The sequence below is a fragment of the Neoarius graeffei genome, chromosome 3, assembly GCF_027579695.1.
Source record: "Neoarius graeffei isolate fNeoGra1 chromosome 3, fNeoGra1.pri, whole genome shotgun sequence".
In the NCBI taxonomy this organism is placed as follows: Eukaryota; Metazoa; Chordata; class Actinopteri; order Siluriformes; family Ariidae; genus Neoarius; species Neoarius graeffei.
The window spans coordinates 37464742-37536830 of NC_083571.1; the positions used below are offsets into that span (position 1 = coordinate 37464742).

General features: G+C 42.6%; 2 protein-coding genes across 2 annotated transcripts in view; both read left to right on the forward strand.

The window, feature by feature from the left end:
• LOC132882784 (sialic acid synthase-like) overlaps positions 1–6 on the forward strand; it is a 12315-nt gene extending 12309 nt beyond the window's left edge. The window contains exon 6 of the mRNA XM_060915894.1: positions 1–6. This exon is cut by the window's left edge and continues 342 nt beyond it. The gene's annotated coding sequence lies outside the window, so the exon portion shown is untranslated.
• An 8450-nt stretch (positions 7–8456) lies between these two features.
• Positions 8457–32859, forward strand: clta (clathrin, light chain A). The gene is made up of 5 exons (XM_060916789.1): positions 8457–8763; positions 21075–21103; positions 21261–21375; positions 23613–23724; positions 32133–32859. The coding sequence occupies exons 1-5, from the start codon at positions 8577–8579 to the stop codon at positions 32302–32304; spliced, it is 615 nt and encodes a 204-aa protein (XP_060772772.1). The 5' UTR covers positions 8457–8576; the 3' UTR covers positions 32305–32859.
• The last annotated feature ends 39230 nt before the right edge of the window (positions 32860–72089 follow it).

The following is a 72089-nucleotide window of genomic DNA, read 5'->3' on the forward strand; positions in this document are numbered from 1 at the left end:
AGCAAACTGGTGTTCTGTCTTCACTCAGTCGTCCTCCTGAGAAACAGTCTGACAAACGCTCTGAAATCAAACGTCCCAAACGCGCTCTATCAACTGAGGCGTGGCACTTGTCGTTTGTCTCTTGCCTAACCCTGACCCTAACCCTCCATTTTGTATTCTGTCTATCCATCTGTTGGGTTCACCCAGAAAGAGACCCTGATTCCTTCGTGGGCCTTCCCCTCGGATCCGAGGACGAATCAACAGGTCGAGAAAAACAGACAGAGAACCAGAGGTTTCACATGCCGGTTTATTCGCACAGTCACTTCGTCAAAATGAAAACATTCTTGAAAACGTCTTATAGTGTCTCTGTGTTTGTTTTGTCTTCGTGTGTGTGTGTCTATGTAGAAGTGTGTAATGATCTTGAATCAGTCATAATATAATAACATATTTCTGCTGACAGTAAGGTACAGATAGATATCAGAGTCTTGGCTTATGATCAATATTATGGTTAATATTCATGGAATAGCATGGAATGTCTAAACACAGATAATGTCTAGTCTACGGAGTCTATTCAGAGAAGGTCAAAGACGCTAGTTTGCACAGAAAGGATCTTAATAATTAACATAATTCCTTAACACACAAATGTGCCATCACACTGCCTCCACCATGTTTTACAGATGACGTGGTATGCTTTGGATCATGAGCTGTACCACGCCTTTGCCATACTTTTTTCTTTCCATCATTCTGGTAGAGGTTGATCTTGGTTTCATCTGTCCAAAGAATGTTCTTCCAGAACTGTGTTGGCTTTTTTAGATGTTTTTTAGCAAAGTCCAATCTAGCCTTTTTATTCTTGAGGCTTATGAGTGGCTTGCACCATGCAGTGAACCCTCTGTATTTACTTTCATGCAATCTTCTCTTTATGGTAGATTTGGATATTGATACGCCTACCTCCTGGAGAGTGTTGTTCACTTGGTTGGCTGTTGTGAAGGGGTTTCTCTTCACCATGGAAATTATTCTGCGATCATCCACCACTGTTGTCTTCTGTCGGCATCCAGGTCTTTTTGCATTGATGAGTTCACTAGTGCTTTCTTTCCTTCTCAGGATGTACCAAACTGTAGATTTTGCCACTCCTAATATTGTAGCAATTTCTCGGATGGTTTTTTCTGTTTTCGCAGCTTAAGGCTGGCTTGTTTCACCTGCATGGAGAGCTCCTTTGACCGCATGTTTTCTTCACAGCAAAATCTTCCAAATGCAAGCACCACACCTCAAATCAACTCCAGGCCTTTTATATGCTTAATTGAGAATGACATAATGAAGGAATTGCCCACACCTGCCCATGAAATAGCCTTTGAGTCAATTGTCCAAGTACTTTTGGTCCCTTTAAAAACAGGGTGGCACATGTTAAGGAGCTGAAACTCCTAAACCCTTCATCCAATTTTAATGTGGATACCCTCAAATGAAAGCTGAAAGTCTGGACTTTATGTCCATGTCCATTATATAACTATAACTTGAATATGTTTCAGTAAACAGGTAAAAAAAACCCAAAATTTGTGTCAGTGTCCAAATATATATGGACCCAACTCTGTGTGTGTGTGTGTGTGTGTGTGTGTGTGTATATATATATGGTGGCTGTCTACTTGTTAGACAAGCAAGACCATCGCTGGCAAGTTGACCTATGGCTGATTATTCCTACTCACATGAGATCGACAGTCACTTTTGAAGCCAGCGAGTGGCTTACAGAGTTTGCCGCAAGTACTGCAAACTAGGTCTGTGGTTGTGGCCTGACGGTTGGTTCTGTCGGATGGAGGATCTTTATGAGTTTTGAAATGTCTTGTAAGTCCAGAACGGCTCTTGCAGACTTTGCTGCAGACATGACACGTAAGTGGGTCTACTGGAATGAACTGAATATAATCTGTGTGTGTGTGGGGGGGTGGTGGTCTGTATGACTTCTGAGATGGCTTTGAAGCCCTGCATTTGACAAGCTAATACGGCCACGCTCATTACAGCAGAACTGAGGCACATCTGTATCTACTTCCTCTCCTTTGCAGGCAGCTCTTTTGGTTTTGGCCTAGCCTATTGACAGCATGGAATGAACGACAGCCTCCGTGTACCTGTTTCCTCCAAGTATTCCTATCGCCAGCCTGTTCTTCCCAGTTTATGATATTAAGATCGAATTTTAACAGGGAATCTTTAACACAGTCTTTGAAATGCTTCTTAGGTTTTTGCTGAGGTCTCTTTCCCTCAGCTAGCTCTCCATAAAACATCTGCTTGGGGATACGGCTGTCATCCAGCCGAACCAGATGTCCCGCCCAACAAAGGTGGTGTTTGTGTATTTGAGCTTCTGTGCTGAGTGTATTGGCTCGCTCCAGTGCTTCTGTGTCTGGAACATGCGCGATGTGCTGGATGCCAAGGATTGATCACAGACAATGCTGATGAAAGCGTTCCAGAAGATCTAAATGTTTCCTATAAGTCACCCATGTCTCACAAAAGTATTGAAGGCTTGTAAGAACACAGGCATTATACTGTAGACCTCTAATTTTGTTTTCTTCTTCAAGCCTTTCTGCGACCATACACGGTCTTGAAAAGCAGAAAAGGCATCAGTGGCTTTCTTAAGCCGGAGAGAGATTTCATTGTCAAGGGAACATTGATGATTTATCATGCTACTGAGGTAAGTAAAGTTATCAACGACTTTCAGCTTCTTCCCATCCACATAAATGGAAGGTTCTACATAGGCTGCGCCTGGAGCTGGTTGAAACATGATGACTGTCTTATCCAAACCGATTATCAGACCAAAAGCTTTGCATGACTCGGACAACCTGTCCATGAACCTCTGCATATCAGCAGCAGTGTGGGAGACCAGGTCACAGTCGTCAGCGTAAAGGAGATCGCAGACAATAGTTAGAAGAACTTTCGATTTAGCCGAAAAGCGGCGTATGTTGAAAAGCTTGCCTGTACTACGATACTGTACATACACACCTTGGTCACAGTTCTTGAAGGCATCCATAAGAACCATGGAAAAGAAGATGGAGAACAAAGTTAGTGCAACTAGATCTCCCTGCTTAACACCATTCTCCACTTTTATGGGTTCAGACATGATGCCGCCAACAATTACGGAAGCCTCCATGTCATCATGGAAGGACTTGACCAGGTTTATGAAGTGTGGGGGGCAGCCAAGCTTTCCAAGAATAATCCAGAGTGCTTCTCTGTTGACCGTATCAAATGCCTTTGTGAGATTGACAAAGACCTGATACTAGCACTGGCCCTGTTCTACACACTTTTCTTGGATTTGGCGTGCTGTGATATCATGTCTGTTGTTCCTCTGTTTGCTCTAAAACCACACTGGGATTCTGGGAGGACTCTAACACACATATGGGCATTTAGTCTGGAAAGAATTATGCCAGACAAGATCTTTCCAGCTGCACATAATAATGCTATGCCTCTATAGTGCTCACAGATTTCACGGACACCCTTCCCCTTGTACGGAGGAATCAAAATAGCATCTCTCCACTCTTTTGGGACTACTCCACAGGTCCAGATGTCTAAGATAACTCTGTACATGATATCAGTTAAGTGCTCTCCTCCAAACTGAAATATCTCGGCAAACAATCCATCTTGACCAGCTGCTTTTCCAAGATTTAGCTTCGCGATTGAGTTGCGTCCCTCTTCCATAGTGGGTGGCGTTTCCATTGTGTAGGCTAGAGGCTGCTGAGCTATGGTATCTAAAACTACAGGATCCATGTGTGAGTCTCTATTCAAGAGCTCAGAGAAGTGTTCTTTCCATTGACTAATTATTTTGTCCATCATCACGTACACCTCCTTGCCATCTTTTGACCTCCAGAGGAGTAATTCTTACCATACGAGGCCCAATGGCTTGCTTAATTAGGCTGTAGAGCTCCTTGCTGTTTTTTGAATCAGCAGTGGTCTGCATCTCTGCTGCAAGATTTGACCACCATGTGTCCTGCATTGTCCGCAGAGTATGTTGTGCATCAGCCTTAGCTTGCTTAAACTCCTCGTTCAGTTGCTTTCTCTGAGTCTCTGATAGGTTTTTCTGCATAAGGTGTTTACATAAATTGTTCTTGGTAGAAAGAGTGACACTTATGGCTTGATCATTTTCATCAAACCAGTCTTGGGATTTGGAGGACACAGTGCCAACAGCATCCTTAGTGACGTTGTAGATTTGCTCACGGGTAACCTTCCATGAGTTGGAGTACATCACTGTGCTGAGTCGTTCCTGCAAGATGGCCTGTGTATCTGATGAGTAAAGTTGTGCAACATCTAGACGTTTAGGAATACTGTTCGAACTACGGGGGTACTCGGGGGATCCGAGATCCCCTGAAACAGACATGAGATCCCTTGAAAACATGATTTGGGAAATGTTGGGGGGGTCTCTAAAATATTGGCAAAATTGTGTTTATTGACATAGCAATCGTGTGTAACGGGAAGCATTTGCATATCCGAAGTGTTGTGTTTACATCAAAGATAAAATAAACCGATTATGACAATGACTGCTGCTGCCAGGTTGAGGACACAAACTAGTAGAAAGGAAGTGTGCCAACAGTGCCAACACACCAGTGGCGGCTGCTGGTTTTTAAAACGGGAAGCCCATTTTACGCATTCATCGTAAAACCTGTAGGCCGGATATCAAAGCATAGAAAGGTGTGCCCATTAGCATAGTGAACTAGACAACCCTACCTAGTGGCAGAAAGTATTTTTGCTTGTACATTTCATGTTATAGTCTGGCTTGCCAGGCTAGTGCCTCATATCCTTAATCAAAAATATCAAACATCCAAAAATCACTGGCTATTCAACGAAGAGCCTTGAACATCATACCCTGATATGCAACACAGAGTCTTTAACACAACACCCAGCTGTGCAACACATCCTTGAACATCTTCTGCAACACAGTCTGGAAATTCATAACCAGGTAGGCTATGCAACACACAGAACCTTGAATATTATACCCAGGTATAACCTATAACACAGAGCCCACCATTCTCTTAACATTACTGAACAATATACACACTTCAGATTCATGAACATGAACACTATTTATACACAAATTCTGCCCTCCGCTCCTTTTCCAGAAAATGGTCTGTGACCCTGTCATACCAGCTGGTTGTGCTTTCCAGAGACTTTACCCACTTCTGTTAGCAGCTAGCACTGCAGATCCCAATAAGGCTCAAGCTAGCCTACAACCAGATTGAACTACAAATGAAATAAACGAGTGAATTCACGAATGATCAAACTGATAGAATGGATGAAAGTTAACGGAGCACAACGAGTAATATTTACATTTATTTACAGAGTAATGTACAGAGACATCAATGAGAAGTAACGTTTATATGAAAAGAAATTCGGACAGCACTTTGGCACACGACTGCACTTTCTCGACATCCGCTAGGGACTGACTGATCATACTTCCGTGTTCCTCACCGAAGTACCGCCCTCCTCATGTCTTTCAAACACTACCTCCAATAATCCTTTATCAGCCCGGCTTCTTGTCCCTCCCACTGTCTCGTTTAGTCCCAGAGAAGCCCGGCTTCCATGGAAGTGACGATTTTGTTGATTTTAACCAATAACAACTAGCCGAAATTGGCTGTTCAGAGCTGTCTCGTAGACTGCAACGGATACCCGGCTGCCAGTCAGTGTTGCCAGATACTGCTGACGTTTTCCATCCCAAAATATGTTCAAAACCCGCCAAAATGCACTTAAAACCGCCCAATCTGGCAACACTGCTGCCAGTCCATAGAGCCCATTGAAATAAGAAAGGTTACAGCCTGGCAGCAAAGGTGATTCTCGTAGCGAACTGCAAGTTCGTCAGACATCACTCAAATAAGTTAGAGGATAGTTATGAACATAAATACAATCTTGGGCATATATTATGTTATGCAAGTTATTGTTTTAATGAGAATTCAATGTCATAGACGCCGCAGTTTGGGGAGAGAATTTTAGGGGAAGCTCGGCTTCCCTTGTTGTCTCTGAGAAATCGCCCCTGCAACACACTTCCTTTCTACTAGTTTGTGTCCCCAGAATTTTCCCATTGATAACGCGAGGTTGTTTTTTGAACATGCCAATGCGGACACGATTTCCCCTGATGAGTTATGACTTCAGATGCGATGCGTGTGTGGAGGTGTGGAGTCCACGTGATATGTGCGTAAGATAGGCTTCTCATGTGTTTGGAGATCCGCGCTCTGAGACAAGCGCAAGCACCCCCCCAAGGGAAAAAAAGGACCCCCTGAAAATATCAGCATAGTTCGAACACTGTTTAGGAAGCTTAACTGTCTTACGTGACCGAGCAGCAGGCTTGATGGCCAAACGCATCTTTGATCTAACAAGAGCATGGTCTGTCTAGCACTGCTCCACGCAAGGAATGGACATTACAGACATCTTGCATGTCACGCTTACGCACAATTACATAGTCTAGCAAGTGCCATTGTTTAGATCTTGGGTGCATCCATGTTGTTACATGGTTGCCCTTATGCTGAAATTGCATGCTAGAAATAAACAACTGAAACTTGGTGCACAGTTCAAGCAGCAGTAAACCGTTGTCATTTAAGTTGCCTACACCATAACGCCCATGTCTGCCAATCCTTGCCAACTCTGGCGTTAAAATCACCAAGAAGGACATTCTTAGCAGAATTCGGAACAGATCGCAATACATTCCACAGGTCTTCATAAAAGAGGTTCTTATCGTCCTCGGCACTCACGAGGGTAGGTGCATAGACGCTGATCAAGGTCGCGTATTTACCTCCACTTAGATGAAGACAGAGCGTCATGATTCTGTCAGTAATACCATTGGGCAATTCACACAGCTTGGAGACCACGGTGTTGCGGATCACAAATCCAACACCTGCTTCTCTGCGATCTTCTAGCTTCCTTCCTTTCCAGAAAAAGGTATAACCCCCAGCAGGTTCTTGAATTTGCCCATCGTCAGAAAGCCGGATCTCCGAGAGAGCAGCTATGTCAACAGAATACTTTTCAAGTTCTTTGCAAATCAAGGCAGTTCGTCGTGCAGGTGAGGATCCCTCAGGATTGTCAAGGAGGGTCCTTATATCCTGTTGGAATGTATTAAGCTTAACATTTGATCTAGTGTTTTGAGTGCAAAGTGGACATCCGCCTAGTCTGGCTCGCAACAGGCCCTCGTGTTGCGTCACGCTTAGGATGGGCGGGCCCAGGCTAACATCCGCCAGCTGCGCTAAACTGGCCAGATGGAAAAGGAGTATACGAGGAAAAGTCAACACGAGATCTCAAGTGTCAGCAATGCCCATGCAAGGGTTTTAAGTTGTGTGTGGCTTGCACAACACCGCAATGACTCTCCAGCTTAGTACAGCAGCGGGCTTTATATACAAGTTAGCCTTCTCCTAGAGGATTGCCTTGACAAAGACTAGGGACCCCATACTCCCAGCGGCCTTACTGCGCCCTTGGACACCAACCCGAGTATTTCTATGTCCCGGCGCATAGTGATGGCTTTTGAAATCAGAGTGAGCCCTCTCCAAGGTGCACTCTGCCTAGGAGTGCCGAGTGAGCCTAGGCACTCACGAGTGGCACTCACTCTAGTGAGTGTGCCTAAGGAATTCAAGTTGTTCTTAAATAAATTTAAGAATTTAAAATCTCTTTTAAATTTAAAAAATATATATTTTTTATAAGTTATATAAAAATTATAAAATGTAATAGGCGGCACGGTGGTGTAGTGGTTAGCGCTGTCGCCTCACAGCAAGAAGGTCCGGGTTCGAGCCCCGTGGCCGGCGAGGGCCTTTCTATACGGAGTTTGCATGTTCTTCCCGTGTCTGCGTGGGTTTCCTCCGGGTGCTCCGGTTTCCCCCACAGTCCAAAGACATGCAGGTTAGGTTAACTGGTGACTCTAAATTGAGCGTAGGTGTGAATGTGAGTGTGAATGGTTGTCTGTGTCTATGTGTCAGCCCTGTGATGACCTGGCGACTTGTCCAGGGTGTACCCCGCCTTTCACCCGTAGTCAGCTGGGATAGGCTCCAGCTTGCCTGCGACCCTGTAGAACAGGATAAAGCGGCGAGAGATAATGAGATGAGATGATATATATATATATATATATATATATATATATATATATATATATATATATATAAAATTCACGAAAAGCAAAACTGTGAGAATTGGTTATTAATTTGAAGTGCGAAAGAAAACCCTCCATGTTTTTTTAATTAAATTATTTTTAAAGGGTATTAAGTCACATTTCCACAGCACAGACATCAATTAAATAATAATTGTGGGATTTGTTTTAATCCACAAAAATCCCTGTGTATTATTACCATTAGCATTTTTTACGTTTAGGTAAGCGTTTCCTCCTGCGCGTGCGCCAGATCACGGGACACTGAACGGGACACGGTTTAGTCATTCCATTGGTCGAGTGCCGACGTTCTCCTTTACCCATTGGCCAGTAGGAATGTCAATCAGAGTAACCCAGCGCTGATTGGGTAGCGCGGACGTTTCCGTTAGGACTGACGTCATCCGAACCTCCTTCATTTACACCGACCGTCGACGAAGGCTACTTTGTCGGGGTTAAGTGGACATTTTGAGGTTTGTATTTTTTAGGTAGGTGTGTTAGAGTTGTGCGGGCCGACATGGATGATTTTGATATGCTCAGCGCGCCTCAGAACAGCGCGGGAAATGGCGTCGGTGCCGAGGAGGAGGACCCCGCCGCGGCGTTCCTCGCGCAGCAGGAGAGTGAGATCGCGGGCATCGAGAATGATGAAGGCTTCAGCATCCTGGACAGCGGAGAGGTTCCTCCGGGTCTCGCCGACACCACCGGTGAGGGGTTTGTCTTCTCAATAAGCACCTTTTTCACTGTATAGCGGTTCGATTTTCCTCCATATTGAGTGATTTTTACTGAGGAAAGACTCGAGTTCTCTCTCGGTTTGGGCTGAATCCCAAATGACTGTCTAGTGCACTAAGTAGGGTGCAGATTAGGATTGAATTCATGGTATATCAAACGCACCTGTATAGGGGTTGGCAAGCCGTTTGGTTCTTGACCAATAACATATATAATTTTGTTTGTTTTTCCTCCAGTAACACTTTTTCCTGGTTATTAAACGTAAAAATACTCTTACTATGATTCGTAAACTATATATAAATAAACTTAAAACCGATATCAAGAAAAGTATTCGGCTCGACTGCGAATTTATCGAATCCGTTGTTTGCGCATGCGCCAGAACGCGGGTTCATTGAAATCCTGATCTGTTATTTGGCCCTGATGGAGTTCGGCGCATGCGCAGAAACTCCTCCAAAAGCTCCTTTTCTGAAATGGTGCCATGTTTCCCATCCCTGTTCCCTCCTGCATCATTTGGACACTGACTAATCGCAGTGCATTGTGGGTATTCTCAATCATGATTTAGATTAGATAGAATTTTATTGATCCCTTTGGGAAATTTAAGATTCTAGCAGCATCATTACAGGATAAACAGAGAATAGAAAATAGAGAAAAAACTTTGAGATAAAGTATTTACATATAAAAAGAATAAGATATGGAGAAGAGAGCAGGAGGGATATTGCACATTGTCCAGTATTGCTTATTGTTAGGCTAGGCTACTGCTCCTTCCTGTCCTCTGTCCTCCTGTTCCCCCTTCTCCCCCCCAGAGAGGAGTTGTACAGTCTTACCCTGTCCACACTAGGGATTTTGTACCGATACGATACTACTTTCGTACCGCAACACCTGTCCACACTAGCAACTATACCGGTACTGTAGTGGTATAACTGTATCGGTACGAAACCCACAAATGTATGGGTTTCGTACCGGTACAGTATCGGTACTGTAGCGCTTCACTGTAGTGTGGACAGGTGAAGCGGTTCTGTATCGATACAAAAATAATGCGCATGCGAAAATGAAATGACTGTGGAGCTACATGGAGCAAAGAAAGGGGGGAGAAAGGAGGAAGAGGGAGAGAAAGTGAGGGGAAGAGAAGGAAAGGGGGAGAAAGTGAGGGGAAGAGAAGGAAAGGGGGAGAAAGTGAGGGGAAGAGAAGGAAAGGGGGAGAAAGTGAGGGGAAGAGAAGGAAAGGGGGAGAAAGTGAGGGGAAGAGAAGGAAAGGGGGAGAAAGTGAGGGGAAGAGAAGGAAAGGGGGAGAAAGTGAGGGGAAGAGAAGGAAAGGGGGAGAAAGTGAGGGGAAGAGAAGGAAAGGGGGAGAAAGTGAGGGGAAGAGAAGGAAAGGGGGAGAAAGTGAGGGGAAGAGAAGGAAAGGGGGAGAAAGTGAGGGGAAGAGAAGGAAAGGGGGAGAAAGTGAGGGGAAGAGAAGGAAAGGGGGAGAAAGTGAGGGGAAGAGAAGGAAAGGGGGAGAAAGTGAGGGGGGAGAGAGGGAGATTCGTTTTCTTTTGGCCCTTTTCTTTTGGCGCCTGAAAGTGAGGCGTGTGTGAGTAATTTAGAGAACCTTTGAACCTGGGGCAGTGTGTGACAGTAATTAACCAGGTGCAGTGGGGTTGTTAAGCTTTGACACTGTTTATGGCCATAAGATGATGCATTCACTTTATCGTAACTTTTATTATTTATTTTTCTATCCTACTTATAACTCCGAGTGGAGTCAAGAGTAACAGGACTGAATGTGCAAAAAGGACCAGGTGTGCAGTCCGGTGTGTCTCGAGGCTCAGGTTCGGCTCCGGGTTAAATAAATCATGACGAAGGATGTTATTTCATGACTCGCACTGAAGCCAGCAGCCTCATTAAAGCCAATGGAAGCTCTCGCATGTCTACTAGGCTGCTTTTATTTATTTGTTGATCTATCCATCCCCAGTAAAGCTGGTCTCTGTGCAGGATAAAATGTCCATGTGACTTTCAGTACACTCTCTCTTCTTAACATATTAACCCTGCCCACTTAATCTAAAGACTCTAAGCTCCGCCCTCACAATCGCGTGGCTCGGGTCACCCGTTTCTTCCACATTGTGTTGAGTGAAACATATGCAGTCACACTTTAACTCTCTTTCAGTGACCTAAAGGAGACCTAGTGAGTGAAAGACAGGAGATGGAGGGAAAGAAAGGAGACGGGGTGAGTGAAGGTAGACGTTGTGAACAGAAGGAGAACTAGCAAGTAAAAGAAGAGGCTTAATGAGTGAAAGAAAAAGAAACTTGAAGCTGAACGGAGGCTGTGTGTGTGTGTGTGTGTGTGTGTGTGTGTGTGTGTGTGTGTGTGTGAGAGAGAGAGAGAAGGAGACCTAACACACACATGCACGCTGACCAAGCATGTGAAAGCTGACCTAAAGAACGCTGCTTCTGTGTAACTGTCGCTGTGTGCTCCCACATGTACAGGCCTTAATGTTAACTTTAGACACCTTAAATGGCCTAAAATTTTTTGCCCCCCCTTGAATTTCCTTTTGCCCTAAAACTTTGCTGTAGTTCGGCAAGTTTTCAAGTACACAGTTCAAGGCAATACTGAGATGTTTTCTAGGGGTATAATTGAGGTTTTTTTTTTTTTTTAAGATAAGTACTTTATTTTTTATTTTTTTTTAAAGAAACATTTATTTTAAACACTTATTTCTGCATCAGAACAAGACAAGCCCTGAAAACATGAAACATAAATCGATATACGGGTCCGTCTCAGAAACTGGTCTCTTGTATGGGACGTTATGGTCAAAAAATAAATTTTCTAATTTTTCCCTTTTTTTTTTTTTTTGCATTTACCTAACACTCAATGTTTGTTTCTTTTGTCATGTTTAATAAGAATAAAGATAGCATCTAGCTTTATCTGGCTTCCACTGTGGAAATTTTTTTTTTTATTACAGTTCAGAAGCTTTTGTAAAATTGATTTCCATCTAAAATAACTCCATCATGAAGAATTAAAGCTCCTCCTTCACAGATGAGTGAGAATATTGAATACATTTCCTCTTTTTGATTGCTTGGGTTAAAAATGCCAAGTTCTGATGACTGAATTGATTATTCACTTAAATATGAATAATATGATACATTTTGGGTATTTGATATGGCGAAATAGGACACAATGGAAAAATCAAGAACACACCGGAAAGATGAGAATAACGGCGGTGGTAAAAGAACGGCGACTGTACCGGCTGAAGGTCGCGCGGGTCTCTGCTGCGGCGCGCGAGCAACGGGACATCACTACCGCACCGGACGGAGCACGCAGCGCTCGAAACTAACGGTGTCCCGGGGACCATAAAAAATGTCATCGGGACACAAAATTATCATATCTGGGACAACCCCGGGACAATGGAAAAAAAATAGATCTAGAAAAAAAGTTCTACATTAATATTATTTACAAAGCCGTAACACATACGTAGACATTCACCTAATTTGTCAATTTTAATTTTAAAACGTTAACAGCGAAAAATACATAGTAGCTACACTTTTGATGCACCTGCATCCGTAGGCTACAGAGCAGCGCATTCTGTTCTAGAATCTTCGGCCGGAGTCCGCATTATATGGGCTTGGAATGGAATTGCTACCGCACACGCTGCGCCGACTCTTGCCAGAACAAAAATGCTGAAGTGGTTGAAGCGGACCGACCGCGGGGAAGAAACTGAAAGCCCAGACATAACGTCTCCGGGACCTTCAGAATCCAAAGTGTCCTCGCCTGGTCTGCAGGCAACGCTAGCAACTGAATGAACTGAATGAACACTGTTAGACACGTTATAAAATACAACAGGAATGATGTGGATGATATTGACGGAAGATACCGTTCAACAGAATAAGTGAGTTTTCTTGGTGTCTTTCTAGTTCAGAAAGTTTAGTCAGTCAGCAGCACAGCTAGGCTCGGACCTGGCACTATGTTGATGTTGCTAACATTTGCACCCATGTTTCAGCAGCGAAAGTTCATAAAATGGATAACGGTAATGGATAACGGAAAGTTCATAAAAATGGATAACGGTAATGGTGAAAATGATAAGTTGGCCTTATAAGTGCCAACAGATATTCAAGGTATAAGTAGATGAAATGAACATAAAAGGGGTCTTATTTTCAACTAAAGTGTACTGCAGATGTAGGGAGTTGAAACATTTTCTGAATGAGCTAGTTGGCCCCTTTAAATAAACGGGTATCTATTCATACAGTGAGATCGCCAAAGTTCAATAAACTGAAAATGCAATAACTGTAATTTTGAAGTAGATGATGTATAGGACATGTGTCACTTGTGTCTTGTGACTTATTGTAAAAATGGTATAAAGGGTTCAAAATCGCATAGTTACAAATATAATAGTAACTTCATATGATAATATTAACCACTGGTTATTTCAGAGAGGAAAAAAATGGGGACACTATTGCTTCCATTCGGGACACAGAATTTGGGACCACTGGGGGGGACAAAAAAAGTTAATTTCGAGCCCTGAGCACGAGGTGGGGGCGGGACAAGATGATGGGACGTAGATTCTATCAAAAGTTCGATCTAAATTGACCACGGTTGCAAAATATTGGGCAAAAATACGCGCAAACTACGAAATATGAAAGTAAGATGAAAAAGAAACATTCTGTTACCTTTTACTGCAAGACTAAAACAAAATAAAACTGTCAAAACTCACCTTTTCAGCGATAACGTCCGAACAGATCACCCGCGTAACAAAGACCGCAAATGGAAGCACGATCAACTTCTAACTGTCGGAGTGGAAAATTCCATTCTACACATGCAAATTGTTAATGTGTGTCCTTCCCCGCACACAAATAACACGCTACGGTAAAAAATAGACCACAACTCATTTTATAGCTCAGAAATTCATACAAGACCAGCTACCATCGTAACATATTCTATACCTAACTAGGGATGGGGAAAACTAAAAAAAAAAATCTTGACCGACCACCGAGCCTCATTAGCCGGTTAAAGTCGGTTAACCTATGAGTTTAAACAGGGATGCAAATGACGCGCCTTTTTCACTGCTCGTGCAGATCCGATTTTTTTTTTTTTGGGGGGGGGCGTTGGAGTGTCTGAATAATTATCAGAGTAAATTCTGTATTAAAATTACTCCATAAGCAAATGCCGTTACAGTCCATGAAAAAGCCGTGAAAAAGTCGGCATCTGCGCCTTTAGTTTGTGTGGAGAGATCTGATCTGCAATAACATGCATTGTTGGCTACAGACCGAAACATACTTTCAGAATGCACTGGCCAAGGCAGGACTAAACTCCATGTGCCTTCTAATAATAATTTAAAAAAAAAACAACAGAATAGTAATTTGTAAGCTAAAAAGCCTGTGCCTACACTTTTTTTTTTTCTTTTTTTTTTTCCTCTTCTTTCGCCGAGTGGCAGCTGTGTTCAACTGGAGCGGGACATGACTGAATGGGTGTTTCTGATTTGTCAGTTGTCGTCCTTGCACCGCATGGCGTGCCCCAAGCGTTTACAACACAGAATTCCAGGTTCTCCGCTCCAAAATCAGCAGCTTCAAAACGATTGGTTTTTTTTTTTTTTTCACCGCCAACCCAAAAAAAAATTAACCGGTTGATGTTGATTCAAAGTCACCTACCCTTTTAATTTCCGCGCGTGATATCATCGGCAGGTCCCCCTTCTTGTGTACCGTGTGACGTGGCACATATTATCAGCAATGGCGGATAGAACGCGATAAAAATAATACCAATAAATCTAGCTAATACCAATAAATCTAGCTAACTGAAAGATTAACTCAATTTTTCACAATTCTTTTGGCCCCCATATACGAGGAGAAATGACTCTCTCACTTTGGGGGTTTCCTGGTACACAAGAAGGGGAACCTGCCGATGACATCACGTTTCACTACCGCGCGGAAATTAAAAGGGTAGGTGACTTTGGTCGCAAAATTAATATACTTGTCGTTGTCAAATTATGTTTGATATATCATTTTGAAGCTAAAAGATTTCTCTGTCTAGTCATGTTGTCATAAAATATATTGTATTTTATGCCAAAGAATACATCCAATGGTGGAATGGCACTTTAAGGGGAGTCGGTAACTTCTGTCAGTTGTAGCCGAGAATGTTTGCAGATGATGTGAAGTCGAAAATTGGTCATCCCTCTTATGAAAAACCCTGCGTGGTACTGCAGTATCAAATGCTTTTTTATCCAGTATTACTGCAGTAAATGCAATATTTCGAATGCAAATGCGATAGTTTGCACATGAAAAAGGCATACTACAAAATACTGCAGTGTACTGTATAATGCAATATTTTTACTGTATAATGCAATATACTTCCAACATGTTAAAAAATGCAAAAGTCTAAACCTATTGCATGGGAAATTTGTGCAGACCATGTTTTGTGTTGAAAGTGCCTTTTTTACATACTGTATTAATTTAATGTGATGTTATTTATTTTGAAGAGTGGCTCTGGTTTAATTTAATTTCATTTGCACATGTATTTAATGTTTGTTGTGCTTTTAAAAACGGAAGGAAGTTCCCAAGAGCCGTCAATAACAGTTTCCTAAAGTCTATCAATAGGAATGTTTTACAAAACTGGACTATGTTCCCAAGGTCAATCAATAAAACTGGATTGAAAGTGTGTTTTTGGTCTGTGGGGGCGCATGCGCGCCAGGTTGGGGTGAGGTTGAAGCGAGGTTGGGGTTGGGGGGGCTACTCATGAAATTGTAAAATTGTACTCATAAAACTTTTTCAAGGTTGGCAGGTATGGACTTGCTCAACTAAGACTGATTTGACTTCACTGATTGTGGGTTGACTCTGATTAAAACAGGATAGGTGTTATAACTTGTGCAGCATACATGTCCATGCATGCATTTTCACTGATAAAACGTAAAAGGCTAATTAAATAATCAGATGAACTGAGACAATCGCGTTCTGAAGCTAATTAAATCTTATACCGGTAACTTAAACACACAATACAAGTTACATGTATTAATCTAAATGCAGGTAAACGAGTGGTGTATTTGTTTTGTATCCAAACAAGAGTCGGAGCTTACCCGTCTGTGTTCTCGCTTCTCGAAGGCCGATCTTGTGGCCGATTGTTTTGAAACTATCTGACTTTCAGTTGTTCATTCAGTTCTCCGTTCATTCGCTTCTTCCACGTAAGGGCGAGATGGCAGCGATATCCAGTTTAGAAATCAGACGGCTGCTCCACTCATTCTCCATGCTGCGTACTCCGCCATTACTGCTCGGCTCAGGCAATTACTAAAACCCGGAACGGGACGTCCCCAGTTTTGGCATCAACTGCAGGGAGGTCACTGCCCGAGCGACATGTTCCGTCCCGGGTTTTAGCAACAACCCTTGGCTCACTCCAGGAGAACTGGTGCAGCTGAACTTGCTTTCCTTTTAAAAAAAAAAAAATAAAATACTTTTCCTGTAGTTTTATTTCATTGTTGGTACCGCACCCTCTTTCAGTACGGGCTTATAGCCAACGCTCCTCAACAGATCCGAGGTCTTGTTTGAGTCTTCAGTAAAATGTGCAGAGTGGAGGAGAGACCGCTTCATAGGCGCCCAATGTGCCCGTGAACTTCTCGCAAAACGCGTCCGAATCTTTGTAGTTTAAACATTCTTGGGCCATGAATGTAACGTAAATTCACCTTCTGTCATGTTGCTGGCGGCTGCAGCAACACATCTACATGGCATGGCGATAAATTAGCTTAAAATGGAGGATCGGCGTTGCAGTCAGCTCTAGGGGTGGGTATTGGCAAAGAAGTCACGATTCAATTCGAATCACGATTCACATGCTACGATGCGATACTATCACGATTCTTGAATTATTGTGATGCATTGCGATATATTCAACATACTTCAGTGAAAATGTCTCCTCTCATCTCATTATCTGTAGCCGCTTTATCCTTCTACATGGTCGCAGGCAAGCTGGAGCCTATCCCAGCTGACTACGGGCGAAAGGCGGGGTACACCCTGGACAAGTCGCCAGGTCATCACAGGGCTGACACATAGACACAGACAACCATTCACACTCACATTCACACCTACGGTCAATTTAGAGTCACCAGTTACCCTAACCTGCATGTCTTTGGACTGTGGGGGAAACCGGAGCACCCGGAGGAAACCCACGCGGACACGGGGAGAACATGCAAACTCCACACAGAAAGGCCCTCGCCGGCCACGGGGCTCGAACCCGGACCTTCTTGCTGTGAGGCGACAGCACTAACCACTACACCACCGTGCCGCCCAGTGAAAATGGAAAAAAAAAAAAGAAATAGAGCATAATTACCAGTGGCTGTGTACGCTCTGGATAGTGTCTCCAATTGATGCATAACTCAGAGCAACTCGGTTCATAACTGAATTTATTGAAACGACTTTGGAGGTAGTTGCCATTAAAACAAATATTACTGTTTCCGTACTTAACAAGTGGACACACTAATGACAAGTGCAGAGGATTTATAAAACTAAAACTAATAAAAGAAAACTAATAGCAGCAGTTTTCAATTTCTTTGCAGCACCTGCAGTATGGGAGGACAAGGCAATAATAAATATCAAAATGTGTATATACTATACTCAGTACATTAAATTATCATTATATTATTTGTTACATTATATTTAAATGCCTTATGCATTTATAGTTTGTGGAGCATCCTCAAATTAGGAAACCATACACTCACTCAGCATATTTCTTTTAGCATGTTGTAGTACCGCAGCAGTGATGTCAGACTGGGTGAGTGTGCAGATGTCCTTCTCAGATTTGCGTATTTCTGCAGACAGGAGTGCAGCGTGGATGGCAGGCTGTTGCTCTAAAAAGCGCTCAAGCATGTCGTGCGCGCTGTTCCAGCGAGATTTGTAAACAGAGTCGCAGTCGCATATGATGTCTATGCAGAATGTCTAGGTCGCAGTAGCCCGCCGCCGGAAATGCCACTGGCACGAAGGCAGCGGGCGTCAAAAACTCCACGGCGACATCTACAGGACTGGAAGTTGTATTCTACTTGTTTTTGGCTGATGTTCGCCAACCATTCATACAATTTTATTTATTCATTTTTTTAAATTAATAATCGATATTTGGCATCAAGAATCGATGCAGTATAGGGCTGGGAATCGATCCAGATTTCCTGGATCGATTCGATTCCGATTCATAAGGTCACGATCCGATTCGATATCGATTTACTTAGATATTGCTGGATTGTCACTTTAAAGTAAAAACTGTCCTTATTGACAGGAACAGCCCAATATGTGTTTGTGCATGTGTTTTAACACCAAATGGCTTCTCCAGTGCAGTTTGATTCGCCGCAGGTTTAGCCGAAACTGTGTCGGCGTGGTGCCTGGATAAGTGGTTGCGGAGATTGGTTGTATTGCCACTATATTTTACCTCTATGTGGCACAGTTTGCACACTGCTTTTTGTTCTGTCGACTTCGTCTCTGTCCTCGTAACGTTTGAATCCAAAGTAATGCCATACACCAGCTTTCAGGCCAGGCGGTGATTTTAGCTGTGCAGCTTCAGCCATCTCGCGTTCTTCAGTTTCGGTTTCGTTTGCCGGCACCCGCTTTTTATAGCGGTCCTTGCGCGGTTGAGAAAATAGTGCCTATAGCCACCTGGAAGAGATCGATCCACACATTTTTGAATCGATCTCATATTTTTTGAACGTGAATTAGGGCTGCTCGATATTGGAAAAAATCAATATCACGATTTTTTTCAGTAAATATTGATATCGCGATTTTTAAAACGATATTTATACACCTTTTTTTTTTAAAGCCCCGATCATCAACACCCGAGGCACCGGGCCACATTTTTATAGTACAGGCCTCATAGGCTACCTGTCAACCCTTCCCATTGTACCCTGAAACGCCTTTTACTTAAACTATTTACTGTGCAAGCGCGTACTTTGCATAGGTCCTATTGCCTGCACAAGGCTCACGTTCTCCTCACTCAACATTTCCGATCACAGAGGATGGAGCCAGCGCTGGTATTACCAGTGATTACTGCGTAACGTCCACACTGGCTCGTAGCCAGCCAAGGATAAAATCTCTCTCTCACACACACACACTACAACGTAAGCTTGTGTGTTGTTAAGACACCAACATTACCAACACGCGCACACACACGGACTGGCCATCGGGAGTAGCGGGAGTTTTCCCGGTGGGCCGGTGGTTCAGCGTGGGCCGGCGGAGAAAAAAAAAAAAACAGTTGCACGCTGGCCTTTAATATGATAAGCAATGTTAAAACTGTTAACATTGCTTATCATATTAAAGGCCAGCGCGCAACTGTGTGGTTTTTTTTTTTTTTCCCCCCCCTTTCCTCCGCCAGCCCACACTGAACCACCGGCCCACCGGGAAAACTCTCGCTACTCCCGATGGCCAGTCCGTGTGTGAACACACATAATATAGAGACAAGTCCTTAAGAATTAACATACATGAAAATAGCTCAGTGGCATGTAAACATTCCCTGAAAGTGTAGGTGGCACTGCGGCTAGATGCTACGTGAAATGGCACAAGGCAAACACCATGCTTCGCTCAGTCAACAGACAAAATCCACGAACCCAGTAGTCCTCCTACTACTGTGGGTTAGTGTTCTGTGGCCAAAAACACCCTACGCACAGTCATTCCAAAACATCCCCACTAGTTGCAGGTTATTTCTCAAATACAGATATGCGTTGTGGGTTAAGCGATCTATTTTCAAGCATCAGGCTTCTCTTCCTTCATCTTCCAAATGTGGACTCCGCTATCTTTTTGGCATGTCAGCATTGAAATACCATTTGCAGAGATATTTCACTCGAAAAGTAAAAGCAACACATGATTAGGGCTACATGATTAGCAGGAGGACACCGTTTTAAGCGCACGGAATTTTAAAAACAATGTAATTACATCTGAGTCCGTCTACATCGCGCAATAAACCCGTCCTTAGCAGAACCTACTTCAAAGCATGATGCTAGCTGCAGATGCACAAGTCAAAATCAAATGAACCCAAGTAAACATGCTGCGGCGGGCAACATTAATAACCAAATTGCCTTACCTTAAAACGCTGCCTTGACCACAGGACGACTCGCAATTATTCCACTTAAATCCACACGGTTTAACACATCTAACACAGCTAGCAAGCTGGATATGTGCTAATATTGTTGTGCTTGTTTTCTTCCGTAGATGCCATTTTTACATTACCCAGTCCCACATCCAAAAATATGACGCAAATATATGTTAATTGTATTATTATAACTATTAGCAAGCAAATCAAACAACATATTAACAAATCAATATATCAAATCACCCGACACGTATGAAAACAGAAGAACTGATTTTTTTACTGTTGCGGAGATATCGCGGGAGTAGAATGGATGACGTATACAAGGCTACGGTGTGCCTTAGGGGACAGAAGGGTTCGTTTTACCTTACAAATGACAAAAAATCGTTTCATATCGATATTATGAATTTTGATATCGTTTGACACCAATATCAATATCGTGATAAAAATACGATATATTGCACAGCTCTAACGTGAATCGATATCGGATCGTGGATCGATCTTTTGAACCCAGCCCTAATGCAGTATATCGTGAAAGTTAGTATCGCGATGCATTGTCATGACGATTATTTTGCACACCCCTAGTCAGCTCTGTGTTTTTAGTATAGTGGAAATGGCGATGAGACCGATAGACTTCCTGCGGTGACGTTACCGATGTCAAGGCCATTCACTCAGACCGCTACCGATATGAATCACTTTAATCATGAAGATTACTATATTAGCTTTATTAATGCTTAAAACTATTCCTGTGCCATTCTTGAGGTCTCAAGGCATTTATAAACTAAAGTGAGGCTGTGGTTCTGCGTATCTGCTTTAAAGAAGCCGATCGTAGGTGTGCCGGAACAGGCCTAACTCGCTAAAAAATATTTCTGCCCGAGCATCTTGGTCGGGCGTTTGGGCAATACCTGGCGTTGAGGCTTGATGGATCCTGAGTCAGTTGCGGGTGTCGGGCAGAGTCTCATGCAAGGCTGTCAATCAGCATGCTCATTAGAATATTAGGCCCCACCCATTAGAACAGTCCTCTGAATGTTGGCCATGCCATTTTGTGAAATTCCCTCTTGACTGTGTGTGTGTGTGTGTGAGAGAGGGAGAGTTATGTAACATTTCCTGCTGAAAGTGAAGGAGGGATGGAGGAGTAGACAAACAGTGTGAAACGAGTTTCCTGTTGAGTCAGTGATTCAGGTCATGAGTTCTGTGAAATAACACATCAGCAAATCCGAACGCGCTGTACTCAGCATTTAATGGTGTGAGCTCTCACCTGTGACCTTTGTGTGTTCTCAGATGGAGCACTGAATGGAGATCTGCATGAGGTACGCCCACTTTTATTAAATACGTTCATTTAAAATGATCAAAGCAAAATGTTAATTGCACAGTGTTAACACTTGTATGTCATGTATCTGAAAAACCTGTCCTGAAGTGATGAAAAAGGCCTCGCATCGTGTGTGTGTGTGTGTGTGGCCCCTCCAGACTAATGGCCCCTCTGACCTGTACGCTGCCATCTCCAGCGCTGACCGCATGCAGACGGAGCCTGAAAGTCTGCGCAAATGGAGGGAGGAACAACACGAAAGACTGGAGGCACTGGGTAAGAGGGGTGGAGTCTGTGATTGGATGGGCGGGGCTTTCCTGCCTAACTGTGTTTGGTTTTGAGCCAGTGGTTTAAATTGTGCTAGTTAAAGAACATAGGCAACGGTTTTAATTTTATGCAGATTTGAAACTCTATGTTAAACCCTCTGTAATTTTCTTCTGGTCCCAAGAAGTATTGTTAATAAGTAATGATTAAAATAAGTTAGCGCGGATCGCGGTGAATTTCTGTTCAGCTGTTTTCGTGACCACTCGGCGTGTGATGTCATTTAAGCCAAACAAATCGCTTGAGTTGAGTCCACTTCCATTTACTTGCAGTGCCGTTCGGCTTGAGTGCAGACGTGCGTTCGGGAATTTCCAAAGAAAAACCCCCATGCCTTATTGTTGTGCAGTGAACTGTAACAACGGGACCGGCTCAGGAAGACGTTTTTACCTTTTTCCGAGAGAGGAGAAGAGACGGAGCGAGTGGGTTGGCTTTTTCCGAGAGAGGAGAAGAGGCGGAGCAAGTGGGTTGGCTTTTTCCGAGAGAGGAGAAGAGGCGGAGCGAGTGGGTTGGCTTTTTCCGAGAGAGGAGAAGAGGCGGAGCGAGTGGGTTGGCTTTTTCCGAGAGAGGAGAAGAGACGGAGCGAGTGGGTTGGCTTTTTCCGAGAGAGGAGAAGAGACGGAGCGAGTGGGTTGGCTTTTTCCGAGAGAGGAGAAGAGGCGGAGCGAGTGGGTTGGCTTTTTCCGAGAGAGGAGAAGAGGCGGAGAGTGTGGATTGTGCACGTGAAACAAAATCAAGTAGTCAAAGAAGAAACGGCGCAGCAATGCTCAAGCAAAAAGGAGAAGATTGGAGGTAAACATTTTTGCTTGCAGTTGACAAGTCAAGAATCCTGAGGGATCCTGTACAATCATTGTGGAAATGAGACAAGGATATTTCCTCGCTCAGAGTCAGCTATAAATGGTGTAATGCCGCGGATGGCAGGCTAATGTGGCCTACCGGCGCGCTGTCAAGTAATCGTTACCTTTATCCACTAGGGAGGGCGGTTTAATTATTCTTCAAAAGGGCTCTTATTTAGTATTACGACGAAAGTAGGAATTTATCATAACTACCAGGATAAATCATTTGGGCGCGAGTCTTGAGGTCTGGGGTCACCGCGATCAGAGTCGGCCGAGTCGCTGTCCGATTCCGAGGCCGCACGGTCAAACCAGCGAGCCGCATTCACTGATTGCTTCACAACGGCCACAGGTTCATACATATATGGTTTCACCTCTCGATATTCAATTTGGAGAGTTCCTACTTCAAAATCGCTATCGCTTTCAGACATTTTACACAACCTCTCACGACCAAAGTCCGTGCACGTGTGCTCGGTTCACAAGTAAACACAGAGCTGCTCCCAGTCTGTTTGGCTTAAATGACGTCATGATGATGGTCCCCTGGCGGTGAAAGTGATCATAAGTGAGATGTAAACAAACCTTCAGAAATTGGGCAAAACAGAATATTTTAACCGTTTTATTCAATTTTAGGGTGCAAATTGGACACTAGGAAGATTGATTTCGCTTTTTGGGTCGTTCTTCTAGACAAAGTTGATATTATTCTACGTTTCACCTCCGAGCGCTGCCTATGACCTTTAAAGTTTTACTCATTGTTGCACATACTTTAGTCGTCCTGGATGATTGGATGTGCATTCCCCCCCCCCAGGCATAGCAGGAAGAACTGAAAAAATGATTGGGGGGAGTGAAAAAAAAAAAAAAAAAAAAAAAAAATATATATATATATATATATATATATATATATATATATATATATATATATATATATATATATAAATGGAAGTATGGGAAAAAGAAAGGAGTAAAGGGGAACAAGAAGCAGGAAGTCGAAGACAGAATAAATGGAAGAAAAGTGGATGATGAAAAAAGAGAAGAGAAAAGGAAATAATGTGGAGATGATCATGTGAAATGGAAGGAAGGGACCAGAGGACTGGGCTGGGGGACAGAAAGGAAAGCTGGAAGAAGGGACAGGAAGAATTCGGGAACAATAGAAAGAAGGAAGGACGGGGAGAGAAACATGGGAAGGAAGCAGGGGAATAACAGAAACTGAAGAAAATACAAGGATAAAAAGAACAGAAGGAAGGAAGCAGAAGGAGGGGGGAGTGCAAATTGAAAATGAGTAAACGGGGAAAGCGGAGGGAAAAACTTTTTAAAGAAGGAAGGAAAAGAAGAAGCAGGTGAGATCGTGTGTGTGTTTTCTCTCAGATGAGAACTCCCGTCAACAGGAAGCGGAGTGGAAGAAGACCGCGAAGGAGGAGTTGGAGGAGTGGCACGCTCGACAAGATGAGCAACTTGCTAAGACTAAAGCCAACAACAGGTACATACACCATCACGCGTCCATACTGATGGGTACACAACCGTAACACCAGTAGTAATCGTTTCAGTCACATGGGTATCTGTTTGTTATAATTAGCCTGTAGCATTAGCATAACTCACACACCTTCATAGACTAGCTGTAGCATTAGCTCAGCGCTAACCCAGGTCCCATAGCACCACAGCCTTGCTAACACCTAGCGCTTTAGCTTCTATCTAAACCTTTTTATTTCTAACACTCACTCTGTCTTCTGATTGGCTCACACACTGATCTCTGCCAATGATGTAATGTCTGATCTTACCTTCTACTTGATTTCCCGTGTGTGTGTGTGCGTGCGTGTAAAAGGCATGTGCTTATGATCAGTTATATGATCTATTGGTCCCTAATTGCTTCAGTGTTTGAATCGGTGAGTCTTTGAGTCACGAGTGACTCACTTGTCTCTTGTTCAGTCGGACACTGTTTGACTCAATGAATCATTTGGTTATGTCAGAGATTCACTCCTTTCTTGTGTTCAGTGGCTCAGTATTTGATTCAGTGAATCCTTCACTCATAATGGAGATTCGCTTCCATCGTGATTCGGTCAGTGCTGGAATCGGAGAATCTTTCGCTATGACTGTGTTCTAGTTGATCAGTCTGAAATCCGTGAATATTTGAGTCACAACAACAACTCGTTCCTCTCTCGTTCAGTACTTGAATCAGTGAATCATTTGGGGAAGTCCAAGATTCGCTCCTCTTGTGTTCAGTCTCACAGATGCCCTTTTTCCACCAAATCAGTTCCAGGGCTGGTTCGGGGCCGGTGCTGGTTCACAACTCGTTCAACTTGCGAGCCAGCTGAGAACCAGTTTGCTTTTCCATAGCTCGCAGTGCTAAGGGGAGCCATGTCAGTTACGTCACTGTGTTTTCATAAACCTTGGCGTGAACATCGAAGCAACAACAACATGAAGCAGCAACAACAAATAATAATGGCTGACTTTGCGTTTGTACAGCTGCTGCTTCTGGTCGCTTAAAAATGGCGACCTTTTGTGGTCTTGCGATTGTCATGGATGCAAACGGCGCGCCTTTTGGCGGATGCCGCCTTTTTCACGGCTGTCTGGGGGACTTGTGTGAATCGTGCAGATCCGATGAGGTTTTTTTTGGGGGGGGGGGGCGTTGGAGTGTCTGATTATAATTTCATCAAAGTAAATTCTGTATTAAAATTACTAAAGCAAATGCCGTTACAGTCCATGAAACATAGGAAGTATAAGTATGAGAAGAAAACAGTAAATCAGAAAGCTGCGCACGTAAAGCCAATTACGTAACTTGCGTTGGACTGATGGAAATCCTTGCGCGTGCAGTGAAGTGCAGCCGGCAGCAGATAATGGCGCGCAGCCAACTGGCTTTACGTGCGCAGCTTTCTGATTTACTGTTTTCTTCTCATACTTCCTATGTTTCATGGATTGTAACGGCATTTGCTTATTTAGTAATTTTAATATAGAATTTACTTTTAAATTATAATCAGACACTCCAACGAAAAAAAAAACCTCATCGGATCTGCGCGATTCACACAAGTCCCCCAGACAGCCGTGAAAAAGGCGGCATCTGCCAAAAGGCGTGCCGTTTGCATCCATGGATTGTTGTTGGTCTTAACAACTCTCCCCCCGCTGACGTAAGCGGTTCTTTCCTCTGGCCCGGCAGAGAGTTGGTGCTAGCCTGGAACCGGTTTTTCTGGCCCCAGAGCCAGTTCTTTGTCAGTGGAAACAGAAAACCCGGTTCCAAACTAAGCACTGGCCCCGAACCAGCCCTGGAACTTCTTTGGTGGAAAAGGGGCATGCTTGAATCAGTGAATCATTTAGTCATGAATCAGGGAGTTAGTATTTGAGTAATTTTTCATTTGTGACCTGAGACTTGCTTCTCTCTCGTTCACCAAATCGGTGTTTGATTCAGTGAATCTTTTAGTCATGACCAGCAGGTCAGTGTTTGGGTCATGGCTGAGCTTCACTCATCTCTCACTTGGGAGGGAACCGTTTCAATTGGCAAAGCTTGTGCTCATGACTGAGATTCAGTTCTGTCATGTTCAGCAAACATGGGAGGATCTTTCAGTCATGATCAGGATTCACTTGTTTGTTCAGTGAATCAGTTGAGTCAGTGAGTTTAAAGGAGATGCGCAGAACCTTTATTTTTAAATAAATTTGAGTGGATAGTATCTCCATCCTTGACTCTTGTATGCTGCATAAATGGGAATAAAAAAAAAAGTTAAAATCTGCCGCAAAGTTGGCATTTGAGCTGAGCCAGCCAGCCTCGAGTGCGTGACGTCACAGCGGTTTTAAGGCCGAGGCCTTTTACAGCAGAAGGCCAAAGTCATATAAATAAATTTATGGTGAAAGTAAGAAATACCGTTACCAACTTGCTCAACTAAGACTGATTTGACTTCATTGATTGAACCCTTGGCTCACACTCCAGGAGAACTGGTGCAGCTGAACTTGCTTTCCTTTTCTTGTAGTTTTCTTTACTGCACCCTCTTTCAATACAGGCTTATAGCCAACACTCCAACAGATCAGAGGTCTCGTACGAGTCTTTGTGCAGAGCAGAGGAGAGACCACTTCGTATGCGCCCGTGAACTTCTCGCAAAACACGTCTAAATCTTTGCAGTTTGAACATTCTTGGGCCATGAATGCAACGTAAATTCACCTTCTGTCGTGTTGCTGCACCCGCCAGCAACACATCTACGTGGCACGGCGATAAATTAGCTCAAAATGGAGGATCGGAGTTGCAGTCAGCTCTGTGTTTTAGTATAGCGGAAATGGCGATGAGATCGATTAGACTTCCTGCGGTGATGTTACGAACGTCAAGGTCATTCACTCAGACCGCTACCTATATAAATCACTTTAATCGTAAAATTAACAACGCTTAAAACTATTCCTGTGCCATTCTTGAGGTCTCGAGGCGTTTATAAACTAGTGAGGCCATGGCTCTGCTTTAATGAGTCCTGTTCAAACTGTGTACGTGAAAATCATTGAACTGAAGGACAGGAATGACGACTCTCGTTCTTAGGCCCACTTTACACGGGGACGGTCTGAAACAAAAACGCAGAAGTCCGTTTTCGTTCTCCCTTTTTTCCGTGTCTACACGAGCGTTTTCAAGGAGGAAATCCGCGTCTATACGGTGACGCGTAAACGTGTGGAATTCAATTGGATGTGCATGCCAGGCGGCTAGGTGGTGCTGTGACAGACCTCCGCTATGTCTGCACGCATGCGCAACGTCTTCCGTCTTGTCTGATCTGCACATCTGCGCCGTGAAAACTTTGACTACTCTGGCTATGGTAAGTAAAGGCCTCTGCATGCTCTTGCGACAAGGCTTTCGCAGATAGCTGTAATTTATCGTTGAGCGGGGAGTAATAGGTGTGCACGATGTTATTCACCGCCACAACGCAAGGGGGCGCGAAGTCGCGAAATCGCTAGGAGGAGTTGGTGGGTGTGGTTAGTGGAGTGTTTATCCTCCGGTTACTTATAATGACTAGAACTGGAGTACGTACTTCCTCGATCAACCGCTCTTCGTGCTGCTCCATCTTCGCTCGTGTTTTTAAAAATGCCGGTCGTGAAAACAAACCAAACCGGGAAAGTAGGGAAGCGGAAGTGCGTGTACAGCGGATGTAGAGTGGACCAATCGGAGCCCTCTTGTCTGCGACGCTGTCTGCGAGGCTTCTGCGGTGGTCACAATTTTTGGGAGGTGCGCGCAGAGCGTCTGCGAAGGTGGGGGGGCTACGCAGACACTGTCTGCGACGCTATCTGCGAGGACTGGGTTGTCAGCATAAATTGGCCTTAAGAAAGCAAGTAAAGTAAGAGCATACTATACCCGCCTCTGTTCATTAACGGTATTTGTGCAGATTCGGTATAGATGTTCGAAGGACTCCTGGACGTTTATTAAAGCTGCCAGAGCAGCTTGAAGGTCCGTTGGATCGATGTAATCAGACATGCTCTTACTTTTTTACTTACTTTCTTACTTCCCGGGCTGGCATGTACAGTATATGACATATGTATGACGTAAACGCGTACCCGACGTGAGCAGATCCGAGCAGAGTTTCGCGTATTGGGTAGTTTAGACGGATATGCAACGGGGGCTGTTTTTAACTTATCCACTCTGGAAGGCGTTTTCAATTTTTTCTGTTTTTCAGCCTCGGAAACGCCGTCCCCGTGTAGACGAAAGGCACTTCCGATAAAATATTTAGTCGTTTTTACCCGACAGCGTCCTCGTGTAAACGGGCCCTTAAACGTGATCATTTTGGCACATGCCTTTCAGATCTCTATCAAATACTTGTGAGTTTAAGGTGTGTGTGTGTGTGTGTGTGTGTGTGTGTGTGTGTGTGTTCTCCTTTCACTGCTCTTTCTCTGTGTGCTCTCTCCTGAATGGCTGCCTCTCCCTTGGTGGATTTTTCCAGGGTTTTGGATGAGGATTTCTACAAACAGCCCGTCGCTCACCTGATTGGTTATGTGTATGTTTGCTCAACTAACATTATTTTTATTTTTTTCTTCCTCGCACTCGTCCATCTCCTCGTTAACACTCGTCCATCTCGGCTTCTCCGTCTCTCCTCACCGGCTCCACTCTCACTTCAGGTCCATTTGTGTTCTGCTCAGGCACACTGATGCATGACTTTTTCAGTTGTTTTCTGTGGGTTTTTCTTTTTTCTTTCTTTCCCCCCCGTCATAGTAAACGTGCGTGAGGAATCGGTGTCGTGTGTTCGTCATTCGTACGTTTTTACGACATTTTTATTCAGTCGTGCAGCTTTGTCATGTGCTTTTTTTTTATCTTTTTTTTTTTCACATCAAATATCTTTTATTAAAAATCTATTAAATGTCTCGCTGTTACAGGAGGTGGTTGTGATCCAAGTTTGTTAGACGGTTAGCATTAGCACAGAATTAGCGTTAGTTCAGAGTTGTTTTCAGCGCCCGTGTGTCCGGCAATCCTCGCAAAATTAAAGCGCCTTTTTTTTTTTTTTTTTTTTTTTTTTTTTTTTTAATTATCCACATTTTTTGAAATTTTTCTTCAATTGGCAAGCATTAGCTTAGCCCAGGAGCGTTAGTGTTCTCTTCCCCTGGTAATGTTTATCATTAGCTTAGAGGACCTTTTGTGTTGGCTTATGCCTGTAGGATTAGCCAGTGTGCCTGGCATTTTAGTTTTAATATGTAACGCTAGCTTCTAGCCGTTAGCATCTATATGTGGTGTTGGCTTATAGCTGCAGAGTTAGCTTATGCTGAAATGTATAAAACCTGGTTAAAAATATTTAGACGTTTGTGTTTCCGACACGGTCCTTGTGAGACTTCAGTTTGCCGGACACTTCGGTGCTGTAAATGCAGGTGGACGGTTAGCTTTGTTGTAGCTTTAGCATAGCTAGTTGTGTTTGTGGCTTGAAGGGTCAGTGTTTTAGCTTTAGCCTTAGCTTGGCTTAACCACGCAGCCCTCATGCTCATCCGCACGTCTGACGCTTAATCATCCTCGAAGGGGGGGGAAGTGCAGGAATAAAGAACATTTCCAGAACGTACTGCGTAGCAAGAAACCCGTAGGGACGACGATGTTTTGCTGATTACCACAGCAGCTGACAGGATGTGGTTAGTAAATAGTAGTGTGCGCGCTAATAGAGATCTTGCAGTCACGTGACCGGAAAGTACACAGCCGCCATCTTGTCGGTCAAAAACACCGCTGAATACTGCTGCACTCGTGCACAGAATGGATCAATTTCAACCGACGGACTACACGGCTCATTTTTCTAATGAACAGATAACTAGATATATGTCTAAAATAAACGATCTACAGATTAGTGACCCTTATGGCTTACCGGACGGAGTTTTCACGACCGTGTCAGTGGATGTTGAACCGCCAGAGGTGGAATACCCAGATGTGTATAATTGCCTCATTAACTTTCCCTCGCTGTTCAGTGGTGAAGCACTGCGTGCTTATAAATCTCTGGACAGTTATCTTTACAGAAATTCAGGATTTGTCAGCCGCGGCATCTTGTAAACAAGAAAATAATCCTCATTGGACGGGTAAGTCACTTAAGTATTGAGTATAGCACTGACCAGCCGATAATAGAATAAGGTAATTCCAGCTGTAATTCCAAATCATCCGTCTTGTTTACATGGATCTGGCGTTGGAGAGGTAGAAGCGGCAGTGGAGATTTGAGTGGCTGTTTTCTGAGCTTAGTCAACAGGCCGTCTCTGCCTGCAGCCTCGCTTTTGCTTCCGCTCCCGGCGCCGCCTCCTTCGCCTGCCAGACCCGATAACAATCCACGGAGACCCCGCTGGTCCCGCTATTTCGTCCGGAATGTTGTGCATGCAATGGAAATCGCTACAAACCGTCATTTTCTGCTGGAAACCAATGTCCAGTAAGTCCATACGGTTGTAGTGGATATTGAAGTCCGGTACAGACGAACAACACGCAAAAATACACACGAAAAACATAAACGTGCACAGGTAGGGAGAGCTTGTAGCCGCAGCCATTGTAGTAGAATTGTAGTAGGGTTTTCCAGAAGAAAAGGTAGAAGTAGAAGGCGGAAATATGGCGTTTGACCGACAAGATGGCGTCTGTCACAATCTGGATCGGCTGTGACGTCACATGCAAGTGCTCCATAATCAGAAATCGCAGCTAAATATGATTACTGTTGCAATTCAATACACTTAAATTTATTCGGCTTATGAGGAAACTTTCCTGTCCAATCCGAGTCCAGGAGGCGGGATTAATTTGCAACATGGCTGAGAAAAGGACATGACTGCAGAGAAAAACAGTTTGTTTTACAGTGATGGTCTTTCAGTGAGGTTGCCACACCCCCTTTTGGATCACACCCCTTTAGGCCACACCTCCATTTTTAAAAAATTACAAGCTACTTTTATAAAAGAGGTGTGGTTTAAAGGAAGTGGGTGTGGCCTTACAGGAAACCGTTTAGTACGCATCGTTAAGGGGACGATGTGCTGTCAGAGCGCTGATGATGAAGGCTGCAGGCTAAGCACTGTAGAAGTGATGGTGAAGGGCGACTGTGTGTCTTTATCTCTTCGTTTTTTTTTGTTTGTTTGTTTTTTTTAATTTCTTGCTCCGCATGCTTGCTTTCCCATTATTGCATTGACCTCCTTTTCTTTTCATTTCCTAGATTTATATCTGACTTGTGCTCTGTTTCTTCCTTGTGTTTCTTTTCTCTATGCACCTTTTAAGCACTCATATTAACCATCCTTGCTACCGCCTAGACCAGTTAAGTAAAAAAACAGAACGGAATTATTTTTTGCCAAAAAAAAAAATTTCAAGGGGGAGAGGGGGGAAAAACTACTGAAAAAAGTGCTAATGCTAAGATTCTGGATGTTGTGATGTGCTGGTGGTTTTGGTCGTGTGAGAGCGAGAGAGAGAGATTGGGCTTGTGAACATGAAACATACTGGCTCTCATCATTTTACTTTGTGTGTGTGAGAGAGAGTTTATTAGATTCGTAGGTTGCTGTGACAGTCTTGAATGTTTTTGTTTCAGATTACGGTAAATCAAAATAAATCCTAATTTTTATCCTCTGCTATTAAACACCTCCAGGCAGCCAACCGAGTCTCCCCCACATGTTAGTTTTGTGGGTGTGTGCAAAAGATCATCCAGTGGAATGCTGTGTAAAGCGTCCTCCTCTTCCTGTGGGAGCTCAGACACCAAAATGCACGCTGTCATCACTGTCCGTATTTAACGAGTTAGCTCGCTAAGCTGAGATCAGGCTCCTGTCGCTTTCCGATAGGCTTGGACAGTGAAGTGGGCGTGTCCCAAACTCTTTTGGCTTATCTGACCTGTCTAATTTCAGCATTTCTGCCCAGTTTATCTACAAATGTCTCAAATATTTATTCTAAATTTTAGCAGGAATGTTAATTTTTATTTTAAAAAAAAAATCTTGAAATATCCCAGATATTAAACTGTTGCTCTAAATGGTTCTCTGTCTCTAGAAAATGTTTTAATAAAAAAGAAATCTATAAAACGTTAACTTTAAGAAGTTGTGTAGAAAGGGTTAAATTTCCATTTATTAAAAAAATCTGTTTTTTAGAGAACTATTATTTGAGAGCTTTTATTATTATTATTATTATTTATTATTATTATTATTATTATTATTATTATTGGTGTAGCAGTGAGTCAAAATAACTTCCGGTTCAGTTTTTCAGTCTTTAACCTGATCACTCATTTCGTGCTCGCAGCTCTTTGTGCCCAATGAGCAAAAAAAAAAAAAATTGGACTGAGCAATAAAGTTACTGAAATGCAACAAAAAAGAGCGAGGTTGAGAAAGAAGCTTCATATTTATTTAGAGAACAATTTATTTTAAAAAAAAATTGTGTGTTTGGGGAAGGTGTGGAACTGAACTGTGTTTTTAAATGTGTGTGTAGGTGTGTATAACGGTTTGTGTGTGTATATAACGGTTTGCCATGGCCTGCAGGGCGGCGGAGGAGGCGATCCTCTCGGAAGCGGGTGACAGCAGTCCCGGGACGGAGTGGGAGCGCGTGGCGCGACTCTGTGACTTCAACCCCAAATCCAGCAAACAGGCCAAAGACGTGTCCCGCATGCGCTCGGTCCTCATCTCGCTGAAACAGACCCCGCTCGTCCGCTAGAACGCACACGCGCATGCTCGTATACAAACAAGCCGGAAGTACTACACCTCTCAGCATCCCTGTGGGCCGCATCACTTCCTGTCTGCGCCCACTGAAGTATCCTCGATGTTAAATATATCCATGTATCATCACATCTCTTCTCTCTCTCAGATATTAACAAAACGTCTCCCAGCAGCCCCTGGGGCAGAGCTCTTCTCTGAGTAATGAGATGTGTTTGTGTTTATACACACACCCACACACTTCATCTATAAATATATCCATATGTAGTAATAATAATAATGATCTTCACCTTATTGTTTGTTTTTATGGACCAAATTCCAGCGTCATGTTTCCATTTACGTGTGTGTGTGTGTGTGTGTGTGTGTGTGTGTGTGTGTTATCCAATCTATGCAGGAATGAAGTATAAACTGTGGTGGTGTTTTTGTTTGCTGTGTGTGTGTGTATGTGTTAAAGACCGGACCAGTGTACACTTCAGCTAGTTGTTCAGAACGGCACCTTGATTCTTGTTTGTTTGTTTTTTTTCTTGATTCTGATTAAACGTGGATGAAACTTGCACCTTTTTTATCTTTCGTCTGTCTTTTTTCTTTCCCCATCTGTTAAACGAAATGCAAACCTTTTGCTATGAACATATTTAACACTTCAGGAGCAGTGTGCTTTTTTTTTTTTTTTTTTTCCTCTCTTTAGTCCACTACTTTCATGTACAGATGGTGTTTCTCTTCACTTTTAAAGTCAAACCCCAGTTTCAGAACCAACACATGTCTGCAGACCTGCATGACAATGCTCCTGCGCACAAAGCGAGCTCCATGAAGACGTGGTGTTAAGTTTGGAGTGAAGAACTTGAGGGTTCTGCACAGAGCCCTGACTCGATTTATATTTTCTGAGATGCGCTAGTACATGAGGTGAGTCATAAAGAATACTGTGGTGGTGTTCCTGGGCCACCAGAGGGGAGCAGTGCTCCGATAGAAGAATATGAAACTGGTCTGAAGCCCCGAAGACTGAGATTTAATGAGTTTGTGTTGGAAAGAGACTTTATTTCCTCGTAACCACAGACTGTTCTACACCATTGTACATGTTTTATTTAAGGCTTTTTACAGCAACACGTTTATTAGCGCATCTCAAGCAATTAGGTTATGAAAGTGAATTTCTGTAATTTAATTCCAAAAGGTAAACTTTCACTTTGCATGTAATGAATATAGAATATATGAAATATCTCTCATCTCATTATCTGTAGCTGCTTTATCCTGTTCTACAGGGTCGCGGGCAAGCTGGAGCCTATCCCAGCTGACTACGGGCGAAAGGCGGGGTACACCCTGGACAAGTCGCCAGGTCATCACAGGGCTGACACATAGACACAGACAACCATTCACACTCACATTCACACCTACGGTCAATTTAGAGTCACCAGTTAACCTAACCTGCATGTCTTTGGACTGTGGGGGAAACCGGAGCACCCGGAGGAAACCCACACGGACATGGGGAGAACATGCAAACTCCGCACAGAAAGGCCCTCACCAGCCACGGGGCTCGAACCCAGACCTTCTTGCTGTGAGGCGACAGCGCTAACCACTACACCACCGTGCCGCCCCGTATGAAGTATTTCAAGCTTTTTTTGTTAGTTTGTTTCAATTTTGATAATTATGGCTTATAGCCCATGAAAATCAGGAATCCATTATCTCAAAATATTTCCCAAGCTCAATCAAAAAAATGAATTGTAATACAGAAATGTCCAGCTTCTGAGAGCATGTCCATTTATACACTCAATACTTCATTGGTGCTCCTTGACCATGAATTACTGCATCAGTGTGGTGTGGCATTGAGGTGATCAGCCTGTGGTGCTGCTGAGGTGTTATTGAAGCCCAGGTTGCTTTGATAGTGGCCTTCAGCTCGTATATTTTTGGGTCTGGTGTTTTTTCTTCTTTTACAATAACCCATAGATTCTCTCTGGGGTTCAGGTGAGTTGGCTGGCCAATCAAGTACAGTAATATCATGGGCCGCAAACTGTTTGGTAGTAGTTTTGGCACCGTGGGCAGGTGGTAAGTCTTGTTGGAAAAGCAAATCGGCATCTCCATAAAGCTTGTCGGCAGCTGGAAGCATGAAGTGTTCTATCGAATGGACATCGGTTTCAATAAAGTATGAAGTAGGAGTAGAGGAGAGTGCAGAAGGGGGTATCCACTTTCAAGTTTCAGATGCTCTCTGGTGTAATGTGGTGCATTCTAGGCCACATTTTCACTGCTGATAATGACTGTTTATTGTTATTTGCTGGGTGTTTATCATCAGGTTTGTGCATGAAACTGAGTGTATGGTATAACATGGTAGTGTAATTAATAGCCTGCACATGCAGTTAGTGTCAGCCAATAAAAGATAAATTAGTAACTAAACCTGTGTTGTTGAAATAATTAGTATTAAACTAACCTGCAGAGAGAAAAGGGCTTAATTATTTATAAATAATGAACATAATGCCACATCACTAAAGCATAATCCATACACACACGTTCCAGATCAAATCTGAAAACTAGAAGTAGCATGATTAAAGCAGGGAAGGCTGTTCAGAGAACAGAATATGGATAGTAGCTACTGCAACTGTTATCTGTTCACCATGACCACTGACAGACTAGTCATTTAAAAAAAAATACTGGGAAAAAATGCGTCTTCGTGGTTGTTTTGTTTTCAAATTAACCTATGCCTATTAGATATCGTATTTAATCTTATGTCCTATATTTGTGTGCCACCACTGACGTCATTTCAAATGAGGCCACTGGCCCTAGTTTTTAATTCGCCGTCTCTCTCACACAGACTGTTACTGATTGAGACGGTTAGGGGTTGTTTTACAATCAGGGAACAAATTTTGTGTCACGGGTCCAAAATTCAAATCAATTCAAACTGGTTCTTGTACCAGTTTTTAAGTGAAGGACAAGTTAAAGAACAGATTTCAGGTAATTTTTTGACGTGTGTGTATGGTAGTTTTGTGTAATCTACTATAAGATAAAGAAGATTAAGTGTAGCTTTAAGCAGGGCTGGGAAAAACAAATGAAGTGATTCTCGGAGGACTTTTTTTTTTTTTTTTGATAATTCAGAATCCACTACTTCCATAGTACTTTTAAATACAAGGCTGTAAGCTTTGTGTTAGTTGTCGCTAATATTTATGTCCCAATATCTTGACCACATTTTAGATATGTCATTTTATATTGAAAAATTAGTCGTCTCGGAGAGGACATTTTTTTTTTTTTTGACACAATTACATATCTCATTATCTCTAGCCGCTTTATCCTGTTCTACAGGGTCGCAGGCAAGCTGGAGCCTATCCCAGCTGACTATGGGTGAGAGGCGGGGTACACCCTGGACAAGTCGCCAGGTCATCACAGGGCTGACACATAGACACAGACAACCATTCACACTCACATTCACACCTACGGTCAATTTAGAGTCACCAGTTAACCTAACCTGCATGTCTTTGGACTGTGGGGGAAACCGGAGCACCCGGAGGAAACCCACGCGGACACGGGGAGAACATGCAAACTCCGCACAGAAAGGCCCTCGCCGGCCACGGGGCTCGAACCCAGGACCTTCTTGCTGTGAGGCGACAGCGCTAACCACTACACCACCGTGCCGCCCTACAATTACATACTAATTTGATCAAAATAGTCTGAAAACTTACTGGAATTCAACATTAAAACTCTGTTTCCAATGATATGGAACCAAATATTTGTTTTATGGTATAAAGAATGATTTAAGTGCATCCCTTTTGGAGCTGCCTGTGGTCAAAAAAGCACTTTTTCTAAATGACACGAGTAATTTTGCTAAATATGACACACATTGCCATACATTCACCAAAAATAACGTTATCACCAATTTTTTTTTTTTTTTTGCATGGTAAATAGAGCTATCACAGGGCTACAATAAACAACCAAGTTTATTTAGTCAAGCCTTTTGATATTGAAGATAAGTGTTAAATGTGATTTTTAGCTTGCGTACCCTGGTTGTAAAACAACCCTTATGGAAAGACTTAACAACTTCACCAAAATTAGCATTTTACATTGGAAGACCAACTAGAAATTCATCATGTTCAAGCTCTATGGTCATTACATTTTTATAAGAACAGTTATTTGTTTACCGATCTCTCTTTGTTTGGGCACCTTTCTTGTCTAACTTGGAAAGAATCTGGACAAGGTTGGCTGGTCCTGTCACCTTTTCATTTTGAACTGTAGCGAATCGGAAGCGAGCTTTCTGGTGCTCAAACATTGCTGGGATGAGCAGCCAATCAGCATCAAGCTTTCATACAGTGTAGCTGACATGAGTGAAGGTCAAGGCCGTAAAGCCACGGCAAGTACACACAAACACAGTAAAAAAGCGTAAAAGAATGTGAAAATAACCACCGATAGCTATGGGAAAGAAAAGGCCTGGGGGGGTGGGAACTCTACTAGCATTGTTGGTTGAGGAACTTTGAAAAGTAACTGGTGCCAGGCTGATCACCGGGCACCGGCCCTTAATGAAACCCCAGAGTTTAAGTTGGTAACATTTTCATCCAGCTCTTTACCAATTTTATGTGGAGTTCCACAGGGTTCGCTTCTTGGCCCCCTTCTATTTCTCTCTCTCTCATATATGATTTTACAAACTGCTCCAATATTTCATTTTCATATTTTTGCAGATGACTCAAATTTTATTCCCTGTAGATTCATCTTTAGGGCGGCATGGTGGTGTAGTGGTTAGCACGGTCGCCTCACGGCAAGAAGGTTCCGGGTTCGAGGCCAGCGAGGGCCTTTCTGTGTGGAGTTTGCATGTTGTCTGCGTGGGTTTCCTCCGGGTGCTCCGGTTTCCCCCACAGTCCAAAGACATGCAGTTAGGTTAACATGGGGCAGCCTTGGGCTGAAGTGCCCTCGAGCAAGGTACCAAACCCCTGACTACTCCCCGGGCGCTGTAGTATGGCTGCCCACTGTTCTGGGTGTGTGTGTGTGTTCACTGCTTCAGATGGGTTAAATGCAGAGGATGAATTTCACTGCTTGAAGTGTGCATGTGACAAAGGTTTCTTCTTTAGATTCTCTAAACCAGGGCACGTTCTGAGTTGGTTAACATCAGTGCATGGCTTTATGCAAATAAATTCTCTTCAAACAGATTTTTTTTTTAATTCACCCCAAAAGAAATTGAGCTGAACCATTTCCTTGAAAATTAATTATAAGCCAATTAAACAGAAGAACCACCTCGGGTATCTTGGAGTAGTTTTAGACGCTCACCTCAGCTGGAGGGAAAACATCTCCAGAGGTGTTGGAATTATGGCTAAGTTTCGTAAATGTTTCTCAAAGTATTCTAACTCTGCTGTACTTCTGTTATTGATCCTTTTCTGTCATACGGTGTTATAGTTTGGGGGAAATACTGATGAGACCAGCCTTCGATCGGTAATTGTACTCCAGAAGAAAGCTGTCAGGATTATTAATTTTGCTCCTTTTAATGAACATACGCCTCCTATTTTTAAAAAGCTGGGGATAATTCTTTTAATATAAAATTTTACTAAAACCGTATTTTTATGTTTTTAAATTTCATTCCCGTTTATTTGTTGCCTGCTTTTGGTAACTTTTTCCACACTTATAGCATCAAGGCACAAATATAAAACTGCACTGGCCTTGAGATATTTATTTTGTTATTCCTTCAGCCAGAATGAACGCTGGTCAGTTTAATATTCACTTTAAAGGGGCTGTTCTCTGGAACAGTGCTGAGGAATATTTAGAGTCTTAAGCAATTTTAAGCGTTTTTCTTTTTTTTTTTTTTCCAAAAGTACTTTGAAAAATTGCTTCATATTAGTGAGCCTTTCTCTTTTCCTCACACAGTAATTTCACTTTTTTATTGTTGTATTTTATACCTGTGACTAGTTTCTTCTTTAGAACAGTAATCCACTTCTTGCTGCTGAGCGTGATTAGCGGACTAGATATTTCTAGGCAGTGTTGTATCCTTCATACAGTGGCGCAAAAAAGTATTTAGTCAGTCACCAATTGTGCAAGTTCTCCCACTTAAAAAGATGAGAGAGGCCTGTAATTTTCATCATAGGTACACTTCAACTATGAGAGACAGAATGAGAAAAAAAAATCCAGAAAATCACATTGTCTGTCTGATTTTTAAATTTATTTGCAAATTATGGTGGAAAATAAGTATTTGGTCAATAACAAAAGTTCATCTCAATACTTTGTTATATACCCTTTGTTGGCAACGACGGAGATCAAACGTTTTCTGTAAGTCTTCACAAGGTTTTCACACACTGTTGCTGGTATTTTGGCCCATTCCTCCATGCAGATTTCCTCTAGAGCAGTGATGTTTTGGGGCTGTCGCTGGGCAACACGGACTTTCAACTCCCTCCAAAGATTTTCTATGGGGTTGAGATCTGGAGACTGGCTAGGCCACTCCAGGACCTTGAAATGCTTCTTCCGAAGCCACTCCTTCGTTGCCCGGGCGGTGTGTCTGGGATCATTGTCATGCTGAAAGACCCAGCCACGTTTCATCTTCAATGCCCTTGCTGATGGAAGGAGGTTTTCACTCAAAATCTCACGATACATGGCCCCATTCATTCTTTCCTTTACACGGATCAGTCATCCTGGTCCCTTTGCAGAAAAACAGCCCCAAAGCATGATGTTTCCACCCCCATGCTTCACAGTAGGTATGGTGTTCTTTGGATGCAACTCAGCATTCTTTCTCCTCCAAACACAAGTTGAGTTTTTACCAAAAAGTTCTATTTTGGTTTCATCTGACCATATGACATTCTCCCAGTCCTCTTCTGGATCATCCAAATGCTCTCTAGCAAACTTCAGACAGGCCTGGACATGTACTGGCTTAAGCAGGGGGACACATCTGGCACTGCAGGATTTGAGTCCCTGGCGGCGTAGTGTGTTACTGATGCTTTGTTACTTTGGTCCCAGCTCTCTGCAGGTCATTCACTAGGTCCCCCCGTGTGGTTCTGGGATTTTTTTGCTCACCGTTCTTGTGATCATTTTGACCCCACGGGGTGAGATCTTGCGTGGAGCCCCAGATCGAGGGAGATTATCAGTGGTCTTGTATGTCTTCCATTTTCTAATAATTGCTCCCACAGTTGATTTCTTCACACCAAGCTGCTTACCTATTGCAGATTCAGTCTTCCCAGCCTGGTGCAGGTCTACAATTTTGTTTCTGGTGTCCTTTGACAGCTCTTTGGTCTTGGCCATAGTGGAGTTTGGAGTGTGACTGTTTGAGGTTGTGGACAGGTGTCTTTTATACTGATAACGAGTTCAAACAGGTGCCATTAATACAGGTAACGAGTGGAGGACAGAGGAGCCTCTTAAAGAAGTTGTTACAGGTCTGTGAGAGCCAGAAATCTTGCTTGTTTGTAGGTGACCAAATACTTATTTTACCGAGGAATTTACCAATTAATTCATTAAAAATCCTACAATGTGATTTCCTGGATTCTTTCCCCCCATTCTGTCTCTCATAGTTGAAGTGTACCTATGATGAAAATTACAGGCCTCTCTCATCTTTTTAAGTGGGAGAACTTGCACAATTGGTGGCTGACTAAATACTTTTTTTGCCCCACTGTATGTATTAGTATTTTGTGTGTAACTTGCTAGTTTATATCAATAAACTATTTTTGATTGGTTGATATGATTGAGCTGAGGGGTATATTCTTACATCACATTTTAGATAAAAACACAAAAATCTACATTTTAATTTAAACCAGATTTCACCACTGCAGCTTGAGAAAGTTAATATTTTAGTGATTTTTTTTTTTTAAAGCAAGATTGCACTACTCTTCGATTAAAATTTTAGTATCACATGACATTACATTTCATTATTAAATCACCTTATTACTGGAATCTGCAGTTTTGAAATGAAGCAGGGCACAAGCGCATGCTTTTTACTGGGTGCATTTCAAAAACCATCATTATCCAGAGCACACGTTAAAAAACAAATCGGCAACGTTAGAAAGGGTTCATCGATATTAAGAAATGTGAGGGGAGAATGTGAGGCTCTAAACCAGGAAAAAGGAAAACCACCACCACCATCTGTGCCCCCTGCCTGTGGGACCACCTCAAACTTAAAATAAGTGAAATGATTTGTGTTTTGGCATCAAGGTATTTATCTAGAAATTGAGAGAAGGGTGTTGGTGGGGGGTCTGTGGGCATGCTCTCGTAGGAAAATTTTAAATCTTGAAGCAAATTTGGGGCCCTCTGGTGCAATCTTGGCATAAAAAAGCAGTTGGGAGAAACTCTTAAAGTGTTTTAGGTAGTGAATTTCTGAAAAAGGAATCGGTTAACTCAAATCATTTCAATGAAATTCTTTATTTTATGCCATTTTATAGCACATGTAGTCTTTGTGCCTAATTTTGCAATGCTCAGTCCTGATTTAGCATGGTGCGGTAAACTGGTAATGGCTGTCCCAACCACAGACGTTAACTTTACATGTACATCGCCATCGCATCCTCAGCAACAACACGGCGGGCAGCCAGGGCCGGCAGCTGAACCTGGCTGGAGTATGAAACAAGGACTGTGGTTTGTTGCCTTGCCACGTGTTGGCTGATGGGAGTGCGCTATCAGTTCTGAGCCGCAAATCACATCCCGCTTCAGAAATAAGGGAGAGCAAACACTATACTGGAGAAACACGCATGTGGGATGCAGGTTTGTGTGTTGTTTGGAGTCCTCACTCATCCACTGGTGTTTATTTTGATCTGCCAGTGCAACTAACATTGCTTGTTTTTGTTTCATCATAATTTTTTCTAATGGAGGCTTTTCACCGTCACCTGACCCCGTAACAGCAGTAACTACACCACCATGGTAGGGGGTACACTTGTGCTTCATTCAGCCAAGTTAATTGTTATTGATTGGTATGGGAAGGTTTTGTTGTGCTTTTGGATGTACAGATCGTTTTGAACGAAACAAAGGCATCAGATTTTTTAATTTACCAAAAGTAATTCATCAGGGGGGAAAAAAAACTAGAGGGATTTCTAAACATAGAAGGGAAAAATGGGGGAGGGACATTCAGTGGATTGAATGGAGAGGTCAAAAACCCGATGGTGCTCATTTCACTTTCATGAATGTAAGAATTACAAAAATAATAATTTCAGAACTGGAGCAAGATGCTCATTCTTCTCCAGTGAAGTGAACACGAGTAACACAGCAGCTCTGCAGAGCCTAACCTTCACTGAGACTTAAGTGCATTTACATTCAGGGATCCTTTGGAGCATGTTGTGCGTGTGCTTGGGACCCAGTCATTATGGGAACCACCTGACGCTGATTTGAGCGCAATCAGCGTGTGCATATAAAAACACAGAGGCTTTGCGAAGTATTATCATTATCATGCTCACATTTGTTTGTAGCCATGTTTATGACTCTGCTTTCGGTTTTCTCATCTCATTACCTCTAGCCGCTTTATCCTGTTCTACAGGGTCGCAGGCAAGCTGGAGCCTATCCCAGCTGACTATGGGCAAAAGGCGGGGTACACCCTGGACAAGTCGCCAGGTCATCACAGGGCTGACACACAGACAACCATTCACACTCACATTCACACCTACACTCAATTTAGAGTCACCAGTTAACCTAACCTGCATGTCTTTGGACTGTGGGGGAAACCGGAGCACCCGGAGGAAACCCACGCGGACACGGGGAGAACATGCAAGCTCCACACAGAAAGGCCCTTGCCGGCCACGGGGCTCGAACCCGGACCTTCTTGCTGTGAGGCGACAGCGCTAACCACTACACCACTGTGCCGCCCCCGCTTTCGATTTTGTTTTTGTAAATATCACACCTGCTAATAAACACACTTCCTGCACTTGGACCCGTCTACTCTGCGTACCTGACAGAATATTTCACAAAGCCTCTGTGGAAACAGCGTGCTGATCGCGCTCAAATCCGGTATTTCCCATAATGACTGGATCTCAAGTGCAGGCAGAATGCACTCCAAAGGATCCCCGAATGGGAATTGTGAGGCCCGTCGTTGCAGAAAAGTACCCGTTGACTTCTTGTATTGGCCATCAAAGACAGTTCGACGGGTCTCTAGATAACGCTTAGTTTGGCGTCTTTCCTGCGGTGGAGCCACTGGAGTGTGGCATGATCAGAAAATGGAGTGAGAGGGCGGACCGCCCGCTTGATAACCAGACATTCCTTTTCTATCGTGCTATACTTAGTCTCTGACACCAAGAGCTTTTGACTGATGTACAGCATGGTATGCTTCGCCACCTCCACCACCTGGGACCATCTGGGAGACGAAGGGCTGAGAAAAGTCAGGTGAGTGCATCAGCGGGTCTCCACACAAAAGCATCTTTACCTGACAGAAAGCCCATTCACACGGCTCCGTCCACTGGACCGGATCTGGCGCCCCCTTTTCAGCGAGGTCAGTCAGCAAACTGGTGATGTCCAAAAAATTAGGTACAAACTTTCTGTCATCACGAGCAAGCCCCAGGAACTGCCCCACCCCCTTTTTGGTCTTGGGCAGCCTGCAAACGCTGCTGTCTTATCAATTTGGGGACACACCTCCCCATGGCCCAAGTGGAAGCCCAGATACAGGACTTCCACACACCCAACTGCACACTTCTTTGGGTTTGCTGTGAGTCCTGCCCCCTCAAGGACCTCAGGACAGCCCTCAGATGTTGTAAATGCTGCTGCCAGTCATCAGTGCAAATTATGTTATCTAATTAGGCTGCGGCATGTGCATTGTGTGGGCGGAGCATTCTGTCCATGACAAACTGGTATAAATCAAATGGAGTGGAAAAGGCTGCTTTTTTCCTCTGGACATTGGACTCAAGGGATTCTGTCAGTCTCTCTTGGTTAAATCCAGTGTTGAGTAAAAGTGAGCCACGCCTAACGGATTGAGCAGTACGTCAGAGTGAGACATCAGATCTGCATCACGTTAAGACACTGCACTGACTTTCCTAAAGTCCACACAAAAACAGACCGACCTGTCAGTCTTGGGCACCAAAACCACTGGGCTGCTGCAATCGCTGTGTGACGCCTCGATTAGCCCCATGTTGAGCAAAGCCACACACAAACAAACATGGCACATAAAATGACCTCTCTAAAGAACACTTGGCATTTTAAAAGATGTCCAGTTCTTTCTGATTAACTAAGATTACAGTACACATGCTGTGTGTGTGCTAGAGGCTGTGCTTTTGGCCATGTTAGACATGAATCCTGTCTGATGCGTATTTCTGCACTCTGATCATTTAATTATGCAGAGCCATCTTGCATCATGTCTTACTGTGTGTGTGTGCGTGTGCACACGTTTCTGCTTCATATGGCGCTTTCCAGTTTTAGTTTGTAAGAACAAAAAACTGATGGGGGTTAATGAGGGAGAGAGAGATATGTCTGTCTTCATCTTCTAAAATAGTTAGCATGTTTGACCTCCCTGCTTACACACACACTCAGCAGTGCCAGATATTATGATCGTCAGAGTTTTTTGGAGCTGATATAATCGGCTTGTGTGTTAGGGGCCTCTTTGGCCTTTGAAATGAGCACGTCCTCTCTCTCTCTCTCTCTCTCTCTCTCACCCTGTCTGTCTGTTGTGACAGCAGCACCTCATGCAGCTTATTCACTGTTCCTCACCTCACCATGCACCCCTTCAGCACTGGTGTTTTGGAGTGTGTAGCCACAGGACGGAGCCACCTAACCAGTCCCAAGTGAAACCAGTAAACCAGCGCACAGGTCAGTTGAGATCTGGCACAGCACTATTGCTGGATCCTCTGCTCCTTTCTACACAGGCCACGCTGACGAAGATAAGGAAAACTCCAGCACAGAGGATCACACTGAGCACCACACGGAGCACCCAGAGAACCTGTGTGTGTCTGTGGTTGGTTGAAGAGAGCAACTGGACTTGCTTGAAGAGTCTTGAAAACGTTTCGCCTCTCATCCGAAAGGCTTCCTCAGTTCTGTCTAATAGGGAGTATCCAGTACTTATCCTCTCATGGATCATCATAGAATCCGAATCAGAATGCTGATGGCTGCATTGTAGGTGGCTGATAAAAGATGTCAGACACCCACCTCTGTTCTGTGATGGTCGTTCCAGGTTGACAAAAATGAACGATCCTCTCTGGCTAAGATGTCTGCCAGTTTTCTGGAAGTCCTCTCATACTCCCGCACCAGTCGAAGGGATCTCATCCCAAAGTGCGTAGAAACATATCTGTGAAGAATCTCAGTCATCCAGGTACATAGTAATCCAGGGCTGGGCAATTATTTTTTCCATGGGGCCACATGAGAAACAGAAAATTTTGTGGAGGGCCGGACCAAAAGGCTGAACTAAATTCTGCATAATATTAATTGTATTTCTTTATATAAAGCAATAAATAACACTGTTTTTACAAGCTGCTAAGACTGGTAAGAGTATGGAAAAAACGAGGTTGCCTTACAAACAATGTCATTTATTCAATCAAATTTCCCAAAACAATGGTTAACAAAATGTGAACGTTTGTACCTTTTTTTTTTCAGTCACATTCACCACAAAACACAATAAAGACATCACAATATTGTCTTTCTACTCCAAATATCAAGCAAGATACATCATATTATAATAATGATGCCCACATTTGTAGTCTAATCACCTCATTTGGTGTTTTTCAGTTTTTTATTTGTTCAGTGAGAGAAATCTAGTCTCTGTTGGTCTTTATCGAGTGCGTCAGAGTCAGGTTGAATGTCTGAGGTGGAGATGCGAAGCACAGCTGATAGATGATGATCAGTCGATTCGGTGTAGGGATCAGATCTACAGATCGGCTCGGGCTCCGGCGCCTGCTGGTGACATCACACTATGTGATTGGCTGGACCGTTTGAAGGATGACGTACAAGTTTGTGGTTGGTCTGGACAAATTACGGAAGTAGTTATCACGGGATTAGGTTTCGTGGGATTTCATGTCATTTTCATATCGCGCGCATTGCGTTTTTGGTGAACACAACTTCAAAATAAAAGCAATGCACATTCAGTCCATGCATGAGGTAAAATTAGAAAATACGTTTATTTTGTAATTTCTAATTAACCTTTCGCGGGCCGGTCAGAATGAACCAAAGGGCCGGATGCGGCCCGCGGGCCGTAAAATGCCCAGGTCTGTAGTATTCTGTGGTTGGTAGAAGAGAGCAACTGGACTTGCTTGAAGATTCTTGAAAACGTTTCGCCTCTCATCCGAAACGTCTCATCCAGTTGCTCTCTTCTACCAACCACAGATTACTATGTACCTGGATGACTGAGATTCTTCACAGATATGTTTCTATGCACTTTGGGATGAGATCCCTTCGACTGGTGCGGGAATATGAGAGGACTTCCAGAAAACTGGCAGACATCTTAGCCAGAGAGGATCGTTCATTTTTGTCAACCTGGAACGACCATCACGGAACAGGGGTGGGTGTCTGACATCTTTTATCAGCCACCTGCAATGCAGCCATCAGCATTCTGATTCGGATTCTATGATGATCCATGAGAGGATAAGTACTGGATACTCCCTATTAGACAGAACTGAGGAAGCCTTTCGGATGAGAGGCGAAACGTCTTCAAGAATCTTCAAGCAAGTCCAGTTGCTCTCTTCTACCAACCACAGATTACTATGTACCTGGATGACTGACAGTGGCGTGCACAGACATTTTGGGGGGCAAGTGCTCTGGGGGGAAAAAAGGGCACTTTTTTGCGCATGTGGAACACCTTATTATAAAAGTCTGAGATTTAACCCTCCTCTTGTATTCGGGTCGCCACTGACCCGTTTTAGTTTTTAAAGGTGTAAAACAACCACTTAATGTTAATTTATTACATCAAGGCTTTTTGACTTTGCCAGGAATCTCTAGTTGAACAAAATAGAAAAAGAAATTTTTGTTTTCCTAAATCTGAAAATGGTCTAGCAAAAAATATACCGTATTTTTCGGACTATAAGTCGCACTTTTTTTCATGGTTCGGCTAGCCATGCGACTTATACGACGTATAAGTGCGACGTATATATGTTTTTTTTTTCACCGCGGAATAACTGGAGCTGATGCTGAGTCTGACGACAGCCACGCAGAAGAAGAGGAAACGGCGCTTCGTCTGCCGCTGGAGTTGGCAGAGTTGTTCAGAAGCGACACCGAGGATGAGGAATTCAATGGATTTGCTGATTTGGAGTGAAATCGCCAGCTTGATAAACTTGATTGACCTGTGTTTTATTATTAATGATAGGGCTATAGTTATTTAAATAAGTTATGTAGTGATTTTAGGCAGTGCTTAATTTGTGAAGTGGGAGGTCCCGGAACGCAGGAGGTGGGTGGGTCCGGCGACTCAAAAAAAAAAAAAGGCGGGGGGTGGTTTACTATAACTTTACGCACACGCGCTTATTGTGTGTGTAAAAAAAAATAATATCAGACATTATGATCTTAGAAAACGCTTTAGTGACGAACAGTTACAGACAGTAATATGTCATATGTTATAAAATATTATTTTTATTAGGCTATATATTAAATTATATATTAAATTTATCTTCTAAAATAACAGACTACTCATATCACAACCGGTTTATTTCACCATTGGAGATCAGATCACACAAGACATGAGTTAAATTACTCTTTTTAAGGATTTAAGTAGGGTATTTAAAAGCGGTTGTTTTTTTTTTCACTAGACGGTTGTCTTTGGAGATGATATACCTAGGTATAGCCTACTTGACCTCTGATTTAATGAAATAAAATTCGACAAAAATGAAGAATGACTCTCCTCGATGATGACTACAGCTTTAATAACAAAGATGAAAGAGCCATGGGGCGATAATAAGCCCTACCGGTAAAAATAATCTAAAAGCAAACTGATTAATGCATCAGTAATAGGCTACTAATATTAGTTATAATAATAATAATATAGGCTATTAGTAATAACGATAGTGATAGTATTAAAGATAGTAGTAGATATTTAAAATAATCAGACTAGGCTACTTACAGGGCAAAGGGCGCGTTATCACTGCTCAGCTGTTCGTTTATTAAATAAACAATGCAGTCGCGCAGTAACCACGCGCTACTTATCAGATACAATCACAGATTCCATGGATAGAATAACCAGTCAAAAAAGTGCGACTTATAGTCCGGTGCAACGTATATATGTTTTTTTTCGTCTTCATAATGCATTTTTTGGCTGATGCGACTTAAACTCCGGAGCGACGTATAGTCTGGAAAATACGGTACTTATGTGCAGTTGTTTCTGTATGCGACGGGCTACTTCACGACAAAATAATTACAGCTTGGGCTTAGAGGGCAAACAATACATTTTCACTCGATTCATGTGTTACCTGGCTGGTGGGGCAGGGGAAGAGCTGACTGACTGCCCGATGTGTTGTCTGCGCTACGACAAGGCCGTGGCTTCCAGGACGCTATGCTGCTGCAACCTCACATTGAATGCACTGCACGCTTGTTCACGTGACAGAGCAAGAGAGACAGAGGTCCGGTGTGTGTGCGGAGGGGGCACACATCGGGACATTATTTTCACACGCTTTTAATGCTGTGGCTTTTCTAAAAGATCATGTCGACATTGGCCTCAGTAAACTGTAAAAAAAAAAAAATTCAAAAGGGCACTTTTTTGGACAGAGGGCAGAGGGGCAGGTGCTTGAGCACCACCTTGTCTATCTGTGCACGCCACTGATGACTGAGATTCTTCACAGAAACCTGTGTGTGTGTGTGTGTGTGTCTGCCTGTCTGTCTCTCTTCATCTGTTGGTTACAGATAGAATATTTACTTTATGGTGGTAATACATTGTGTGCACTACTGTTTTTATTTGTTTGCTGAATTTCATGGTTGTGTGTGGTTATGTTGTGTGTGTTCACGATAACTTTGGTAGGCTGATTTGCATATGCTAATGAGCAGTCAGGTTTGTGAGCAGATGTTTTCACGCCGTCTGAGCTGGAACAGTGTGTGTTTTGGCTAAACTGGACTTTCACCTCCTGCATGAATAATGGAGTGTGTGGTGCTATTTTGTTTTGCACCTTGCAAGGTCAATTGCTCAAGCGTGTCGTTCACAACTGACCATCACACAGACATACAAGGAAAGAGACAGACAGATCCCCCATCCCCACTGTAAACTATATATTTTCTGTTCTGACGCTGTAATGGCGTCGTGTGTGAATGAGAGTAAAACAGTGAAGTTGAAATGTTAATCTTCCCTGCTGTTGATCTCGTAATGTTTACAGAAATCTTTTGTTTTGGCTCTAGCGGGAATCGGAAGTGCTAGATTTGCACGTAGTGACAGTGCTGCAGTGACGTAAATGATGTAGTGATGTAGGGGCAAAGACAGGTTTTTAATTTGGGCACCATAGCGAGCCAAAAATTTTTTTTTTTTTTACTATTTTCGCGCGTAGCGTGCCGAAAATTTTTGACGTATCATTTTTAGTAATTTTTTTTAACCAATTATAAATATATCAAGCAATAAAAATAATAGAAATTACGTAATCATGTGCAAGTATAAAGTAGTGCTGTTCTAAAAAGTCAAAAGTTTTCTCCAAAATTCTGAATAAATAAAAAAGATAAAATAGTTCATGAATTTTTTATATGCATGAAAAATGGGAAACAATATGTAATATCAATCTATTTGAACAAGAGTATGGGCAGCAGAGAACTTTAAAATCTCAAACAGTGAAACAATAATGATCTAGAACAATCAAAATATCAAAAATATGACATGTATGTATCTGTCTAAATTAAGCTATTGATACATATCAAAAAAGCTAGAATATGTCAATTCAACAATATCTCATCTCATTATCTCTAGCCGCTTTATCCTGTTCTACAGGGTCGCGGGCAAGCTGGAGCCTATCCCAGCTGACTACGGGCGAAAGGCAGGGTACACCCTGGACAAGTCGCCAGGTCATCACAGGGCTGACACATAGACACAGACAACCATTCACACTCACATTCACACCTACGGTCAATTTAGAGTCACCAGTTAACCTAACCTGCATGTCTTTGGACTGTGGGGGAAACCGGAGCACCCGGAGGAAACCCACGCGGACACAGGGAGAACATGCAAACTCCACACAGAAAGGCCCTCGCTGGCCACGGGGCTCGAACCCGGACCTTCTTGCTGTGAGGCAACAGTGCTAACCACTACACCACCATGCCGCCTCAATTCAACAATATATCAATTAAAATAAAACAAGATATCAATATATACAACCCCGATTCCAAAAAAGTTGGGACAAAGTACAAATTGTAAATAAAAACGGAATGCAATAATTTACAAATCTCAAAAACTGATATTGTATTCACAATAGAACATAGACAAGATATCAAATGTCGAAAGTGAAACATTTTGAAATTTCATGCCAAATATTGGCTCATTTGAAATTTCATGACAGCAACACATCTCAAAAAAGTTGGGACAGGGGCAATAAGAGGCTGGAAAAGTTAAAGGTACAAAAAAGGAACAGCTGGAGGACCAAATTGCAACTCATTAGGTCAATTGGCAATAGGTCATTAACATGACTGGGTATAAAAAGAGCATCTTGGAGTGGCAGCGGCTCTCAGAAGTAAAGATGGGAAGAGGATCACCAATCCCCCTAATTCTGCACCGACAAATAGTGGAGCAATATCAGAAAGGAGTTCGACAGTGTAAAATTGCAAAGAGTTTGAACATATCATCATCTACAGTGCATAATATCATCAAAAGATTCAGAGAATCTGGAAGAATCTCTGTGCGTAAGGGTCAAGGCCGGAAAACCATACTGGGTGCCTGTGACCTTCGGGCCCTTAGACGGCACTGCATCACATACAGGCATGCTTCTGTATTGGAAATCACAAAATGGGCTCAGGAATATTTCCAGAGAACATTATCTGTGAACACAATTCACCGTACCATCCGCCGTTGCCAGCTAAAACTCTATAGTTCAAAGAAGAAGCCGTATCTAAACATGATCCAGAAACGCAGACGTCTTCTCTGGGCCAAGGCTCATTTAAAATGGACTGTGGCAAAGTGGAAAACTGTTCTGTGGTCAGACGAATCAAAATTTGAAGTTCTTTATGGAAATCAGGGATGCCGTGTCATTTGGACTAAAGAGGAGAAGGACGACCCAAGTTGTTATCAGCGCTCAGTTCAGAAGCCTGCATCTCTGATGGTATGGGGTTGCATTACTGCGTGTGGCATGGGCAGCTTACACATCTGGAAAGACACCATCAATGCTGAAAGGTATATCCAGGTTCTAGAGCAACATATGCTCCCATCCAGACGACGTCTCTTTCAGGGAAGACCTTGCATTTTCCAACATGACAATGCCAAACCACATACTGCATCAATTACAGCATCATGGCTGCGTAGAAGAAGGGTCCGGGTACTGAACTGGCCAGCCTGCAGTCCAGATCTTTCACCCATAGAAAACATTTGGCGCATCATAAAATGGAAGATACGACAAAAAAGACCTAAGACAGTTGAGCAACTAGAATCCTACATTAGACAAGAATGGGTTAACATTCCTATCCCTAAACTTGAGCAACTTGTCTCCTCAGTCCCCAGACGTTTACAGACTGTTGTAAAGAGAAAAGGGGATGTCTCACAGTGGTAAACATGGCCTTGTCCCAACTTTTTTGAGATGTGGTGTTGTCATGAAATTTAAAATCACCTAATTTTTCTCTTTAAATGATACATTTTCTCAGTTTAAACATTTGATATGTCATCCATGTTCTATTCTGAATAAAATATGGAATTTTGAAACTTCCACATCATTGCATTCCGTTTTTATTTACAATTTGTATTTTGTCCCAACTTTTTTGGAATCGGGGTTGTAATATAACCACATAAAATAGTTTGTAGTATGTCTTTACATATATTAATAATAGGCCCAATAGTATAATTAGTATAACAGTCATTCAACAACACGATTAAAGTGATTACTCTTAGAATTATCACAAACCAACAGCCACGTGTTATCATGAATCGTTGAGAATTTCACAACATAAAGGAAGTATACGACATTCAGACATCAGAGACTCAGACACGGTTTACGGTAATCGCTAGACGCATTTCATGTTCACTTCATGTTATGAAGCGACTGAACAACAAATTGAAATATATATGCCAAAAAATGACATTTAACAATAATTTAAAAATATTTTGGGCTCTCCACCCTTATGAAACAGGATTTTTTCTTCTAATTTGGGTGATTTGACAAGCCTGTAATTTGGGCGCCGGTATATGGTATGTAATTGGGGCTGTATTTGCCCTTGTGATGTTGCGACGGCTCTCGTACTGCCTCAATGTAAAACAACCGGTGGTGACTCAAAACAACGAGAAACCATCAGCAGATACAGTAGGAGCAGCGTCTCCACAGGGGACACGTTCCAACATGTAACATGGAGAGAGAGACCCGCGGATAGGAGAGAACCGTATTTGAAGCTTGTACACGTTCCATCATCCAACACTGAGAGAGAGACAAACTTGCGGATAGTGAGTCAGTGGACACGGCGTCCCGCTGTATAAACAAAAACGTTATCGATCGTCTTTAACAAAATAAATGTTCAGAAACAGGAAGAGACTCAACAGAGACATGATGCAGCTTGACTCTGCCATGTTGATAACTCACTAATGTCTCAGCTTGGGCTTTTCACAACAACAAACTCAGCGCTTCGTGAATTACACTACCGTTCAAAAGTTTGGGGTCACCCAGACAATTTTGTGTTTTCCATGAAAAGTCACACTTTTATTTCCCACCATAAGTTGTAAAATGAATAGAAAATATAGTCAAGGCATTTTTCTGGCCATTTTGAGCATTTAATCGACCCCACAAATGTGATGCTCCAGAAACTCAATCTGCTCAAAGGAAGGTCAGTTTTATAGCTTCTCTAAAGAGCTCAACTGTTTTCAGCTGTGCTAACATGATTGTACAAGGGTTTTCTAATCATCCATTAGCCTTCTGAGGCAATGAGCAAACACATTGTACCATTAGAACACTGGAGTGAGAGTTGCTGGAAATGGGCCTCTATACACCTATGGAGATATTGCACCAAAAACCACACATTTGCAGCTAGAATAGTCATTTACCACATTAGCAATGTATAGAGTGGATTTCTGATTAGTTTAAAGTGATCTTCATTGAAAAGAACAGTGCTTTTCTTTCAAAAATAAGGACATTTCAAAGTGACCCCAAACTTTTGAACGGTAGTGTATACGTTAAAGCCGGTCTCGCATGGTTCTCGCTCTGGAGCGTTCTGTTAAATACAGTCAGGTGGGAAAATACTGGATCTGGTACCGTGAGAGAAAACTGAGTGGGAATGAACATGTGTTATCTATTCTGCAGAAGTGGACAGTAACGAAGTACGTTTACTTGAGTACTGTACTTAAGTACACTTTTTGAATATCTGTACTTGAGTATTTTTTTTTGTCAAGTTATGACTTTAACTTCACTACATCTGAAAGGCAAATATCGTACTTTTCACTCCACTACATTTCTATCAAGTTACTCGTTACTATGAAGCAGCTTTGAAAGTGGATGTTCTTTTCTTTTCTAAAACATGAATGTTTTTTCGCAGGTGACACTGAGACAGCCGATCAGTAATCACTAGGGTCACGTCACATCCATCGACTGTATAAAATCAAGTTCAGTGATTTCTCAACAGCGTTATTTAAACACGATCAGTTGATGGCAGAATGGAAGGAGGCGATTCTTCTGGGGAATGCACACACTCATGTTTCAGTTTTCTGAAAGGAATAAAGAGTCGTTTCGTTTTAAATGTTTGCTTTGTTTGCCTAAAATGGAGCAAAGCACAGCCTGCAAAAACTTGCCGTTCGACCTGCGGCAGCATGTTGAGGGATGTAAACGTTTTATTCCAAGAGAAAGCTTGTAATGGAGTTGTCTGTGCTTTTAGAGCTACCGGTAGCGATAACGTTGCAATAGCTATGCAGTCTGGTTAGTCAAATGACTTTCTATGGATTTTCCGGCCAAGTTGCCATCGCCTTGTCCACGGCTAACGTTAACACATACAGTGGTATGCAAAAGTTTGGGCACCCCTGGTCAAAATTGCTGTTACTGTGAACAGTTAAGCAAGTTGAAGATGAAATGATCTCCGAAAGGCATAAAGTTAAAGATGACTCATTCCCTTTATATTTTAAGCAAAAACAATTTTTTATTTTCATCTTTTACATTTTGAAAATGACAAAAAAGGAAAAGGGCCTGAAGCAAAAGTTTGGGCACCCTGCATGGCTAGTACAGTGGTGCTTGAAAGTTAGTGAACCCTTTAGAATTTTCTCTATTTCTGCATAAATATGACCTAAAACATCATCAGATTTTCACACAAGTCCTAAAAGTAGATAAAGAGAACCCAGTTAAACAAATGAGACAAAAATATTATACTTGGTCATTTATTTATTGAGGAAAATGATCCAATATTGCATATCTGTGAGTGGCAAAAGTATGTGAACCTCTAGGATTAGCAGTCAATTTGAAGGTGAAATTAGAGTCAGGTGTTTTCAATCAATGGGATGACAATCAGGTGTGAGTGGGCACCCTGTTTTATTTAAAGAACAGGAATCTATCAAAGTCTGATCTTCACAACACATGTTTGTGGAAGTGTATCATGGCACGAACAAAGGAGATTTCTGAGGACCTCAGAAAAAGTGTTGTTGATGCTCATCAGGCTGGAAATGGTTACAAAACCATCTCTAAAGAGTTTGGACTCCACCAAACCACAGTCATACAGATTGTGTACAAATGGAGGAAATTCAAGACCATTGTTACCCTCCCCAGGAGTGGTGGACCAACAAAGATCACTCCAAGAGCAAGGCATGTAATAGTCGGCTAGGTCACAAAGCACCCCAGGGTAACTTCTAAGCAACTGAAGGCCTCTCTCATATTGGCTAATGTTCATGTTTATGAGTCCACCATCAGGAGAACACTGAACAACAATGATGTGCATGGCAGGGTTGCAAGGAGAAAGCCACTGCTCTCCAAAAAGATCATTGCTGCTCGTCTGCAGTTTGCTAAACATCACGTGGACAAGCCAGAAGCCTTTTGGAAAAATGTTTTGTGGACGGATGAGACCAAAATAGAACTTTTTGCTTTAAATAAGAAACGTTATGTTTGGAGAAGGGCGGCACGGTGGTGTAGTGGTTAGCGCTGTCGCCTCACAGCAAGAAGGTCCTGGGTTCGAGCCCCGGGGCCGGCGAGGGCCTTTCTGTGCGGAGTTTGCATGTTCTCCCCGTGTCCGCGTGGGTTTCCTCCGGGTGCTCCGGTTTCCCCCACAGTCCAAAGATATGCAGGTTAGGTTAACTGGTGACTCTAAATTGACCGTAGGTGTGAATGTGAGTGTGAATGGTGGTCTGTGTCTATGTGTCAGCCCTGTGATGACCTGGCGACTTGTCCAGGGTGTACCCCGCCTTTCGCCCATAGTCAGCTTGGATAGGCTCCAGCTTGCCTGCGACCCTGTAGAAGGATAAAGCGGCTAGAGATAATGAGATGAGATGTTTGGAGAAAGGAAAACACTGCACTCCAGCATAAGAACCTTATCCCATCTGTGAAACATGGTGGTGGTAGTATCATGGTTTAGGTCTGTTTTGCTGCATCTGGGCCAGGACAGCTTGCCATCATTGATGAAACAATGAATTCTGAATTATACCAGTGAATTCCAAAGGAAAATGTCAGGACATCTGTCCATGAACTGAATCTCAAGAGAAGGTGGGTCATGCAGCAAGACAATGACCCTAAGCACACAAGTCGTTCTACCAAAGAATGGTTAAAGAAGAATAAAGTTAATGTTTTGGAATGGCCAAGTCAAAGTCCTGACCTTAATCCAATCGAAATGTTGTGGAAGGACCTGAAGCGAGCAGTTCATGTGAGGAAACCCACCAACATCCCAGAGTTGAAGCTGTTTTGTACAGAGGAATGGGCTAAAATTCCTCCAAGCCAGTGTGCAGGACTGATCAACAGTTACCGGAAATGTTTAGTTGCAGTTATTGCTGCACAAGGGGGTCACACCAGATACTGAAAGCAAAGGTTCACATACTTTTGCCACTCACACATATGTAATATTGGATCATTTTCCTCAATAAATAAATGACCAAGTATAATATTTTTGTCTCATTTGTTTAACTGGGTTCTCTTTATCTACTTTTAGGACTTGTGTGAAAATCTAATGATGTTTTAGGTCATATTTATGCAGAAATAGAGAAAATTCTAAAGGGTTCACAAACTTTCAAGCACCACTGTACCTACCGTAGTAACACCCCCTTTGGCAAGTATCACAGCTTGTAAACACTTTTTGTAGCCAGCTAATAATCTTTCTTTCAGTTCTTACCTAGGGGATTTTCACACGTTCGTCCTTGCAAAAGGCTTCCATTGTAGATTTTGAGGTGTGTTTTGGATCATCGTCTTATTGTAGGACCCGTCCTCTTTTTAACTTCAACTTTTTTTGTAATTTAACTTTTTATTTGGTTTTCATTTATAGAAAAACATGTAATGACAAACAGTAACATAGAACAGACAGCATGGCAGTATCTACATATACTGTAGTGGCATGTCCCTTTTAACTCTAGCACCAGACCAAAAGAGAAAAAAAATAACATATATATATATATATATATATATATATATATATATATATATATATATATATATATATACATACACATACACCCACATGTACATGTACATACATAAATGATAAATAAATTTAGCACCCATAGTAACATCTCTATGTCTACAACCTCCCCACAATACCATAGGCAAAGAAATAGTCCCATGACTTCTTAAGGTTCTCATTTTCATTATTGACTCTTGATAACATAACTTCATATGATACTATCTCTGACATAAGCTGTAACCATTGTCTAAATTCTGGAGGGGATGTACTTTTCCACACCCTCAAAATCAATCTTGTAGCTGTCACAGCCCCCACTTTTATCACTGTAAGGTCATATTTTGATGCTTGTGGCAGCTCTGTATGGTCCCCTAAAAGGCACAATCTAGGAGATTTCAGTATTGTCATACTCATCACTTTCTCCATATGTTCTATGACTTTTTCCCAAAATGGCTTAACCAACTTACATTCCCAAAGTGCATGTACAAATGTTCCCGTTTCTGTATGGCATTTCCAACATAAATTATTGGCCAAAATACCCATTCTGTGTAGTTTAGAAGGTGTGAAGTAAAACCTGTGTATTAATTTATATTGAATAAACTTTCCCCTGGCCTCCCGTATACCTTTTCTTGTGTCTGCCAAGATTTTTGACCATTCCTCCTCACTAAATTCACATTGCAAGTCTTTTTCCCACACTAGTTTTAAGTTATTACACAGATCTCTCGATTGCCCAATAAAGAATTTGTAGAATCCTGATGCTCTGTGTGCTGCGCATGGTAAGTCCAGAAAGTCCATGATTGGGTTTTTCTCCAGAGTGAATTTACCTTTAGTAATGCAGTCTCTGATTTGTAAATATTTCCAAAAGTTTCCCTTGCGTTCCAACTGAAATTTTTGCAACAACTCTGAGAAAGGTATGAAATGCCCATCTAAGTACAAGTCACTTATTTTATGAATCCCTTTTTTGAGCCATTGTTCCCAATAAATAGTCTTTTTTCCAATCTGTATTTCGGTGTTGTGCCATGGAGAGGCATAGGGTTGTCTTAAGTGTGATACTTTGTACATCCTGTGTATTTCTCTCCAAACTGTTTGGGAATGAGCCATTACTGGGTTAGAGGGACAGGTACCCCCATCAGTCCTTGACCTATGTGAGAGAGTGTCCACAAATGTAAATGGAGCAACCAGCTCCTGCTCCATTTTTATGCAGCTTTTTCCTGTGTTCGCTCCTCTCCAGTGCTCACTCAGCATGGCCATTTCAAAAGCCAGATTGTATAACCTTACATTGGGGAGGCCTACATCTCTAGATGACCACATTTTCTTGATGTTGATTCTGGGCCTTTTCTTATCCCAAAGAAATGTTTTTACAATGTTATCAAATGTCTTAAACAGTATTGGTGGTATATCTAAAGGTAATATCATGGAAACATAATTGAATTGTGGGGCAACAACCATTTTTATCACACTCACTTTCCCCCAAAGAGTAAGCGTTAATTTCCTCCACTTTTCTAAATTTGTTTTTATCTTCTGTAGGAGTGGTTCTATATTTAAGAGCACTATTTCCTCCAAGTTTGGAGTTAAATGAATCCCAAGGTATTTCATGCCTGTAGGCACCCATTTGAAATTAAACACAGTAATATCATTTGAGTGACATGTTCTTGATATTGGCATGCCTTCAGATTTATGCCAATTTATTTTATATCCTGATAATTTTGAGTAAGAGTTAATGCATTCAAGTAGCACTGGTAAAGAGTCAGCCGGCTCTGCTATTACTGCCAAGATGTCGTCTGCATACATAAATAACTTGTGCTCTCTGCCACCTGCATGTGCTCCCTTAATTCTTTCTTCTGCTCTAATTGCCAGAGCCAATGGCTCTAAAGCTAAAGTGAATAAGAGGGGTGATAGGGAGCAGCCCTGTCTCGTTCCCCTTGATAGGCCAAAAAAGTTAGATATCACCCCATTTGTAAGAACAGCCGCTCTTGGATTTGAGTAGAGCACTTTAACCCAGTGGCAAAAACCAGGCCCAAATTCAAATTTAGAGAGAGCTGCCATAAGGAAGCCCCATTCTACCCGGTCAAACGCCTTCTCGGCGTCTAGTGAGAGGGCTGTAACCGGTGTAGGATTGGTGCGATTCATATGTACAAGATGCATGAGTTTTCGCATATTATCCATTGACGATCTATGCTTGATGAAGCCTACTTGGTCACCATTTATGACATTAAGTAACACCCGTTCCAATCTTGATGCTAGAGTCTTAGTCAATATCTTAAGATCAACCCCAAGTAGACTCACAGGTCTAAAGTTAGTTGGTTGTGATGCATCTCTATCTTTCTTTGGGATAAGAGTGATTAGGGCATCATTGAATGTAGAGAGAGCCCCTCTCGAATGCTTCCAGGTAAACCTTATGTAAAATAGGGGCCAGGATATCAACATATTTTTTATAATATTCAATTGGGAAGCCGTCCAATCCAGGCGACTTCCCATTTTTCATTGACTGTATGGTTGCTCTTAATTCGTCCTCTGTTAGAGGGGCATCCAGCATTGTTCTTTGCTCCTCAGAAATGTTAGACATCTGAAGGCTTGAGGAAAACTTTTCTATTTCCTCTGTGCTAGGAGTGCAGTCAGATGTATATAATTCTTTGTAAAATTCTTCAAATACCTTATTAATTTCTATTGAGGAGGTCACTGCTCCATTTGCTCTCTTAATCATTGGGATATTGTTAGAAATGTGCTGATGTTTTAATTGCCTGGCTAACAGTCTACCGCCCTTTTCCCCTCCTTCATAAAAAGTAGATTTCAGTCTAAATAAAGCATATTCTCATTCTCATTATCTCATGCCGCTTTATCCTTCTACAGGGTCGCAGGCAAGCTGGAGCCTATCCCAGCTGACTACGGGCGAAAGGCGGGGTACACCCTGGACAAGTCGCCAGGTCATCACAGGGCTAACACATAGACACAGACAACCATTCACACTCACATTCACACCTACGGTCAATTTAGAGTCACCCGTTAACCTAACCTGCATGTCTTTGGACTGTGGGGGAAACCGGAGCACCCGGAGGAAACCCACGCGGGCACGGGGAGAACATGCAAACTCCACACAGAAAGGCCCTCGCCGGCCCCGGGGCTCGAACCCAGGACCTTCTTGCTGTGAGGCGACAGCGCTAACCACTACACCACCGTGCCGCCTAAAGCATATTCTGCTTTTTTATTAAATATTTCATGTAACTGATATTTACGATTACAGATGGTGTGATATATCTCCTCTGTATTATGAATTGCCAATTCTTTTTCCAGATTACATATTTCCTTTTCCAGTTTTGTCACTCTCATTGCACTCTCTTTTTTAAGTTTAGAGGAATGGGCTATGATTTTCCCTCGGATGTATGCTTTTGATGCCTCCCATACAGATGATATTTGTGATGTAGATCCAATGTTGGTTTTAAAGAATAATTTAAGTTCCTCTGATAGTGTGTTGCTAAATACCTCATCCTGCAATATCCTAGTGTTTAGCCTCCATCTGCCTTTTCTACCTCTGTCCGTCTGTAAATCTATGTGTAGCTCTACTGTGGCGTGGTCACTAAGAGCAATTGCTCCTATCTTACAGTCCACAACTGAGTCTATGAGAGTGTTTGATATTAGGAAGAAATCTATCCTGGAATGTGACTTATGACAGTGAGAGTAGAATGTATATTCTCTCTCATGAGGATTCACCAACCTCCAAACATCCACCAGACTCAGATCCTCTGTTAACATATATATCGCTGCTCTATCCCTTGGTGAGTGTTTACCCTTGAATCTGCTCTTATCAATCATCCCATCCATCACTTGGTTAAAATCTCCTGCTAGAATGACCTGCCCTTCCATATCTCCAATCAATGTATTTACCTCATGGAAAAAATCAGGATCCCCTTTATTAGGGGCGTATATATTACATAATATTGTCTTAACTCCGTTAACTAAGGCTTCAATACAAATTATTCTACCTTCTTGATCCTTTTTTTCCTTTATCATGACAAAGCTTAATATCTTATTTATAAGAATCATCACTCCATTTCGTTTGCTAGAGTAAGAGCTGTGATAAACTCTTCCCACCCAATCCCTTTGAAATTTTACCGCTTCTTCCTCTGTGACGTGAGATTGTTGAATAAATGCGACATCTGTGCCCTTGGATTTTAGATAGGTTAATATTTTCCTCCTCTTAATCTGGTTGCCACATCCATTTATGTTCCACGATATTACGTTAATGTATCTGTTATCCACCATTATAACTGCGCATATGTAACTTCAGCTGTAGGTCACCCTTCATAGATTTAACTAAGTAAACAAAAAAGTGGGACATTAACCAATACCTTGCTTCTTCTATACCATGCTGTCTTGATGCAATAATAAAACATGAACATGCACAACAAAAGAAACCTCCCCTAGTCAGAGCAACATCGAACATCCTGGCTCTGCGTACCGTAGCCCCTCCCCACCCTGTATAAGAATTCCCCTTAACTATTTTACTCAGTCCGCGAGGCGCGTTGCTATCAGCAACACCACTTCAGTCACCCCAGACAAACCAATCATAAAAGAAATACCTTATGCTACTTTCATTTTCACACACGCTTCAAAAGTCACTTGCAGGACTCGTGGTCATCTATTCGTTTCTCTGAATGAATTCATCTGCTTCCTTCCACTCTTTGAACATTTTCTTTTGCCCCTTCCAAGTAAAGATGAGCGTAGCGGGATACGCCAATCGGTGTTTCATGTTCAGCTCCTGTAGTCGCCTTTTCACCAGTGCAAACTCCTTCCTTTTCTCTGCCAGTTCCCTTGTCAGATCCTCGAAAAAAGATAGCTTGCAACCGTCCCATTCGATTCCCCATTTCTCCTTCGACACCTGTAGTACTTTATCTCGAGCAGAAGAGCGTAGGAAGCGTATCAAAATGGTCCTTGGTGGTTTGTCCGGATCAGGCATGGGGGCCATCGAGCGGTGTGCCCGTTCAATCTCAAATTCCTGGCCTGTTAGCTCCAGTCCATCGGACAAGATTCTTTCTACATATTGCATTACTTTGCCTTTTTGCTCTTTATTTTCTTTCAGTCCCACCAACCTGGCATTGTTTCTCCTGCTACGATTTTCGAGGTCTTCCACCTGCATCCACAGTGTCTGTATTCGTTTATCGTGTTTCTCTACGTCTTTTTCCATTCTCACGTTTGTGTCCTCTATGTCCGATATCCGTTGCTCGGCATCTCCAAGCCTACTTTGTATATTATCCACGGCGTCCTTCAGCTCTTTAGTAGTCTCTTTGATGGCCGTTACATCCGCTGCTACCACCTTAAGTGTTGCATTCATCTTTCGTATCTCTTCCATGACTTTATCACCTGTTCCTTCAGGTCTTTCGCTGTCGGCCATGTTGCTTCTAGGTGCGGGCTTGCTTCTCCTGTTTGCGCTTTGGAAAAAGTTTGCTTTGGTCGACATTTCACTACTCAGTCTTCACTTTAATGACCTATTTTGAAATATACTCCCATCTAACTATGAAAGCAGGCTATATTGAAAATATAAGCGTGTGTTAAGTTCAATTAAATGATGGTCTGTCAAGAGCTCTCTCAGTGTGCTGCCATTTTTCTCGGCGCTCCCACGTGACTCCCCAACTTCAACTTTTTTACAGATGGTGTGATGTTTGCTTCCAGAATTTGCTGGTATTTATTCGAATCCATGCTTCCCTCGACCAATGAAATGTGCCCTGTGCCACTGGCTGCAACACAACCCCAAAGCATGATCGATCCACACCCATGCTTCAGAGTTGGAGAGGTGTTCTTTTCCTGGAATTTGGCACCCTTTTTTCTCCAAACATACCTTTGCACATTGTGGCCAAAAAGTTCTATTTTGATTTCATCAGTCCACAGGACTTGTTTCCAAAATGCATCAGGCTTATTTAGATGTTCATTTGCAAACTTCAGACGCTGAATTTTGTGGCTAGGACACAGGAAAGGTTTTCTTCTGATGACTCTTCCAGAAAGGTCATATTTGTTCAGGTGTCGCTGCATAGTAGAACAGTGCACCACCACTCCAGGGTCTGCCAAATCTTTCTGAAGGTCTTTTTCAGTCAAACGGGTTTTTATTTGCCTTTCTAGCAATCCAATGAGCAGTTCTTTCAGAAAGTTTTCTTCATCTTCCAGACCTCACCTTGATCTCCACTGTTTCTGTTAACTGCCATTTCTTAATAACATTACGATCTGAGGAAACAGCTACCTGAAAACACTTTGCTATGTTCTTGTAGCCTTCTCCTGCTTTGTGAGCATCAATTATTTTATTATTCAGAATGCGAGGGAGTTGCTTAGAGGAGCCCATGGCTGTTGATTTTAGGGACAAGTTTGAGGAGTCAGAGAATTTATACAACTTTGAAATCTGCATCATCTGACCTTTCCTAACGAAGAATTTGAACAAGCCACAGCTCAATAAGCTAATTAAGGTCTGGAACCTTGGTAGAAGTTACCTGAGAGCTCAAATGTATTGGGGTGCCCAAACTTTCTCATGGTGTTCCTTTTCTTTTTTCACTCTCCAATTGTACAAAGCAAAAATAATACACAAATCTTGAAGAAAACGCTGAAAAGAAATGTATCGTCTTTACCTTTATGCCTTTTGGTGATCAGTTAATCTTCTGCTCACTTAACTATTCACAGTAACAGACATTTTCAGTAAGGGTGCCCAAACTTTTGCATGCCACTGTAGCTAGTTAACTTGGACACTGTTAGTTAGCATGTAAAAATGGAGTTACGCTAACATGAATAACGTTAACTTATCTGAAGTCCTTTCAGTAATATGTTTGAGCATAATCTTGCCAAATAAACAGAATGTAGAAATGTTTCTTTTCTAGTAGCGTTAGCTACCCAATATGATTGAGTTTGAAAAGCATTTGCTAGCATGCCAGGTGGAGTTTCACTGACTAGCTAGCTTAATATTAAACCACCATGATGGCACAGCATACATTCATTTTGTAAATTCACATTTCTGTCTTTGGTGACAGCATTAGGTTTTGTAAGCGTTGTGGCAATAATACAACGATGCGTTGATAGAAAATGTACAACCCCGATTCCAAAAAAGTTGGGACAAAGTACAAATTGTAAATAAAAATGGAATGCAATAATTTACAAATCTCAAAAACTGATATTGTATTCACAATAGAACATAGACAAGATATTAAATGTCGAAAGTGAGACGTTTTGAAATTTCATGCCAAATATTGGCTCATTTGAAATTTCATGACAGCAACACATCTCAAAAAAGTTGGGACAGGGGCAATAAGAGGCTGGAAAAGTTGAAGGTACAAAAAAGGAACAGCTGGAGGACCAAATTGCAACTCATTAGGTCAATTGGCAATAGGTCATTAACATGACTGGGTATAAAAAGAGCATCTTGGAGTGGCAGCGGCTCTCAGAAGTAAAGATGGGAAGAGGATCACCAATCCCCCTAATTCTGCACTGACAAATAGTGGAGCAATATCAGAAAGGAGTTCGACAGTGTAAAATTGCAAAGAGTTTGAACATATCATCATCTACAGTGCATAATATCATCAAAAGATTCAGAGAATTTGGAAGAATCTCTGTGTGTAAGGGTCAAGGCCGGAAAACCATACTGGGTGCCCGTGATCTTCGGGCCCTTAGACGGCACTGCATCACATACAGGCATGCTTCTGTATTGGAAATCACAAAATGGGTTCAGGAATATTTCCAGAGAACATTATCTGTGAACACAATTCACCGTGCCATCCGCCGTTGCCAGCTAAAACTCTATAGTTCAAAGAAGAAGCCGTATCTAAACATGATCCAGAAGCGCAGACGTCTTCTCTGGGCCAAGGCTCATTTAAAATGGACTGTGGCAAAGTGGAAAACTGTTCTGTGGTCAGACGAATCAAAATTTGAAGTTCTTTATGGAAATCAGGGATGCCGTGTCATTCGGACTAAAGAGGAGAAGGACGACCCAAGTTGTTATCAGCGCTCAGTTCAGAAGCCTGCATCTCTGATGGTATGGGGTTGCATTACTGCGTGTGGCATGGGCAGCTTACACATCTGGAAAGACCCCATCAATGCTGAAAGGTATATCCAGGTTCTAGAGCAACATATGCTCCCATCCAGACGACGTCTCTTTCAGGGAAGACCTTCCATTTTCCAACATGACAATGCCAAACCACATACTGCATCAATTCCAGCATCATGGCTGCGTAGAAGAAGGGTCCGGGTACTGAACTGGCCAGCCTGCAGTCCAGATCTTTCACCCATAGAAAACATTTGGCGCATCATAAAACGGAAGATACGACAAAAAAGACCTAAGACAGTTGAGCAACTAGAATCCTACATTAGACAAGAATGCGTTAACATTCCTATCCCTAAACTTGAGCAACTTGTCTCCTCAGTCCCCAGACGTTTACAGACTGTTGTAAAGAGAAAAGGGGATGTCTCACAGTGGTAAACATGGCCTTGTCCCAACTTTGAGATGTTGTTGTCATGAAATTTAAAATCACCTAATTTTTCTCTTTAAATGATACATTTTCTCAGTTTAAACATTTGATATGCCATCTATGTTCTATTCTGAATAAAATATGGAATTTTGAAACTTCCACATCATTGCATTCCGTTTTTATTTACAATTTGTACTTTGTCCCAACTTTTTTGGAATCGGGGTTGTACTTTTAATACTTAAGTATTTTTAAAAGCAAGTACTAAAGTACTTTAACTTAAGTATCGGAGTAACATTTGACCAGTGGGATCTGTACTTTGACTTAAGTAATGAAGTTGGGTACTTTGTCCACCTCTGCAATTCTGTGCTGTTTTATCCGTACGTTAACAGATTTCATACGTGAGAGGGACTACAGAGAGAGAGAGAGAGAGAGAGAGACTGACGAATGGACAGATAGGAATCATGTGTTTTATAATTGTGATTAAAATGAAAGTACACACCACTCAGCTTGTTCTTCCCACATACTTGACCTGCACGTTTGCTAACCAGCACTCGTCTAATTATTTTAACAAGCATAGAAATGAAACCCCAACGAATTCACATATCATTAGCAACATTAGCTTTAATTAAAGGGGTCAAACAGCAAAGTGTGTATGTGTGTGTGTGTACCAATGTGATAGACATGCTCAAGATTAGTGCAGTCGACTTGTGGTGTGGTCTGAGTCACACTTCAGTCATAAACACACAAACTACAAACGGAGCATTTTATTCAACAGCCAGAGTGAGAAATGATTTAATGTAACTTTAACCTTTTTTATATATTTAATCGTTTTGACTAAATTTTACATTTTTCCATTTAAAATGAACTTTTCTCAGCACAGTACAAGAGAGTGAGACGGGAGACAGACAGACACTTCTGTATAAACCTGATAAGAGGTGGAGCTACATATGACCTCGGTTTGTGATGTCATAAACTCCATGGCTTGAACCAATCATGGTCTGATATTTTAATTATTAGAGGATGACACTGTAAACGTATTCAACCTAGCCTAGCTCAGCTAGCCAACCTGCTAAAGTAGCTAATATTAATTCGAGTGGTGGTTGTCATAGTAACATGAATTTATTTTGTCACAGAGTTGAGTGAGAAAATGATCCCAAAAATGTTCTGATCTTGAAATCGCTGACTTATGTGAGCGTGCGGCTAGCTAAGTTAGCTAATGTTGGGGATAGTTTAGTTGGGGGGGGGCGGCATGGTGGTGTAGTGGTTAGCGCTGTCGCCTCACAGCAAGAAGGTCCAGGTCCGAGCCCTGTGGCCGGCGAGGGCCTTTCTGTGCAGAGTTTGCATGTTCTCCCCGTGTCCGCGTGGGTTTCCTCCGGGTGCTCCGGTTTCCCCCACAGTCCAAAGACATGCAGGTTAGGTTAACTGGTGACTCTAAATTGACCGTAGGTGTGAATGTGAGTGTGAATGGTTGTCTGTGTCTATGTGTCAGCCCTGTGATGACCTGGTGACTTGTCCAGGGTGTACCCCGCCTTTCACCCGTAGTCAGCTGGGATAGGCTCCAGCTTGCCTGCGACCCTGTAGAACAGGATAAAGCGGCTAGAGATAATGAGATGAGATGAGTTTAGTTGGGAATGGGGGCGTTTCCACATTTGCCTATGATGCATATTCATAGAGCCTGGTCTTTTTAATAATGTTAATGATGTAGTGATGATGTAAGTATGTGTATGTTTTAATGATCACATGGTCACTGAGGTAAACTTGCTAAAACGTCACTACAGGACGACCGAAAGAACCAGTTTTCCCACCTGAGGGTGTGTGTGTGTGTGTGTGTGTGTGTTTGCGTGCGTGCACACACATGTTAGCTTTGTGTTCTCACACTATAAAGAGATAATGACCCTTCCTCTGCTGAGGCACTGAGAGAACGAGGTAATAAACAAATGTTTAAACTGTCAGAATGGAGAACAATCAGAAAACATCAGTGACTCGGAAAATTCCAAATTAAGGTTTGATCATACGGAATCTGCATAAGTTTTTACCCCTTAAACTTTTCCACCATCTGAAACTGAAATTGACTGAATTGAGATTTTATGGTGGAGGGTGTTGTTAGGCACGAAACCACTTTTTTCCATTATGTATTTGCCCCATTATGTATTCATCCTGTTACATATTTGCCTCATTATGTATTCATCCTGTTACATATTCACCTTATGTATTCACCCCTGCTATCTATTTGGCTCATTATGTTTTTGCCTCATTATGTATTCACCCTGTTATATATTTGCCTCATTATTTATTCACTCTCGTTACGTATTCGCCTCCTTATGTATTCCCCCATTATGTATTTGTCTCTTTATGTATTTGGCTCATTACACATTTGCCTTATGTATTTGCCTCATTATGTATTTGCCACATTACATATTTGCCTCATTATTCACCCTGTTATGTATTTGCCTCATTATGTATTCACCCTGTTATGTATTTGCCTCATTATGTATTCACTCTCGTTACGTATTTGTCTCATTATGTATTTGGCTCATTACACATTTGCCTCATTATGTATTTGCCATGTTACGTATTTGCCTCATTATTCAACCCTGTTATGTATTTGCCTCATTATGTATTCTCCCCGTTACGAATTTGCCTCATTATGTATTCAGCCCATTACGTATTTGCCTCCTTATGTATTCACCCTGTTATGTATTGGTCTCATTATGTCTTCGCCCGCATGGTGGTGTAGTGGTTAGCGCTGTCGCCTCCACAGCAAGAAGGTCCGGGTTCGAGCCCCGTGGCCGGCGAGGGCATTTCTGTGTGGAGTTTGCATGTTCTCCCCGTGTCCGCGTGGGTTTCCTCCGGGTGCTCCGGTTTCCCCCACAGTCCAAAGACATGCAGGTTAGGTTAATTGGTGACTCTAAATTGACCGTAGGTGTGAATGTGAGTGTGAATGGTTGTCTGTGTCTATGTGTCAGCCCTGTGATGACCTGGCGACTTGTCCAGGGTGTACCCCGCCTTTCGCCCGTAGTCAGCTGGGATAGGCTCCAGCTTGCCTGCGATCCTGTAGAAGGATAAAGCGGCTAGAGATAATGAGATGAGATGAGATGTTTTTGCCTCATTATGTATTCACCCTGTTATATATTTGCCTCATTATTTATTCACTCTCGTTACGTATTCGCCTCCTTATGTATTCCCCCATTATGTATTTGTCTCTTTATGTATTTGGCTCATTACACATTTGCCTTATGTATTTGCCTCATTATGTATTTGCCACATTACATATTTGCCTCATTATTCAACCCTGTTACGTATTTGCCTCATTATGTATTCACCCTGTTATGTATTTGCCTCATTATGTATTCACTCTCGTTACGTATTTGTCTCATTATGTATTTGGCTCATTACACATTTGCCTCATTATGTATTTGCCATGTTACGTATTTGCCTCATTATTCAACCCTGTTATGTATTTGCCTCATTATGTATTCTCCCCGTTACGAATTTGCCTCATTATGTATTCAGCCCATTACGTATTTGCCTCCTTATGTATTCACCCTGTTATGTATTGGTCTCATTATGTCTTCGCCCGCATGGTGGTGTAGTGGTTAGCGCTGTCGCCTCCACAGCAAGAAGGTCCGGGTTCGAGCCCCGTGGCCGGCGAGGGCATTTCTGTGTGGAGTTTGCATGTTCTCCCCGTGTCCGCGTGGGTTTCCTCCGGGTGCTCCGGTTTCCCCCACAGTCCAAAGACATGCAGGTTAGGTTAATTGGTGACTCTAAATTGACCGTAGGTGTGAATGTGAGTGTGAATGGTTGTCTGTGTCTATGTGTCAGCCCTGTGATGACCTGGCGACTTGTCCAGGGTGTACCCCGCCTTTCACCCGTAGTCAGCTGGGATAGGCTCCAGCTTGCCTGCAACCCTGTAGAAGGATAAAGTGGCTAGAGATAATGAGATGAGATGTCTTCGCCCCTGTTACGCATTCGCCTCATTATGTATTCACCCTGTTACGTGTTCATCCCATTACGTATTTACCCCGTTACGTATTCATACCATTACATATTCGCCTCATTACATATTTGTCCCCGTTATGTATTTGCCTCATTGTTTAGTTCTCCTCCTCGGACATTTGTAGGAGGTGGTGTTGTGTGCTAATGAGACATGGTGTGTGTTCAGGAGGCTTTGTTTGGAAAAAATATTCAGCATGAGAAAACCTCTTCTTTTTTTTCCTATCGTCAATGACAGGATGCTTATTTTTCCATTCATCCATTATCTATTCTGCTTGATATATCAGGGTCGTGGGTGAGCTGGAGCTATTCCCAGCTCAGTTTAGGTGAAAGGTGGGTTCACCGCGGGTGGGTCATTAATCTATCACAGGGTCACACAGAGACACACAACCATCACACACACACCTCTGGGGGATTTGGAGGAGCCAGCTGACTGAATCCACATGTCTTTAGACTGTGGGAGGAAACTGGAGACCTGGAGGAAACCCACACAGACACGGGGAGAATATGAGAATTCCACACAGAAAGACTCCAATGGGCTGCGGGGCTCGAACCCAGAACCTGTGAGGCGACGGTGCTGATGTTTATTTTGCCTTACTGAAAGGAAATGATGAACTGAATATTTAACATTGAATGAATTGTTAGTGTCTGGAGTTATGGGGGGAATTGCGAGCTACAGATTGACATGTATTTAAGTTCATATGTTTACTAGCATGTCAGTAGCTTAGCACTTTTCAGAATGTTGTTTTTTTTTTTTTACCAAGTAAAACCTTAGTGTTGAGGCGGCACGGTGGTGTAGTGGTTAGCGCTGTCGCCTCACAGCAAGAAGGTCCGGGTTCGAGCCCCATGGCCGGCGAGGGCCTTTCTGTGTGGAGTTTGCATGTTCTCCCCGTGTCCGCGTGGGTTTCCTCCGGGTGCTCCGGTTTCCCCCACAGTCCAAAGACATGCAGGTTAGGTTAACTGGTGACTCTAAATTGACCGTAGGTGTGAATGTGAGTGTGAATGGTTGTCTGTGTCTATGTGTCAGCCCTGTGATGACCTGGCGACTTGTCCAGGGTGTACCCCGCCTTTCGCCCATAGTCAGCTGGGATAGGCTCCAGCTTGCCTGCGACCCTGTAGAACAGGATAAAGCGGCTAGAGATAATGAGATGAGATGAAAACCTTGGTGTTGGGTGATAGAAGCGTAGCCTGTAGGCTCATGTGGATGGAGCGTAGCTATTTTAAATCATGTCCAGCTTGTAGCTTGGAAGAAGGTTCCGTAACAGGACTGTGTTTTAGAGATTGTGTCCAGAAATGTTCCTAATTCATATATTTTTCTGTTTTATGTTATTTCCCAGGGCGGCACGGTGGTGTAGTGGTTAGCGCTGTCGCCTCACAGCAAGAAGGTCCTGGGTTCGAGCCCCGGGGCCGGCGGGGGCCTTTCTGTGTGGAGTTTGCATGTTCTCCCCGTGTCCGCGTGGGTTTCCTCCGGGTGCTCCGGTTTCCCCCACAGTCCAAAGACATGCAGGTTAGGTTAACTGGTGACTCTAAATTGACCGTAGGTGTGAATGTGAGTGTGAATGGTTGTCTGTGTCTATGTGTCAGCCCTGTGATGGCCTGGCAACTTGTCCAGGGTGTACCCCGTCTTTCGCCCGTAGTCAGCTGGGATAGGCTCCAGCTTGCCTGCGACCCTGTAGAAGGATAAAGCGGCTAGAGATAATGAGATGAGATGAGATGAGATGTTATTTCCCTTCATTCTCTATAGTCTCGCTAACTTGTTAGTATGCTACTTAAACAGTGTTTAATAGTTGTTGTGCAGTTAGACAACTTGTAAAGTCAAATCGGAACACAAATGTTTCCAGGGAAATGACCACTCTTTATTTCCATCAGCTGTTTTATAGGGGAAAGGAATGTACAGCTTTGCATTCTGGGATTGTTAACTCGATCCTTATTTCATGGCTATCAAATAAACATCACTGGAGCTGAGTATAAAATAAGAGTGATAATCAAACGTTAAAATTTCTGCTTTCGTTAAAGGCATACAGTGGTGCTTGAAAGTTTGTGAACCCTTTAGAATTTTCTATATTTCTGCATAAATATGACCTAAAACATCATCAGATTTTCACACAAGTCCTAAAAGTAGATAAAGAGAACCCAGTTAAACAAATGAGACAAAAATATTATACTTGGTCATTTATTTATTGAGGAAAATGATCCAATATTACATATCTATGAGTGGCAAAAGTATGTGAACCTTTGCTTTCAGTATCTGGTGTGACCCCCTTGTGCAGCAATAACTGCAGCTAAACGTTTCCGGTAACTGTTGATCAGTCCTGCACACCGGCTTGGAGGAATTTTAGCCCATTACTCCATACAGAACAGCTTCAACTCTGGGATGTTGGTGGGTTTCCTCACATGAACTGCTGGCTTCAGGTCCTTCCACAACATTTCGATTGGATTAAGGTCAGGACTTTGACTTGGCCATTCCAAAACATTAACTTTATTCTTCTTTAACCATTCTTTGGTAGAACGACTTATGTGCTTAGGGTCATTGTCTTGCTGCATGACCCACCTTCTCTTGAGGTTCAGTTCATGGGCAGATGTCCTGACATTTTCCTTTAGAATTCGCTGGTAGAATTCAGAATTCATTGTTCCATCAATGCTGGCAAGCCGTCCTGGTCCAGATGCAGCAAAACAGGCCCAAACCATGATAGTACCACCACCATGTTTCACAGATGGGATAAGGTTCTTATGCTGGAATGCAGTGTTTTCCTTTCTCCAAACATAATGCTTCTCATTTAAACCAAAAAGTTCTATTTTGGTCTCATCCATCCACAAAACATTTTTCCAGTAGCCTTCTGGCTTGTCCACATGATCTTCAGCAAACTGCAGACGAGCAGTAATGTTCTTTTTGGAGAGCAGTGGCTTTTTCCTTGCAACCCTGCCATGCACACCATTGTTGTTCAGTGTTCTCCTGATGGTGGACTCATGAACGTTAACATTAGCCAATGTGAGAGAGGCCTTCAGTTGCTTAGGAGTTACCCTGGGGTCCTTTGTGACCTCGCCGACTATTACACGCCAGGCTCTTGGCGTGATCTTTGTTGTTTGACCACTCCTGGGGAGGGTAACAGTGGTCTTGAATTTCCTCCATTTGTACACAATCTGTCTGACTGTGGATTGGTGGAGTCCAAACTCTTTAGAGATGGTTTTGTAACCTTTTCCAGCCTGATGAGCATCAACAACACTTTTTCTGAGGTCCTCAGAAATCTCCTTTGTTCGTGCCATGATACACTTCCACAAATGTGTTGTGAAGATCAGACTTTGATAGATCCCTGTTCTTTAAATAAAACAGGGTGCCCACTCACATCTGATTGTCATCCCATTGATTGAAAACACCTGACTCTAATTTCACCTTCAAATTAACTGCTAATCCTAGAGGCGCACATACTTTTGCCACTCACAGATATGTAATATTGGATCATTTTCCTCAATAAATAAATTACCAAGTATAATATTTTTGTCTCATTTGTTCAACTGGGTTCCCTTTATCTACTTTTAGGACTTGTGTGAAAATCTGATGATGTTTTAGGTCATATTTATGCAGAAATACAGAAAATTCTAAAGGGTTCACAAACTTTCAAGCACCACTGTACATAAGTGAATACAGTGAATTTAAAACAGGATGATTTCTTCAGATAAGACAGGAAATGGTGCGAGAGCATTTCAAAAGGGTGGATGTTGTTTGTTTGGTGAACTCGCAGCAGGGTTTTTGGAATCGACTTCACAACCAACCGAGCCACAAGATTCTCAGATCACGTTATCCAAGGAAAGGAATACTGGAGGGAATACTGGGATATTTGGTGAGTTATTTGTTTTTATTCCATCTCGAAACCAA

What these genes read in the sequence shown, in the direction of transcription:
- clta (XM_060916789.1), top strand. Translation starts at nt 8,577, where the DNA reads ATGGATGATTTTGATATGCTCAGCGCGCCTCAGAACAGCGCGGGAAAT. An exon ending in GGGTCTCGCCGACACCACCG is followed by an intron (nt 8,764 to 21,074) that starts GTGAGGGGTTTG and finishes GTGTGTTCTCAG; the next exon opens with ATGGAGCACTGAATGGAGAT. An exon ending in AAGACTAAAGCCAACAACAG is followed by an intron (nt 23,725 to 32,132) that starts GTACATACACCA and finishes CATGGCCTGCAG; the next exon opens with GGCGGCGGAGGAGGCGATCC.